This window comes from Emys orbicularis, chromosome 3 (assembly GCF_028017835.1).
Source record: "Emys orbicularis isolate rEmyOrb1 chromosome 3, rEmyOrb1.hap1, whole genome shotgun sequence".
Classification (NCBI taxonomy): domain Eukaryota; kingdom Metazoa; phylum Chordata; order Testudines; family Emydidae; genus Emys; species Emys orbicularis.
In genome coordinates, this window is record NC_088685.1 from 107,812,073 (window position 1) to 107,884,161 (window position 72,089).

General features: G+C 45.0%; 1 protein-coding gene across 1 annotated transcript; it reads left to right on the forward strand.

Annotated features, from left to right (window-relative positions):
* The first annotated feature begins 28,693 nt into the window (after positions 1–28,693).
* TNFAIP3 (TNF alpha induced protein 3) lies at positions 28,694–41,727 on the forward strand. The gene is made up of 8 exons (XM_065401379.1): positions 28,694–28,994; positions 33,846–34,036; positions 34,337–34,484; positions 34,671–34,841; positions 36,055–36,235; positions 37,733–38,659; positions 40,145–40,325; positions 41,458–41,727. Exons 1-8 carry the CDS (start codon positions 28,697–28,699, stop codon positions 41,725–41,727), a joined length of 2,367 nt encoding a protein of 788 aa, XP_065257451.1. The 5' UTR covers positions 28,694–28,696.
* Positions 41,728–72,089: the final 30,362 nt, after the last annotated feature.

Sequence of the window (72,089 nt, forward strand, 5' to 3'; positions counted from 1 at the left end):
ATTTGTAGTGAATTAATAATGATAATATCTAGCTTTTATACAGGGCTTTTCTTCAGTAGATCTCACAGCACTTTACAAAGGAGGACAGGATTGTTATTTCACAGATGGGGACACAGCGGCACAGAGAGATGAAGTGGCTGGCCCAAGGTCACCCAGCAGGACTGTGGCAGAGCTGGGAATGCAACCTAGGTCTTCTATGTCCTAGTCCAGTAGCCTTCCAAAACCAAAAGACACAATAGGCACTAAGTATTAGACAAGCACTCACTCCTCATGAAGGAGATCCAGTCACATTAATATTCAATATTATTAATGGAAAGTAAGATCACTCTTTGTTAGTGCAGAAAAGCCCCCAGGTCCATGTGATGGGGGAGGAGAAAGGCTTGTCCTGAACAAGTAACTCAAGTAGCTAGATCCCCTGATGCTGTTCTTCTGAGAGAATCTGGCCATAGAGCTAATGTATCCAGGCCCCAGGTGAATCACTCCAGTACAAGAGGACTCCTTTGGTGATATAGTGGCTTCTGGGCCTCCAACTGCTTGCTGACAGTGTAGGGGGTGTGACTGCAAGAAGGGAACATGGACGGGATGCCTCTCTGCTGCCTTAGTGCCCAGCTGAGATTTCAGCCAGTTGGGCCATTAGCAGCTGGCTTAAGCAAGAACAGCCCTCCGTCTGCTCTAACTTATGCTAAGGGACTGGCCATGCATACAGTGGCCCCAGGATCTGAGTCGTGCAAGGTGAGCTTTACACCATTTTTGCACACACACACACCCATGCTCTGTATGTAGTTTGGCCAGGCCTAAGGATCTCTCCCACAGAATCCAATGGCAGCAATCATTGTATTTTGTGTACTCTTCTGAGCATGTCACAGCTGGCCCTTATTTTCCTAGGAGGTCTATGGCAATTGTGGTGGTTCTTATTTCACTGGAACTTCTTCATCTTCCTGAAGATTCACTTTTCCTGTGATGCCTAAAAAACACAGCCTATAAATAACAGTCAAGCTATCTAGTGGACTGTTATATAGTGCACAGAGCTAGTCTACTCAAAAACATGCTCATAGTCACCTTGGCCTCCATTCCCTCACCCATCACCACTTTTTTCTACCCACTAGTTATATCTTGTCATTTACCAAGGCTCCAATCCTACAAAGACCAGTGGCAGATTATCCAATGGGCCCATGGGACTCGTGCCCAGGGCCCCCGGCCAATTGGGGGCCCCTGGAAAATGGGATCCCCAGCCCCCAGCATAAATCTGCCATGGGGTGGCGGAAGCCTGGATCCCTGTCCGAAGCCATGGGGCAGCCCAGCACCCCGACCCATCCCTGGCAGCAGCGTCAGGCGGGCAGGGTGGGAGAAGGCCCAGCGCCCTGACTCCAGTCCCCAGCAGCAGCGCCGGGTGACGCGGGGGAAGCCCCAGAGCCACAACTCTGGTCCCTGGCATCAGAGCTGGGTGGGCGAAGCCCCAGCACCCAGACCCTAGGTGTGGTCCCAGGATTGGAGAAGCTCTTGCTCCCCGCTGCGGCCCCAGGACCATGGCGGGGAGGGGGCAAAGCTTCTCTGGTCTTGGGACTGCAGTGGGGGAGGACAGAAAGAAGCGAACGGGGGCTGAACTGCAGTGGGGGGGACGGAATGGGCCAGGGCTGCGGTGGAAGTGGCGGAATGGGGGCAGGGCCATGGGCGGGGCCATGGTTTCAGCACTGGGGGGGCCCCCCACTTGCTCTGGCCCAGGGCCCTAGGAGACCTTACTCTGCCTCTGAGACTAACACATATGCTCAACTTTACACACTGTGAGTAATCCCATTGAAGTCACACTGCATAAAGGTAAGCGCACGTGTAAATCTTTTGCAGGATTGGGTCTCAAGACTGCAAGCTCTTTGGGTCTGGAACTATCTCTTTACTACATATGTGTACAACACCAAGCACAAAGGGACCCTGATCTCTGACTGGGGCTTCTAGATGTTGTTATAATAATTTGGCCATACCTAGCAGAGAACTCAAATAGTTCATTTAAATATTAACATTAAATGTATAAACTGCAATGACTACGTACATTTAAAGATCTCATTTTGTGTGTAGTAGGTCTACTCTGCCTTTCAATGGTATATTTCTGCTTCAAAACTTGTCTAGTACCAGTCTCAGAAGAGAAATTGCACAGAGTTCTTCAGCTTATTTCATATCTCATGTAGGTAGGTGCAACTGAGCTACGGTCTATGGAGATCTTACACCAGGTTACAATTGAATCATTGTCTGAGATGCTTACTGCAGTTTTAGGTCATAGTACGTGTATCATTTATAATCACGGGGGAGCCACTAACCATGTTTTGAAGGAATCAAAGTCCTCAATTTCCAATTGAATTGGCTTTCCCGTGGACCGTCTTCCAAAAATTGTACTTTTGTGCAAGTAAAATTGGCATAAGCAAGTTTGAAGTCATTTAAAGGTTTTCCCTCCCCAGCTGCTAAGCTTATGGCTAGTGGCTTCCTGTCAAGGAAACGTTTAGTCTGCTTTTGTCTTTGTTAGTCAAGTCTGGCATTCCCCTCTTTAGAAAAAAAGTAGATATTGTGTAAAAAAAGAATGCAAGCAAGCAAGGCCATATATATAGATAGATACTCATGCCGGTGGCCTGAAATATTTACCACAATGCTTACCACTTCCAAAGGACATCCATTTCTAAGAAAATAGTAGCTTCTGATTGCCAGATGTCATAGGTCAGCACAAAATGATGTGAAGAATATCACATGCACTTTTTCCCCAGCCCAGCTAAGCCCATAATATAATGTGCATTTTCACTGCATGAATCGGCTAAGGAACAAACATGATGTACCAGCGACTTAAATCTTATCTGCCCTCCCCTCAAACAGCTATGCCAGCAAGTGACCCAGATAAGCCACTCTTTGGGTGATACCCATCGTGTGACCGGGGTGAAGAAAAATGGTTGTGTGTCAGCCGTTGCTCCTAAGCAACAACTGATCTGTTTTGGCCACTGACGGTGATGAAGAGAGGGGAAGGCTGACAAAGATTTAAAAATCTGGAGTAGAAAATTCATCACTTTGGGAGACCTACTGTCATAAATGTAAACATTTTGTAGTTTCATATATTGGGGAAGCAAGAGGAAAGGCGGGGGTGGTTTGACCTTATTTCTCAGATTAGCAATTCTTATTGAACAATTTTCCTTCTGGAGATATGTGCATACTAAGAGAAAAGCACCTGCTGTCTGTAGCTGCAGTGGTAATGCGAATGACCTCACACACTACTTTGCAGTATCACATAAACTACAATATGTTATCATGTAACTCCACTGAATGGAGTTATTGTATAACATGTCATGATATGTAAGCCACAATATGTGCATTCACAGGTGAACATATACACACTGACTGTCCTAACATATACACATTGAGCTGACTGTCCTAACATCCCACAGGCAATGCCTGTCGACTGGCAAATGCACACACTGAAATGTATGATTGTATTTGTGGGGCAAGATTTTCAAAAGTGGCTAGTAGAGGTGAGTGAGCAGCCCACCCTTTGAAAATCAGGTCTCTATAAAGTTGCCTAAGTTAGGGATCCAAAAATTGAGGCACTCAAAATTAACGAGTCATTTTTGAAAACCTTAGTCAGAAAGTAGTTATTTTAATTTTTAAAAACTGTTAATGATTGTACTGTTTTAAAATGCAGCCTACATATAATTTTCTAAACAGGACATTGGTCCTTTTTATTTGCAGACATTATTCAGTTACAAGATTATATTTGAAATTGTCCATTACCTAATTTGGCGGTGGTTGTTTTTCTTTAGAAATCAGATCTGCTGTGCTGATACTGCCGCTCCGGGAGGGAGTTAAAACAACTCTTCTTCCTGAAATGTTTAATAGAATGGTGTCTTCTTACATATTAAGTAGAGTGGATAATGATATGGTGGGGGAAGAGAATTTATATCCTAATGCCTATGCTTGTAGGAAAATAATTCAATGGATTTAGAATCCACCTCAGCCAAATAGATTGCAATTTTCATCCAAGACATCCTATAAATGTCAGTATCCCACTAGCTAACTAGAGCAGGGGTCTCAAACTCAAATGGGGTGCAGGAGGGGTGTGGGGTACAGCAGGGGGTTGGGCTGCAGGAGGGGTGCGGGGTACAGCAGGGGGTTGGGCTGCAGGAGGGGCTCGGGGGGGCGGGCTCCAGGGGCAGGGCAGGCCGCCTGTCTGCCTGTCCCCGCACCGCTCCGGGAAGTGGCCGGAACCTGGGGGAGGAGGGGCACAGGGGTCTGTGTGTTGCTGTTGCTTCAGGCACCACCCCCAGCAGCTCCCATTGGCCGGGAACGGGGAACTGCGGCCAATGGGAACTGCTGGGGGCGCTGCCTGAAGCAAGAGCAACACACAGAGCCCTGTGCCCCTCCTTCCCCACGTTCCGGCCGCTTCCCGGAGCAGAAGGGGGCAGGGCAGGCAGGGAGCCTGCCCTTCCCCCGGTGCGCGTCGGGCTGGAGCCACTCTAGGTAAACGCCGGGCCGCGTGTTTGAGACCCCTGAACTAGAGTGAGTATCAAGTCTTTGTAAAATAATAACAATGGCATGAGTTAGCCTCTAAGGCCTGGGCTACACAATTTTTATACCAGTATAGCTGTACCAGTTAGGGGTGTGATTTTATACTAAAATATTTTACCAATAGAACCCCTAGTGTGGAGGCAGTTATATCAGTATAAAGATACCTCATCCCCGTATAGATTATTTCCCTACCCATAGGGGAATAGCTATATCAATATAAAGCACCTTTATACCAATATAAATGCATCCACACCAGGGTGGGGTTGTACCACATTAGCTATACGTTTGTGTGTAGACAAGGGGTAAAATTTTCAAAACACTTAAGTGACCTAGAAGCCTAAGTCCCATTTTCAAAGGACACTTAAGTAGCTAAGTCTCAATGAAAGTGCCACTTAGGCTCTTAACTAAGTCAGTTAGGGGTGTGATTTTTTGCTGACATAGTTATGCCCACAAAAGCTCCAGTGTATATGCACTTGTACCAGCAGAAGGTGCTTTATACCGGTATGCCTTATTTCATTTCCTGAACTACAATGAGCTCTACTTGCATAAGCACTATTATCCGTCACTACCTAGACCGGATCCAACCACAACAGATATCCAATCAGGGACTGGGAATTAACCAGGTTGTGAAATATGGCGAGCATTTTTGCAGCTTTAACTATGCCAGCATAGTTAAGTAACAGAATTTAGCACAGACAAGGCCTAAGATGCTTTTGAAAATGAAGTACTTTTGAAAATCTCACTCAAGCCTTTATTATGCAAAGATTACATGTGGTTGGTTTTTGTGACCAGTTTATCTGGCAGTGGGATGTTTCAGTGTATGTGTATCTGCAAAGTGACCAACTGATATTTCATAGATTCATAGGCCCATTAGATCATCTAGTCTGACCTCCTGTATATCACAGACCATTCAATTTCATAGAATTAACCCCATATTGAACCCAATAAGTTGTGTTTGGCTACAGTATAACTTGTGTTTCACTAGAGCATATCTTCCAGAAACGCATCCAGTCTTGATGTGATGACAAGAAATGGAGAATCCACTTCTTCCCTTAGTAGTTTATTCCAATGGTTAATCACCCTCACTGTTAAGAAATTATGCCTTATTTCAAATTTGAATTTGTCTGACTTCAGCTTCCAGCTACTGGCTCTTGTTATGCCTTTCTCCTCTAAATTAAAGAGCCTTTTAGTGCCTGGTATTTTCTCCCTGTGAAAGTACTTAGATACTATAATCAAGTCACCTCTTGTTGGTAAACTAAACTATTCCTACTCACCAGTTTATACATCCAAGGATCACATTAACCTTTCCAAGCATTTAGAATCTGAAGAACATAGAATTTGCAGTATATAGTTTGACAGTTCCTGGAGTACCCAGGCCTGTGAGTCATCCTGTTACGCGCTGCCTCAAGCATGAGCGAGTACTGCTTGTGGTAACCAGATGTCAGTTCCCTAGCACCACCAGACTTTCAGTCACTGAAGCACTCTCTTCTGGGTCACTCCAGCCCTGTCTTTGCCTTGCAGATTAACAAAAGGTGCACCCCAGTCCCTTGAAGTGCTCCTCTGATACCCAACCCCATGACACTGGCTACTCACAGAAATCCCAGATGCTCTGTCCCCAAAGGAGCATTGTGCCCCAGTTTAACCATAACCCACCGCTCTTCTATAATACAGCTCTTGTAATGAAACAAAAGGTTTATTTATGAAAGGATAGAGATTCTACTAGACATAGGAGAGTGATGGAGACAAATGGTTCCAATACAAAACAAAATCATAAAATGTAAACTAGGACCGACACCTTTCCTGTCTAATAACGTATGTATCCCACCCCGCAAAGTTCAGTCTGTTGCAGAGTTGTCTGGCTACTTAGGAACCAACTGTCACACCTGGGGCCAAGGAAAGGACCCCACATGTGGCTGAGGCCAAAGACAGACAATGTCAGACACCTCGCTGACGACTGCCCTCTGACCAGATTTGACAGTGGTCTGAGGGCTCTGCACTTTGCTGATGAGGCTGCCGCAAATTGGTCTGGCAACCTCTGTACCCAGTAAGAAGTGCATGGCTGCAGAGTGCCTCTCCCCCATCTGTGTTAGGCTATGTCTACACTACATCATCTACAGCAGTACAGCTGTGCCACTGTGGCGCTTCTGGTTAAGCCGCTCTCCCATTGGCTTAATAAGTCCTACCTCCACAAGAGGTGGTAGCTCTGTCACAGGGAGAACTCTCCCACCAACACAGCACTGTATACACCGGTGCTTAGGTTGGTATAACTTACGTGGCTCAGGGGTGTGAATTATTCACACCCCTGAGCGACATAAGTTATAACGAAGTAATTTGTAGTGTAGACAGCCTTAGACTGAAACAGTTTTTGTTCACAGAGAGGGTGATCCCCTATCTGTTATATGTTCCCCTTGTTTCCTCCAAGTGGTTTTGAGCAGGTACTCAGCATTTCCTGTTGTTTTTATGGATTAGTCTAAGTTTCATTTGGTCAGTCTGAAGGGATATGAAGGGAACGGGAGGCATTCTCTCAGTACATGGTAATCACTGGGGAGAACAGTCAAATACCCAGCACACAAAAGGTAAGTACCTAATTTTAGATGTATTTGACACTGCCTTTCTATTGCCACAAACTCTCTGTGCTCTTCCAGGCTTCAGTCTTGCTCAATCCCAGATAACACTGATATAGACAGTGCTAGAGCAAGACAGCAGGGGAGCAGAATAGGTCATTAAAAGCACAGGAGAGACAGGGTCCCTGTTCACAGTCCTGGTGCCCAGGCCCACCCCAGTCCAGAGCAGCTGGGAGGAGCCATTATAGGGAAAGGCTAGCTTCACCCCTGTAACTCCTGGGCTTGGAAGGATCTTAATCAGTGGCTCTAGGGGAAAGGTTCATGCACAATCCTCTCAGATACAATAGTAGTGCCCCCCTCTCCATCCGCTTACAGCTGACCATTGTGTTTTCCATAAAAAATTAAACTTTTAACCCACTTTTAACTTTTAGGTGCCTCTAGAATGCCGGTGCCAGGAGGCACATGCCTACTGTGCCTAATTGGAAATCCAACCCTGCCAAAGGCACATTCCTAACACATCCCTGCCAAATTTCAAGCCTCTGCTCCAAAGCAAAGAAGAACTAGAGCTGTTCAAAGAAAAGGTTACCAGAATTTTTTAACATGGACAAAACAATGTAATTTCTCCTACCCTTATTCTCAGAAACAGCTGAACGATTTTGGCTGAAATTTTCCAAAAAATTCAGCTTGAGGCAGACACCTGATATGGAAAATTTCAGTACAAAAGGTTAAAGTTTGGCAAAGTTATCAGCAACTGAAACCAGTTTTATAATGGGAAGTGCTGGGCAACCTTAATAATAGGCGGCGCTGCTAGCCATGCCTATAATTGAGAGTAAGGGCTGCAAATCATTTTTTGACATGTTAACTTACCCCGCTGGGATTCATTGTCTCAGACATCTCCAAACAATAATCAACACAGTGCTTTAAAATGACGGTGGCAGCCAGTGAGAGTTGGAACTGGAGTAAAAGAGCTGTTGTGCTTAAACTCTAAGGCTAGGTCTACACTACAGCGGGGGGTCGACCTAAGATACGCAACTTCAGCTACGTGAATAGCGTAGCTGAAGTGGCGTATTTTAGGTCGACTTACCTGGCTGTGAGGACGGCGGCAAGTCGACCGCTGCCGTGCCGCCGTCGACTCCGCTACCGCCTCTTGCCACGGTGGATTTCCGGAGTCGACGGCAGAGCCATCAGGGATCGATTTTATCGCGTCTTCACTAGACGCGATAAGTCGATCCCCGATAGACCGATTGCTACCCGCCGATCCAGCGGGTAGTGAAGACGTGCCCTAAGTAAACAGAACCTGCTGCAATGTCATTTGTTCTATAAGATGTTTCCACTGTAAAACAGGGTGACTGCTATGATCCTTACTTTGTTAAGGACAGATTGTAGCTCGTCTTTATACAGCTGCACAGGAGTCAGGAAAGCACAAGGAACCTTTCTTATGCAAGATGTATAAGAGGCAGCCAAAAATGCAAGATGGGGAACAGAGACTGCTCCCTCCCTACATCCAGAGGGATGCAATCAACCACAAAAGGAGACAAGTGAAGGCCCGCCTATGGCCTCATTCTAGCCCATAGAGGAGCAGCACATAGGGTGAGAGTATGCTGCGATTGCCCCACTGAAGGTGTGTAGCGGCAGGAGCTCAGGGATTGTCTTTTTGTCCAGTGCTTGTACACTGTTAGCACAATGGGGCCCTGGTTCATGATGAGGCTTCTGGGCACTACTTGCTGCTACTACCACTCCTAGTAACAACGATGGAGGAATTCTGCCTCAGAGGCAGTGTATCTTGGCTCCACACGACCACTTACTCCAGGGTGTGTATAATTTGTACAATCACACCTTTAATGACCATATGACAGGGCACCTCTTGAGCCATATGGAAGTTAAGAAACAGTAACTTGAACAGATGATCTGGTGGTATCAGAAGAAGAGTCTGAAGCTTATCACCACACTTATTTTCTGTCACTCTGAAATGAATCAGGTTATTGCCTTGGCTGTGTGTTAGCTCTGAATCACATTCATCACTGAGCACAATGTTTTTAAACCCATGTGATACTCAAAATGTGGTATTTTCTTGTTCAGGTTGGTGAGGGCTGATGCAGAAGCAGTGATGGAGAGATGTGAAAGTTCAGTTCTGGTTGGATCATTTTTGTTACTGTAGTAATAGTAGCAATCATTTGAGTAGAACGAATGCACACAACATTTCACAAATCACAAGGTGTCAAAGGGTTCATGGGGCAGGGTCAGAAAACCCATTGCTGAGTGCATCAGAAGGGAAAAGTGTCATTGGGAAATTTATGGAGATGACTTCTCCAAACTATGGAGTTTCAGCCCTCAGTGTGGGAGAGCTCCAGGATCCCTATTCCTGTCATTCACGTTCGGTTGCTTCTTTCACCCTGGCATCTGGCCTCCTTCGTTTCCTCCCCCACCCTCATGTCCCTGTATTTGTTTGGTGATGATAAAACCATTGACAAACACAGGAATTACATTGTACATTCTGCTTGGCTAAGTTACTAATTCATTTAGAATCAGTTTAAACAGGAAATCCATTCTGATCTCACAAAGTTTTGCATTTAGGAGCTGCTCCCTGATGACTCCCACCTCTTGAAGGTTATGTCATCCATGTTCCCACAGTGCCTTGCAGACATACATATGCTGCAGACAGCCCTAGTTTTGGTGGCATACTATACTATGTCATTTTATTTTCCCTCCACCTGGCCCTGCTAAGCTCTTTCTTATTTACATTACATAAAACTATCTGTATCTGTTTGTCCCCAGGTAATGCAAATCAATAATGTCTCCCTCTCCCTCTTCCTCTGAGCTACATTCACCACTAAAACACAGCCTCCTCTTCGGTGGAATGAGGAAGCTGCTAAACAGTGCACAAAATTACACAAGGACATTACATTAGGACAGGAAATGAAAAAATGCTGTGACCCAACTGAAATTGCCAGCGGAACCTAGGTAGGAGATGTACTGTAATTACCCAAGTTGAAGTTTGGTCAAGACAGCAAAGTTAATAACCCTACCGTTGTAAAACATTCCATGGAATCTTTAATGACCATGAAAACCTTGTGTTTATGTCTCATGTATTTTCATAAAGTTTCATGACAATGTTTTGGAAAATTAATCATCTACTTCGTTTTTCTTTTGTATCTGTTTTAAAAACTTTGGGGGGGGTGTTTTGTTTTTTGGGTTTGTTTGTTTTTGTAATACATATAAACATAAAAGGGAAAAATGACATCAGCAGAAGAGAGGAAGTGTACATACAAAGAACAACTTGCAATGCAACTTGAAACTGCTGTGCACTGGCTTTTTAGGTTAATTGTTTGATTGCTGCTTCAGGAGGCAGACAAGCACTTACTGGAATAAAGCCTTAGGTACTGTATCTGTATTTCCACTATTGAACTTTTGACCAGCCTTGAAACAGGCCACAATGGGAAATATCCCTAGATTCATACCAATTGTCAAGCAACAACAACAAAAATCTGCTAAATCTTCTTACACGCAATAGCTATTCTTCTATAGGAAGAAGACTTCAAGTGGAAACGAATTTTCAGCCTGCTCTTAATGGACTGAGTTTCATTTTAGAAGCTCTCCAGCTTAAATGATCTAATTTAGTAATAGGAAAGGCACAGAAATCCAGTGTATGAAATAAAATGTTCCTACTCTAAATAGTGGTCTAAATTCATCTCTCTGATTACAAAATTAGACAAAACCTACAGTGCCTTTTTGAACAATGAATAATTATAGCTCAATGCCAAAGGCCAAATAACTTTAGCCACTCAAAAAGTACAAAAATTTCCCTGCAGTGCAGTTTGGAATATCTTCTGAAATGGAATGCTTCTATTCCCTAAAAATACAGGAAACAGTCAGACTGGTGCTTTTGCTGGGTATCATTGATATAGAACAATCAGCAAGCCTCATTTTTATACTGTAGGACTGTCACAGGGTTTACTACTCATCACTGGGGTGCATCCTGGCAGCTCATCTGGGGATTGGCTCTCGGCCAGACTGATGCCCCCTCCTTTGGTTGCTCTCCCTCTCTCTGGGCTCAGCCCTCCAGCCACATCACTATAGTCCTCCCTTTCCAGGGTAGCAAAGATCCACCAGCCAAACAATCTATCTGCAGTCTCAGTCTTCTGATCCAACCTGTGCCACTTTCCCAGTGGCCAGCAGGAGAACCCAGACCCATCCACTACTCCAGGTTCCAGCCCAGGGACCCTATGCCCAGCAACCATGGTCTACTCAAGCTCTGACCTTGTTGCTGATTCCCATGACTTTTTCCTACCTTTCTTCCCCATCTTCTGCCCTCCAACCCCCGTCAGGTTACCCATACATAGGGCTCTGCAAATTCATGGCCAGGAAAAACACATCACAGGCTGTGAAATCTGGCCTTTTGTGTGCTTTTACCCTGTACTATACAGATTTCACAGGGGAGACTGGAATTTCTCAAACTGGGGGCCCTGAGCCAAAAGGGAGTTTCACTGGGGTCACAAGGTAATTTTTTGGGGGGTCGCAATATTTCCACCCTTACTTCTGTGCTGCCTTCATAGAGCTGGGTGACTGGAGAGCGGTGGCTGTTGGCCAGGCGTCCAGCACTGAAGGCAGCACCCTACCAGCAGCAGCGCAGAAGTAAGGGTGGCAATACCATACCATGCCACTCTTAGTTCTGCGCTGCTGCCTTCAGAGCTGGGCGGCCGGAGAATGGTGGCTGCTGACTGAGGGCCCTGCTCTGCAGGCAGCAGCGCAGAAGTAAGGGTGGCAATACTATACCATGCCATCCTTACTTCTGTGCTGCTGCTGGCTCTGCCTTCAGAGCTGGGCTCCCAGCCAGCAGCCGCCGCTCTCTACCTGCCCAGCTCTGAAGGCAGTGCCGCCACCAGCAGCAGCAGCAAAGTAGGGGTAGCAGTACTGCAACCCCCCTACAATAACTTTGCGACCCCCCCACAACTCCTTTTTGGGTCAGGATCCCTAGAAGTACAACACCGTGAAATTTCAGATTTAAATAGCTTAAATCCTGAAATTTACAATTTTTAAAATCCTATGAACATGAAATTGACAAAAATGGACCTTGAATTTGGTAGGGCCCTACCCATAGGCGCTGACATTTTATTTTGCCAGTGGGTGCGCCACACTGGCTCCGCCCCTCCCCCAAGGCCACACCCCGTCTCTGCCCCCAGGGCCCTGCCCCACTCCATCTCTTCCCACCCTTGCTCTGCCCCCTCCCCCAAGGCCCCCTCTGCTGAGCACCTCCCACCTGCCTCTCACTCCTTCCTGCCCCCTCCTGCCTTAACGGCAGGGAGGAGTGAGTGGTGGGGCTGCCCCACTCAACAGCTAAAGGGTGAGGCAACCGCTGAAGAGCTGCTACGAGCATAGGGCCAGATGCTGAGCAGCTGATTGCCAGCCAGCCCCAGGGCCACCAGAGCAGTAGCCCCAGCCAACCCCAGAGGTGCTGAGCACCCCTTATTTTTTCTTCATGGGTGCGGCCTATGATGTTACAACTGGGCTTCCGCTTCGTGTGGCAACTTCACCCCATCTCAGGTTCTTGCCACAGTCTATAGTCCAAGGTAGGATTCCAGGGCTTACTCTTCCCCTAGATTGCCTCCTTGTACCTAGCTGACTCCCCTCCCCTCTAAGGAGTGACTCCAGAGCTCCCCAACAGCCCCCTCTTACCACAACTTCCTCTCTTTAAACCTAGCCCCACTCCTCCCCCAGCGGGGCTTCATTAGTCTCATCAATCCCTGGCTTCCCTCCAGGTACAGCCTATAAAGTTAATTGGTCTATTTTACCTCTTCAGGCCTTGTGTAGGATAGATACTCCATCATGAGGACCTTGATGATTTAAAGGCAATTAATAGAAATACTTGAAAGGAGAGCAATAAGCCCTCTTTCAACCCAGGTATTGCCAACCATGTGAAGCAGTGATGAAGGCGGCAGCGACTGGCTTTTTATCCTGTGTTTGTACAGCACCTAGCACAGTGGGATCCTGGTCCATAATTGGGACTCAGGTGTGACGATGATGATAATAACGTGGGATCCCATGAATGGGGTAGCATGCTGAGAAGATGCTCCCATCTTCTGTGTTCTCAAAACCATCTTCAACAGCTTTTGCTTCCCTGCACCCACATATGTAGAGGAGAGCACCAGGCTAATAGTAATTTATAGCAGGCAGTTTGTGGGTTGTGGTTTGTAGCAGCAGCAATTATAGAAGTCGGGGCATGTAACAAAACTACCAAAACATTCCCCATTTGGGGATGGCAAGATCTTACACACAAATCTCTATTTTAGATTGGAATAAAGGATATTATTAGTCTCAGCAATAAACACTGTCACTGTCAAGATGGTGAGCCTGATTCTCCTCTTTCTGACACTGGTGCAAATCAGGAGAAATTCCATTGAACACAATAGACTTAAGCCAGCGTAAAACTTGGTCAAGTGAGGTCAGAATCAGGCCCACTGGAGTTGATTACATTGAACCCATATACGTACAGCAAATATCTGATTTCCCCTCAAAAGGTTTATTTCGTATAAATTAACAAAACCATGGCACTCTTGTTATTTCATTTGGGAACAAAGTGCTGTAATTCCCATCCACGTCCAAACATCCTTCTTTGGAGGATTTTTCTTGGGAAAATTCTGATTGCACTGATTCAGGATGAATTCGGTTCTCTCCATATGACATGCTAGGCTAGATTTCCTGGACACCCCCGTGCACAGGATATGCCTTACATTCGGGAAATGTCTTTCCAAAGGACAGGAATGAATTGTGTTTCCTTATTGCCATAAAATGTGTCCACGTACTTGAACTTTGAACGTAACCCAGGTTTATTTAACCTGTTAAAATACAAGCTCTTGGGTCTAAAATGATACCAGTCCTAGGGCAAAACACTTTGCTGGTCTTTCTGGTTAAAAATGGACTTTCTGGTTAAAAAGAGCAACAGCCCCCAGAAGAGACAACAGCCTAGTGGTCTAGGTATAGGCCTGTAGGAGAACCAGGTTTAAATCCCTACTCAACCTGATTTGGAGGAGGGACTAGAACCTGGGTCTCTTACCTCCCAGGTGAGTGCTTAACCAGGTGGCTCCTTTTCAATCTTTCCTGTTGGAGCTGTTCCACATCTCAGATGATTGCCCTAACCACCTGGCTATTCGGGACAGGTCTCTCTCTCTCACCTCGAAAGGTCTCAGTTTCATCCCGATCTAGAATGGGAGAGTTATTTGAAATCTTAAATTTTTTTGAAGGGTGATAAAACAATTTCCCACCCTGATCTAGTTGTGGGTTTACAGGATGCAGAAATGATTGGGTGAGGTTCTTTGGCTAGGGTTACTTAGGTGGTCAGAATGGATTATGATAATGGATCCTTCTAAATGGAAACTCTATGAATGTTGTGTGCTTCTTTAAAAAAACACCAATAACAAGATAATCTTCATCTGGAGTGCATTAGCAAAAGACAAACAGTTCCACCCTGCCAAGAGGAAAAGCAGCAAGATGAATCAGGGGAAAACTGTAAATTACACAGGAGGAAGGGGAACATGGAAGTGACTCACCACTAATGGTTACCCTAATGTGATCACTTCGGATTCGGGAAGAAGGCCCTAAACAATTCCATTTTTGATGAGGAGAGGGGGCTGTTTCCATCCTGATAGAGGCTCCACTGATTCTTCCGCATTAGTAAGGAATGATACAGAGTCATTCATACACATGTTCACAGAGCATATGGAAATTACCTAAAATAGTGTTATTTGAACCACACACAAAAAATAAAAAAAATAAAACATTGCAAAGGGGAGCTTAATGATGGCTTAAGAAATGAAAATGCAAAAGAAAATACAATGGGAAACATCAGAAAAAAGTAAGAAAAAGTGATACTGAATCTTCACATTCAGGTTATATAAACAGCATTTGTTATAGCACAGAATAATAGCTGCCAGAGAAACCAGATTTCACCCTGAAAGGTGACTGGAAAGGACTCAGGGACATTCAGCCAAAGTGCTAAAGGCCAGGGCTAGTATGACCAGGAAATCTGAAAATGCCAAAGAGGCAACGAGCTGACCTGTCTAAGGAAACTCAGCCCGTTTCATTATGCTTGTGGAGCTGTACAGGGAATGGGAGACAGAACAGACAAGGCCTTTATTAGCTCTGCAACTTCCCAGCTGGATCCTGGACCCAATCCTCTTCCCTGATTGGGTTGCCTCGACCTCGCAAATTATTTCAACCTTAAGGCTGGAGTTACTCCCTCAAATGATCCTATCAGTCACACAGATGGATCTCTCTCCGGTTGCCTTTTTGTCTAATAAAAACAAGAGTTTGAGGAAGGGGACTCTCCTCCCTTGCTAGCTTTTTCAAGGTAACTCCTGCCCCCTGATCACGGTATTTGCTATGCTGGGCTGGCGTGGTTGGTTGAGAAATGCTTCCTCCTCATCCACTCTCCCACTGATAGGGAGGAATTTGTGGCCCGTTGATCCCTCTTCTCCTCCAGGAAGATGTGTTTTCATGCCATGGAATCCCTTTAAATTTTTGTCTATGACTAACTGGTATGAGTCAATTATTGCAGACCCCTCATCCATATTAATGTATTGAATGTGTGTCCTTGCACCCCATTTCCATTAACCTAACTACCCACACAATTTGGTTAGTGATCATGTAATATGGGCACTGCCAAGGAGGAACTTCCTCCTTCAGAAGAAGGGCTGGTCTTTGTGGCTACACAGCACAAGAGATTCACAGAGCTGGCAACTCCAGAGGCAATTTTGGACTGCCTAATAGCTTGATTTGCTGATAATTCCTAACCCTATATCTTTGATCTGATGATGTCTCATAGACCATAGCCACAGGATGAGAGGTGTTGAAGTCTCATGAGGTCTGGTGAACAGGTAGGTAGGAAACCCAGAAGAAAACAAAACAGTGGTAACACTAGGTCACACTTTAGATGAGACTGTCTATAATTCGCCTCAGTTGCACATTTTCTTATTAAGGACGTGCAATTCCACAGCAGCAAAGCAGCTCACTGAAGTGAGAGTTCTCTCTTGGAATTCCTGATACTATTTTGGAGCCCCCTACTGTGATCTGGGCAATAGAACCCCAGCATGTAAGCGGATATAAAACCTAAAACAACATTGGCCCACTCTAGCTAAGGGACAGTCAGTTGCTCTGTGCAGTTAAGGGACAGTCAGTTGCTCTGTGCAGTTGAGGGGTGTGAAATGCTAATCATCCCATTTGGAGAAGATAGGCTCATCTCTGTCACGAACCCACAACCATGAAATATTCTCCCTTCAAATGTTTGATTATTTGTATTGCAGCAGTGGTTAAAGCTCACAACTTACATCAGGGTCCCATTATGATATACAAAAGCTCATAGTCGGAGAAAGTTAGTTTACTTAGATTGTAAGCTTTTGGGGGGGCAGAGAGGATTTTTTTAAAATGTTTGTACAGGGCCTAGGACAATGGGGCAGGGGCCTCTAGATACTACTACAATACAAAAAATAATTAATAGCCTCTACACTGAAGAGTTTACAATCTAACAAACAGAAATGACAGATAAAAGTAGGAGAAAGGAAATATTATTGTCACTTTACAAATGTCTACACTTTGAGCTGATGGTGCGATTCGCTGCTTAAGGAGAGATACTTGCACTAGCTCTGATCAAGCTAGTGTGCTAAAAGTAGGGTGTAGCTGCAGCAGCGGGATGGGTGGGAGGGCATAGTCACCTAAGTACATGCTTAGTGTCTTGGACAAATATGTACTCAGGGTGGCTAGCCCCTCCTGTCACTAGTACTGCTGTACTACGCTGCTATTTTTGCCTGCTATTTCAATCAAAGCTAGTGTATGTATGTCTCCTCAATTACACCCCCAGCTCGAAGTGTAGACATACTCTGAGGCACCAGATCTTCAAAAGTATTTAGGCACCTAAGGCCTTGTCAACACTTGAGAAGGCATGTAGGGCATGTGTAGACACACACAATAAAAGGCAAGCTGCGGTGTGTAGCTACATGTGGCAATAAAAGGCTCTGGCAGCAGGCAAGCAGCTGGGAAAGACTCTGGCAGCCTCCCCCCTGCCAGGATCTTTCCCCACTGCCAGAGTCTTTCACTGCTGAGGGGAAAGGCTCCAGCAGCAGGACATTACGCTGTTAAAAACAGCAGTGTAGACGTGGGAGACACTGCTCGGGCATGTAGAGAACCATGCAGGGTATATGCTCTAGGGTTCTGGCAAATACTAACCTAATCCTACTAGCCTGAGCAGGGCCTCAGCATCTACACTGTTATTTATACCCATGCTGGGGGGCATGCAGTGCCTGAACGCTGTGAGTGCAGACCCGCTCTAAGTTACACTGAAATCAATGGGCGTTAGGCATCTAAATACTTTTGAGGATCTGTGTCTAAGAGATTAACTGACTTGCCCATGGTCACAGAGGAAGCCTTGGCAGAGCTGAGAACAGAACTCAGAACTGAGTGCCAGTCAAGTAGCTTAGCCACACAACCATTCCACTTCTCTGACTAGGTATCAAAATCCATTCATGGCATCTTTTTAGATAAGGCTAAAAACATTTTTGTTGTGTGTTGCGCTGCTTCTTTATTGCTGGTGGCTTGTTAGGTTTTTCTACACCGGCTCGCATATTGCATTTGGTTATTAATACTGAGTCATGTTTCTCTGTCCAAAGTGTAAAATTTTAGCTATGTATTTTTGTGCAACTCTCAGAGGCCTTTGAGCCTCAGGTGTTCAGATACCACAGTGGAAAGATATTATTTTTTAGAATTGTTACTATTTCCCAAACTTCCATAGTGTGCTGGGGTGGCAAAAAGATGAGCAAAGCACAATCCAGTGATATAAGCTCAGGATCAGGGACCAAGGAATGCCCTACATTCTAATTTAGCCTCTAATGCTGACTGCTCCCCAAAAGCCTCACTGGGAATCCTGAGTTTATTTTATTGTATTCAAATGAGTACAATGGAAAATTAGCAAAACAGTTTAGCTCTTGCTAAGTGGCGGCGGTGAGTTTGGGTAATTTCTACCAGTAGTAACTGACTCAGTAGTAAGTACCAGTTCTCTGTCTGACAGATATTTTAGGGATTTTCCTCCCTCCTTCTCCCATTCATAGTCAGGCATGTCTCATCAGCGCTCTCTGGTCAGGACAAGCAGTGAAGCAGGCACATGAACCCTGGAAGTCATGGATGCCGAACTCAAGCATGACCTCAGGCTGTGGTATTGTAATAGAAGGAATTTCCTTCTTTTTCCTCTCACCCTCTTCTCCCTTAGAGGTGAGTCACACCTTTTCCAAGACTGTCTGGGGCATGAAAAGTCTCTCGACGGGCTGGCTAATGAGAAGGTTATTATAACCCAAATTTATTATTAATTATTATTATAATAATTATTTGTATACCATAGTTTCTAGGAGCTCTGGTCATAACATCATAGAAATGTAAGGCTGGAAGGACCTTGAAAGGTCATCAAGTTCAGCCGCCTGCACTGAGGCAGGACCATGTATATCAAGACCATCTCTGACAGGTGTTTGTCCAACCCGTTCTTAAAAACCTCCAATGATGGGGATTCCACAACCTCCCTTGGAAACCTATTCCAGAGCGTAACTACCCTTATAGTTAGAAAGTTTCTCCTAATATCTAACCTAAATCTCCCTTGCTGCAGATTAAGCCCATTCTTTCTTGTCCTACCTTCACTGGACATGGAGAACAATCAACTGCAGTCCTCTTTATAACAGCCCTTACCATATTTGAAGACTGTTATCGGGTCCCCCTTCAGTCTTCTTTTCTCAAGACTAAGCATGCCCAGTTTTTTTTAACCTTTCCTCATAGGTCAGGTTTTCTAAAGCTTTTATAATTTTTGTAGCTCTCCTCTGGATTCTCTCTAATTTGTCTACATCAGGGGTCGGCAACGTTCGGCACGCGGCTCGCCAGGGTAAGCACCCTGGCGGGCCGGGCCAGTTTTATTTACCTGCTGACGCGGCAGGTTCGGCCAATCGCGGCCCCCACTGGCCGCGGTTCGCCGTCCCGGGCCAATGGGGGCGGCGAGAAGCCGCGGCCAGCACATCGCTCGCCCGCGCCGCTTCCCGCCGCCCCTATTGGCCCGGGACGGCGAACCGCGGCCAGTGGGGGCCGCGATCGGCCGAACCTGCCGCGTCAGCAGGTAAATAAACCTGGCCCGGCCCGCCAGGGTGCTTACCCTGGCGAGCCGCGTGCCGAACGTTGCCGACCCCTGGTCTACATCTTTCTTAAAGTGTGGTAGCCATAACTGTACAAAATACTCCAGCTGAGGTCTCACCAGTACCAAGCAAAGCAGGACAATTACCACCCATGTCCTACGTATGACACTCTTGTAATACACCCCAGAATAACATTAACTTTTTCATAATTGCAGCACATTGTTGACTCAGATTCCATGTTGTGATCCACTATAACTCCCAGATACTTTGCAGCAATACTACTGCCTAGCAAGTTAGTCCTCATTTTGTAGTTATACATTTGATTTTTCCATTCTAAGTGTAGTTCTTTGCACTTGTCTTTATTGAATTTCATCTTATTGATTTCAGACCAATTCTCCAATTTGTCAAGGTTGTTTTGAATTCTAATCCTGTCCTCCAAAGTGCTTCCCAGCTTGGTATCATCTGCAAATTTTATAAGCATACTCTCCACTCCTTTATTCAAGTCATTAGCGAAAGATTGGATAGTACCAGACCCAGGACTGACCCCTACAGGACCCCATTAGATACGTTCCCCCCCAATTTGACAATGAATCATTGATAACTATTTGCTGAGTATGGTCTTTCAACCAGTTTTGCACCTGCCTTATGGTAATTTCATCTCAGTCAGCTGTACAGAAACAGAACAAAAAGATAGTCCCAAAAGAATTCCTGCTGTGCTGTTGGTTACTGCACCAGTCATTCTTTGTTAGGAAAAGATCTGTCCTATAAACACAATGCCTGTCCATAGCAATGTGCAGCTCACCTTTAAGCCAATCAAGGCTGAGACGATTATTATACATGTTTCGATATAGTCATGATTTGTAATAGCAATAATGACCTCTTGTCTTGACAGGTATTTCCTAATAGTCAGTGACTTCACTGTGAGCCCCCCACTCCCATTATTCACAACAGACAGGTAATACCTGACAGGGTCTAAATAATTTCGTTACTCATACCCATCCTCAGTCTTCCTTCCCTCCAGGGCTAAAATTAAAGGGGAGCAGTGCCACCCTCTGCTGCTTCTTGCACATATCAGGTACATTAGATAAACCACACCTCTAGGTCTGCCCTGCTTACCAGGTAAATCACTTAGGACTAGATCCACAAAGGAATTTAAGTGCCCAACTACCATTTAGATGCCTAAATCCAAAATGTAGATTCCCCCAAAGCCCCGCTCATCTGCCTAACCCTGAAGGCATTTAAATTCTCTAGGTGCCTAAGTTTCTACTAGCAAAGATCTCTAGGCACCTAAATTTCTGCTGGTGGGCATGAGCCCAGTGGGCTTCTCAAATTAGGCATTCCCCTGCCTCTCTCATCTATGGGGCTTGCCTACCAGATTGGACCCTGCACAAACCACAGCTGAAGGAGGAGCCCCATTTTATCCTATTTCCCAGGAGTTAGAGCACGCACCCAGGATGTGGGAGATATAGACTCAAGTCCCTCTTCCAAAGCACACAGAGGGTGGACTTGAACCTGGGTTTCCTGCATTATAAGTGAGTGAGCAAAGGACTTGGTTATAGGGGGAGGGGGCACCACCACTTCCTCAGTGTTTTCTGAGGCTAGGTCTACACTACAGCGGGGGTCCGACCTAAGATACGCAACTTCAGCTACGTGAATACCGTAGCTGAAGTTGCGTATTTTAGGTCGGCTTACCTAGCGGTGAGGACGCGGGAAAGTCGACCGCTGCCGCGCTGCCGCCGACTCCGCTGCCGCCTCCTGCCGAGGTGGATTTCCGGAGTCGACGGCAGAGCGATCAGGGATCGATTTTACCGCGTCTTCACTAGACGCGGTAAGCCGATCCCCGATAAACCGATTGCTACCCGCCGGATCGGCGGGTAGTGAAGACAAAGCCTGAGAACGGACTGTGTTGCATAACTCCAGGAGAGGGTTCGTGGCTGTGAATCCCAAATAGACAACAGCCCAGAGTTAGGCACCTAAGTCTCTTTGTAGGGCAGGTTTTAAGCCCCATCCATTACACTGACATTTCCTACTGGCTAGGTTAGGCAGCTCCCTGCTCATCTTGCTGGCTTTTCCTATTCTTAGGCGCCTAACTCTCTCCATGCCTTGTGTAGGGAGCCTGTGCAAATAACTCCGGGCTGCGGATTACACTAGGCAGCAGGCCATCTTAAGGTGGAACTGCAGTGAAAAAAGTAAAAATAAATCAGTTAGTTTAATCTATATGGGGATTACCCTTTTCCCAAGCACAGTCCTGACTCAGTGAACACGGGGCAGAGAGAAGGGGAGGGCATATGGATGCCTGAGTCCCACTTTCCTCCTTAAAAAATCCACTTTTTCTGTGATAATATTCCAGATTTTGGGCCAGATACACCAAGGTGCTGAGCAACCCCAGCTCCCAGAGAAGTCAATGGGGGGTGCTCAGTACCCTGGGAGAAGTTCAGCGCTTTGGGAGATCAGGCCCTTTATTACTACATGACATTCCATTGTGCGGGATTCTGTTACACGTGTGTGTGCCTTTAGGTTGTCAGCTTTCTCGGCAGGAACCTGTTGTTTGTTCTGTACGAATCACTTACACAAACAGCAATAATGGGTGGCTGCTTTGTTTATGGTATGTTAGAAGATGGCTATTGGGCTTTTCCAACACACCGTTTTGAGAGTATTGCTTTAAAAAAATACTTGGTGCTTATTAATTAACATGATATGTATATAGCCTGATAAATATAACTGACTCTTTACAAAGAGATACAAATTACAGATCTCTGTCTTGATGAATTTACAGTGTTAGGCCCCAGTCCTCATATGAGTAACTTTACTTATGCGAGTAGTCCTGCAGTCCTGTGGTCAATTACAATGGAAAAATTCACATGCCATCCCAGATTAAGGCATATTAAAGCATTATAGGCCCACGCCTAAGGCCCCATCCCCTGGAGTCATGGGATTACATCAGAATCTAACTTTTCATTGAAACAACTACACCTCTACCCTGATATAACGTGACCCGATATAACACAAATTCGGATATAACGCGGTAAAGCAGTGCTCCTGGGGGGCGGGGCTGCACATTCCAGTGGATCAAAGCAAGTTCGATATAACGCGGTTTCACCTATAACACGGTAAGATTTTTTGGCTCCCGAGGACAGCGTTATATCGAGGTAGAGGTGCTTCTCGGCTCTTTGAGCTCTGGTCAAGTGTAGTTTCTATCAGGGTTACCAAGCAAAGCCTGAAAATGTGAACCAAGTATAACCAAAGTAGTGACGCTATTTCAGTGTGCAGACAGTGTGAAACAATAGTTATGAATGGGGTGAAATGCCCATGCATCTTAATGGAGTGTCAACTCCACAACCTACTCTTCTGGGGGACCCTGCCAGCAGAGAGCTTTGTGTGGCAAGAGAAGAGTGCAGTGGTCCTGGCCCACCTAAGCAGATACATCCCAGCAGGTGGGGTAAATACTGGGAACCTCCATCGCCACCTGTACCTGTCTTGGGGGTGAGAGGGAACCCACACTGATCATGAAACGGGGGACAACTGTCATTCCTGGCAGGGGAGAGATGAGGGGCCCGTGTTGCTGCCCCCTGCCTTTCTGGAAGGAAAGAAAGCCCCCTCTCCCCCATATCAAGGCCACTCTAAGTGAGAGGAAGAGTCACCAGTGCAAGGGCAGGGCCATGTGGGCAGAGCTACAGTGCCTAGGGCACCCTACTGCCATTATTCACCTGGGGTAGTTAATGGTGCAAATAAGGCCTGAGTTAGAGGCACATTTGTATGTGTGTATCTGTTGGTTAGAGGTGTAACTTTGTACTAACGTAGTTATACTAGCACAAATGCAGTTATACCTGTATGAGGGTGCCTTCCTGAACTGGTGTAATCCCTATTAACACCACTACATACACACTGGGAAGGCTGAACCGCTTTAACTATACCCGTATAAACAGGGACAATTTTGGTGGGTAGACCAGAGGCTGGAACACTTTTCACCTACAGGGCACCTGACAAGCAATTAACGATTGCGTCATGTTTGTACTTAATTAGCCCTGTCATTAGTTAAGCACGCGGCTGTGTGTGTGCGGGGTGCAGGACAAGCCACAGGTCACAGCCTGCCCCCGGGGGTTTGCCGGCAGGCAGCTGTGCTTTGCAGGGCGAGGGGGGGGCTGAAGCCCGCTGGCCAATTAATCACCGCCCTGCTGCTGCGCGGGGAGGAAAAAAGGAATAATGCCCAAAAACTTACAGCCCCGGCGCCGAAATGCCCCGCGGTGACTCACGCGGGGCAAGCCCCGCTGCAAGCGGCGAGGAATTTCTCCGGCTCAGACGTACCGGGATGGGGGGGCGGGGCCGTGTGATCTGCCGCAGCGACGCGGTGCGGTGCGAGGGGCCGGACTGCTCGCGCAGCGCCACCTAGGGGCCTCTCTGCGGCAGGGCAGGAAGGCGGCAGCTGTTCAGCGGCGTGTCACATGTCGGAAAGTCCCTGGCGCTGGGGGTGGAAATCCCCACTCTGCTGGGGCTTTTTTCTCTGCTTAGTAAAATAGAAAGGAAAAAACAAGAGTCTTTACTCCAGTTTATAGCCAGCGCAGCAGCAGCAGCAGGGAGGGGGCGGCTGAGGGAAGCCCAGTCAGGCGCTGCTAAGGAGCCTGATTCTCTTGCAACCCCGTCTGGTCGGGCATTCATGGCTGCCAAGCTTGGCTCTGCCCTAACCTTGGTGCACTGGATTTGAGAAGGATTTTATCCGCCACGCTGCGCGTTTGGAAGAGCCCTTCTGCAGAAAGGTACCGGGCTCTGTGCTGCTCTTTGCAACGGCTTTGCTTGCCGGCTCCGTGATGGCTGCTCCGGAGCACCGAGGGGCTTTGGGGGTGGCCCCCGAGCATGCCCTGGCGCGGATTTCTGGCTTGTTTCTGTGGGTGAGGGTGCAGTTCAGAGGGCCGTTTGGTGACTCTGAAGGGAAGACTCGCGCGGTGGCAGCAGGATGTAGCACAGATCGAATAGAGCTGTGTTTTAATGCCCCCTCCCCCGACCCCCACCTCGGGAAGTTTGGTGTGTTCTTAACTTTAAAAACTTCGCTGGCCATTGCAGAACGTAAATACGAGGAGGAAGGGGGATTTGGAGAACAGACAGAAGAAGGGGCAGGTATACGTGTAGTTATGCACTGACACACCGCTGTGGTGGTGTAAGTTACATAATTATTGATGACAGCTCATGTAGGTAGTTATGAAAGACCTATTGTTCTGATTGTTTTAAAAACTTGTATAACTGTTTGGTGGGTTATGGAATACTAACGATGGATGAGAAGTGGATTGGCTATTATCGTCTTGTCTACACTAGCAGTTTTGTTCCAATTTCCCACCATTATAACACCACTAGTGCAGTTCCACTGGTGGAGTGTTAGTGTAGACAGGTTGCCACTGTCATTTGGGCCTGCACTGGGTAGAGTTCAACAACACAGTGGGTAAAACACCATTTAAACTTCTGTCTACACTGTTGTTCCCACCATTGCTAGGTTGGAACAGTGAGAAATTTTGAAGAAAAACAACCTGCATGTATACATGTCAAATTATGCAGTACAGAGCTGGACTGCAAACTCAGAGCCAGGGTCTGTTCTATTAAAACCTTACCGCAGAAGTATAATATATGTAAACATATGCTTAAACCTTCTATTTGTGATTTAAAAAAAAAAAAGCACCTCCTTGTTATTACTTAGTAGTTCTGGGTTTCTTTTAAAAATAAGAATCTGGCCTTATTTACAGAGTGCATTCATATATAATACTTTTCACTTACATAGCATGTTCTATCTGAGCCCCTAGAATGGAAGTTGCTAAACACTTACTAATTTGTACTGTACTTTATAAATATCAGTGAATCAAATTTCGTATCACGCTCATGAGCTAGGTAGGAAACTGTGGCAAGACAGGATAACTGAACACCGTGTAAATTAATAGGAATTTTGCATGGAAAGGGGAGTATAGTTGGTTGTTTACCTGTACCCAGTTCTGTAAAGTGTTCTTTCCTTATTCCACCACTTGCTGTAAAGCGTACTATGATACTTTATGAAGATTAAAAACAGTTGATATATATCAGCAATGACCATTTTCGGTATTACTTTGGATAAAAACTAATAAAAAAAATCAGTGTTACAGTAGTTAGCATTCAGAGATGTTACATTTTTTTTGGTTTATACACTCATTACCTAAAAGGCTTCTAATGAAGTTGTTGGCCAGCCCATTTTGTTTGGACCTGGTATCCCACATCCTGCCACCCAGTGGCCTAGGGAGGCCTTACTCTGTTTTCTCTGCTATTATATTTCTGTTAGGTTTACAAATCCTGCTGATGCCTGAAAACCAACTTTTCACCTTGAAACAATGCCCCCTCAATCTGCTAGGTGAATTACACAACCACCCATTTGTTTCTTTCACAATCAGACCATCATAGTGCACCAACAAGCCAGATCCAGCTAGATGTTGATTGCCTTGTGTGAGATGTAAAATACCCTCACCTCCCATTCTTTTAAAATTGTTATTATTTGTTAAACGTTGACAATGTGCCATGCACTGTACAAGGCCTACACAAAGACCATCCCTGCCCAGCTGAAGTCAATGAAATTTGAGGGTACTAAGTATCAGGCAAGATTACCCTAATTATACCCAGCTGTTATATACCACGTTTCATCAGTAGATCTCAAAGTGCTTTGGTTGGTAGCATTATCCTATCCCCATTTTACATATGGGGAAACTGAGGCACAGAGCAGTGATGTGACTGGCCCAAGGTCACTCAGCAGGCCAAGGGTAGAGACAGGCATACAACGTACATCTCCTGAGTCCCATCCAATGCTCTGTGTACAGTTATATAAATATTAAAAGTATTATTAAATACAAAGGCTAATTTTTAAATAATTTTGGTTGCTCTATTTCACAGAGTTCTTACAAATGACTTAGATCAGATTTTTTTATTTGTTTTTTAACACCTGAAGAATTTTCTGTGCTTTGGTTTCTTTATCTTATCTGGGTGTAAACTGCTTTTTGTTTTGTTTTTTAAATTGTACTATTTTAAGCACTATCTTTTTTTTAAAGAATCATTCTTTTTAAATTGACAACTAATAATCATAACTGGCACAGACAGCAGTTTTCACATGTAGTGGGGGGGGGGGGAATGCACTTAGAATAAAGGGGAGGTGGAAATCTAGTTCTGAATAATCCATCGATTTCATTTGCCTTTTTTAGTGATAAACAAATTTCATGTTCCATTGTTTCTTAATATTGGAAAGATCCATTTCCAGGGCCCAAGCTTGCAACACATAATCAGGTGAGGAGTTCTTATTCATGCAAAAAATTCTATTGACTCAATGAGTCTCTTGCGTACGTAAGGGTTTGATGGATCAGGGATTAGAAGCTGCTGAAGAGGGTAAAGAAAAGTACAGCTGGGATTACAGTATATAATAAATTGATGACATTTTTATATTTTGTTTATATTGTCTCATTCCATTCTTAATTTTAAAAATTAGTATGATGTAGAAAATAGGTGCAGTTCTACTGATGCTCAGGACTGGGGGAAATGGACAAGATAGGAAATGAGTTAGTTAACATATATACCTTATAAAAACATCCAGTAGTGTGTATGTTTGTTTTTAATACACAGTCTTTGCTTATAAAAGGTGCCTTCTTTGCATGTTCCAAGACATAATGGCCCTGACAAATGGCCGAATCTCCCACCCCCATTTGTATGAGCAGAGGAGATCCTGTGTGGACAGAATTCCCCCGGGTTGAGCAGAAATGGGGTATACAGCTTTTTCAGCATCAGACACCCCACCATTTCCACCCAGGACTCCATAGAAGCTCTTCTAAGCGTGCCCACTGAAGTCTTCCGTCACAGATTCTTGGTAGGGGATGTACAAAGCAGCTCTGGGCAGAGCAGTTTGGGACAATAATAACTGCTAGGCAGTTCCCTTCGTAGCTATTGACGAACTGCAGGGGAACTATCACAATGGCAGCTACCAGAGGCAGGCAGATGTAGAGGGAGGCCAATATATGTAGCTATGTGGAGGAGCAGTCTTCCATGCAGCATATCTTTGCCTCTTCAGATAGGGGGTTCCCTTCCTGGTGTATCTGTGAGACTGTAATACCTTTCCCCCTGCTTGCTCTGTGCCCCTCCAGGCTCTTATCACTAGAGAGGAGAATTTCCTGACACATGTGAAGTTTGATTTTCATTTGCCATTGGCCCCTCTCTGTTTGGCCCAAAGTTAGAAATCACAATATAGGTGTCATATTCTTTTAAGACATTTGATGAGAAAAGGCTTGCTGAGTTCTCAAGTGCTAGAACATTTAAGGTTTATATGTATTTACTTTCCTAGAAAAAAGTTAATTTTAAAACATTGAATGGGGGTGAGCACTGAGAGAACGAGTGAAAGTACATGCATGTGGATGTACTCTGTGTTCACACTTGGCTCTAGCCTGATACTGTGAAAAGACCTGATTTGCCTAGAATAAGCGTGAGACGTCTGGTCCCCAGTGGAATGCCATTCATATCTATGGGATTATGTTCTCCTCACCTTATCCAATGTGATGAGGAAAGGGGCAAATGGCGGTGAGCATTACTTGCCCCACAACGGAAAAATATTGGGGTTTTTTGAGCAAAGTGGAAATGCTTCTTCAGCTCTGTTGATTTACCATTGAGTAATAATGGGCCTCTAATTCCGTACCTCCCCACCCCCACGCACACATGCATGTGCCTCTGCAATAATTCTAGCATTAACATAACCTAAGGAATGTTCCTCTTATGTAGGTGTCTTATTCAATACCAGGTGCCTGCCTTGTTAGAAATGTTTCATTTGCTACTTGGTTAGTTTTAAACATCATATGAAGTTATAAGCCTGGGCTGGGTGCTAACATTACTATTCTAGATGTCTGGGCACTTTTTAATATTGCACTGTGCATCACATTGCTTTATGCATGCTCTGCTACTCATGTGTAAATCTGAAGTGGTCAGAATCTGTTTTCTCTGGCATGTGGTCAAGTTGAAAGCTTAAAGTATGCTTAAAGTTCAATAGGTTCACTGGAGATTACCCTGCTCCATTGTTAATTAGACAAAGCTCTTGTTGTAATTTCCCCTCCTCTTGATCTCCCCTCCTCTTCACCCCACTTCCATTTAAACTTCTCCTTTTAAAAGTGCTGTAATTTCATTATGAATATATTCTCTTTTTTTATTAAAGAGAAGACAGAGTAAAGAGATTGTGATTAGTAGTTGGGGATCTATAGCCGAGGAATGCTAGGAGATTCTTGGGTATGGATTTCATGTTAACTATATAGTGCTCACCGTGGACTGTGTGGTTTACAGACAAAGTTGCAAACAAGATCTCTTCCTAAAGAATTTGCAGTCTAAATCTCGATACTAGCAAGAGTTCTGTGATGTACATTAAGTGAAACTAAAAGAATTGTCTTTTTTTCTTTTTTCCTTCAGGTTTCTTCTCGGAAAATGGCTGGCCAACAAGTTCTTCCCCAAGCTTTGTATCTGAGCAATATGCTGAAAGCCGTGAAGATTAGGGAGAGAATTCCTGAAGACCTTGTCATACCCACCAATGGAATAATTCATCACTTTAAAACGATGTACAGATACACAGTAGAAATGTTCAGAATGTGCCAGTTTTGTCCTCCGTTTCGGGAGATCCTTCAGAAAGCTTTAATTGACCGATCCACCCAGAGTTCGCTGGAACATCAGAGGAAGCTGAACTGGTGCAGGGAAGTTAGGAAACTTGTGCCGTTAAAGACTAATGGTAAGTTATGTGTGTGTCACTCCACTAGTATTAAGACAGGGTCATAAGGATGTAGCACATTGTGTTAATAGGCTTGTAGTTTGCATTGCTAAGATAAAAACATAGTTGCTTTATTAAAATAAACATGTCTGTTTTTATTTTAGCAACACAAAATCCTATTAACACAATATGCCAAACGAATTCTTAATCTCTAAGGATGCACAATGTACGTCACTGGTATATCAACAGGTTGAAAGTTTCATGGATGTTTAATAATACCATAAATCTTTGGTATGGTAGAGTGATATATCCTTATCGATGAGGACCTCAACTCTTACAATGCTGGCATTTTCCATGATGCCTTCTAAGGACCTGATTCTGAAATAGTAGTTAGTATAGTATTATGACCCCTCATCATTGTAGTTTGCAGGCTGAACTCAGTTGCTAATGATTTTTTGGTATAACTCTAAGTACTGTATCAGTTGGAGTGTCTTAGATTTCCAGCCTTTAGCTCTCTGGCTGTGGAGTCAGCCCCTGATTAAGCTAACTAATGCTGAATTGTATTATGGGATAAGAGGGCTTTCTTTTCCCCCCACTTCTTATGCATAGCTCCTATTTTCATTAATGACAGGTACCTACATGTATCAAAGGTGCATAATTTCCCTTGATTTTAAATGAGAGTTAAAGAAAAGTAGCACGTGGTGCTGCTTTTAATATATTTTTATATTATTTCAGGGCCTTAGGGATGATTTGGGAGAGGTGTTTCATAAATGTGTATCTTATAATATCCCCTAAAGAAAACAGGGCAAATATAGTAGATCATGGGGCTAGAGTCCAAAGATTTTGTGAGCAAGAGACTTATATTTAAATTAATTAGCGGTAAGTTCTAATGGATATGAGAGTGTGAGCTGTGAAATATTGCGTGTTCCTCAATCATTTCTTTTCATATGGACATACATGCACACTACCCAGTCCTCCTAATTCATATTTCTTTCTCAAAATCTACAGTGTCCTATTACTGCTACTCTTCCTACGTATGATTAAATTTTACAAAGACTAATACAAATTTAATCCTGAACATAGAAGCATCATCTAGTGGTAACTAACACAACGACTGAGAAAACAATATAGGTCTGTAACAGAAACCCCAATGCCACAATGAACCCCACATAGATTGTCCACTGTACTTGCACAGAGTTCCACTGACTTCCGTGAACCTCTGCATGGGGTCCGCGCATGTGGAGCTCATCGCAGGACTGAGGCCACATTTAGCACTTGTTGCAGCATTTTGCAAACACTAAATAAGTAATCTTGTCACAAGTGTTGTATCACACAATCTATTTTATGCAGTATAATTGTAGCCATGCCGGTTCCAGAATATTAGAGAGGCAAGGGGGTCCAATAAAAGATATTACCTCACCCACAATATATTTCAATCAAACAGATTTACTAAGAAAATATATAATCTAGTGGATTGCTCCCTGAAATGAATAGAAACATTTTAGGCCCAATTCTGCTATTAAAATAACAAGGAGCTGCACAGCACCCACTGAATACATTTTACTGGCTTGGATCAGGAGTGGAGGACATTATTTGAAATGGAAATAATGCAGTGGTTTCAGGATGTGACTTATATACCACCTGTACATATGTGTACTAGAGGCATTTCTGGAATGTTAAAACTGCCCCTTTTTTTAATTGCATTGAGTTCAGTCCAGTCCACTGCTCCCAGGTCAGTAGGGGCTGTTGGTACTGCAAGGGATTGGGTAAGAAGAAATGCATCTTGTTACCTTCTGTGGTTTATGCAAAATCACCACCACACAAGGCCTGTTCAGGACAAAGAAGATAAACAGTGTGGGTTGGAGGGAAGGATGCTTCAGAGTAGGAGTGGGGCTTGCAGGAGCCCCTTAATTTCCCTGGAAACAATGTTAAGTCTTAATGAATGGAACAAGTTTTTCACATAGCATAAAATTTTTTTTTAAGGGAGTTGATTTACTTAACCTTTAGACGTGTACAGAGTGAATTTGACAGTTCTTTTAGTCAAAGACAGATTTGCTATTTAGAACTCCTTACGGCTGCAGTTTTTTGAAAGCCAAGGAAACAAATGCTTCTTCTAGGATTTTGGTAACGTTAACTTTACCTAATATGTACAAAAGAGTATATATATATTTGGGTGATTCACCATGTATGCTCTGAGGATATGAGAATGGAGTAAATGAGGAAGGGAGCAGGAGGTATAAAAATTGAAACCATGTTTTTAAAAAAAATTCCAGTGTCTATTGGCTGTAGAGATTTCACTTGTATAATGATTAGTCAGTCATTCCAGCTCACCCTAACCACACCCACTTGGAAAGTCCAGTATGTACTTCATAGTTCAAATGTGAATACATCAGAACAAGAAGTACAATAGCTATTGCTCAATTGCTAGTCAAATAACTTAACCCTGGGGAATTCCAAGTGTTGCATAGGGAATTTTGTACTGGTGGTTCTCAATAAAGAACTGAAAGTAAGTGCTAAAATAAAAAAAAATCTTATCTTTGCTCTCGATTTTGCAAAGGGAAAATTTTAACAGGATGTATTAATTGTCTTTCTTTTATGTCAAATTTCTTCTAGTTCAGGCAGAAGACTTTTCTGTTAATATTGTGTATTTTTCCCCTGATTGAGCCCAAAACGTGTGGTCTCATTTTAAAAGAGATTTTGCAAGAGGAGGTTAGGAAATCAGAAAATGAATTTCACCCTATTCAGAAGGTCTGAAATTTATGCAGCAAGTCTGTAACCAATTACAAGTTTACAAAGGATTCATAGAGCGCTCAAGATCTTGTGCGGGAATTGTGCATGGCTTTGATTTGATTAGGCCTTTGGAGAACAGCAGTCATGAGAATGGGAAGGGGTTTAAAGCTCCTAATGTATGTAACAAACTGATACATTGGAAAATAATCTGAAATAATTTCTTGTTGGTATCTTCGGGGGGTTTTTTTGTTTGTTTTTGTTTTTTAAATACCACAAGTACAAATTCTTGGTGCTTTGTTAATTTCCTTGTATTACAACATTGCAAGGAGGCTAATGTGTCATCGTGTCCTTAGATGACTTAAGGACCTTTGTAGTGAACAGTAAATCCCAGGCTTGAATCCAAGTGGTGTCCAAGAATAGTTTCTTTGTGTCTTCCTTTCAGATACCCTTGGGGAGGAAGAAGGGGCATGTGGTTAAAAGCCCAGGATTGGGGGAGGGGTTAAAAACGGGTTTTATTCCCAGCTCTTAACATACTTTCTTGTATTTACCTTGGGCAAGTCACTTAACTGCCCAGAGCAGGGGTGGGCAAACATTTTGGCCTGAGAGCCACATCTGGGTATGGAAATTGTATGGTGGGCCATGAATGCTCATGAAATTAACAATTCTGAGAGATTCAAACAAACTTTATTTTATAAAGATTAAACCTTACTTACTTCGTTGTGATGGTATATTTATAATTGTATCACAATAATTAAACCAAACTTGCCTCCTTTCCACGCCCTCTTTGATTAATGTGAACAATGCAGCTGGCACTCCCTGGCCAACTCCTCTTTGTTTTATCCTCAACAATGGAAAATTAACACTACTAAACAGCAGAGTCACCTAAGCTAACAAGCAGCAGGCATATGGACTTGCACGTTCCAGGCTCTGATGGCACATTTGGGTTGTGCAGCCGCAGTAACGTGTGCCCTCATGCAGGTCCCACCTGAACACGTGGGCGCGTCGGGCAGGCAGAGCAGGGCAAGCTCCCAACCCCACTCCCGGGGGGGGGGGGTGGATTAAAAGGTCTGAGGGGCCGGATGAGGCCCACAGGCCCTAGTTTTCCCACCCCGACCCAGAGCCTCAGCTTCTCCTTCTGAAAAATGGGATAATACTTTCCTGCCTCTCCGTGGAGTTATGAGGCTTCAGTCAATAATGTTTGTAAGGTATTTTGAGATCCTTAAATGGAAGGGGCTATGTGTAAATAAAGACCAAATTATTATTTTATTTATTTATCATTTTTATTCTGTCTTTCAAAAAGAAACCAGTCTGACATTTTTCACCAACCTGACATTGAACAATACACTTCAGTATTAGAGTGAGAGGTGCCCTAGAAAAGCAGCAGAGATTGTTTCATGTAGGTCACTTACAACATCCTTTTTGCTTTTCCTCTTGACAGGACTCTTCTGTCATACATAACAAAGCAAAATGCAGTGCAGTGTCATCCGTTATAGTTGAGCCCTAGACTGGCCCTCCCGGCTATGCAGTATTACATTTTTGGCACATTCCCCAAATCTGGACCAGTGTGTTTTCAATCCCTGTCTTCTATGTTGCACCTTAAACAAGTGTAAACAGTGCTTGTGGAGCAGAGGAAATCCCTCTGTTTACTGGGTTTATTTAATATGTTCTCTTAAGCTTTGTAGTTTTGTTTAAATTTATGATTGATTTATCCTTTTAAGAAAAATTTAATTATGTATGAGGTATTTGCAGATAACCCCAAAATTTAGCTCATGTTGCTTTACTGTAATTTTTCATCCTTTTGCCCATCAGTGTCAAATATAATGGGCTAGTTTACCCAAATTGGAGCAGGAAAGGTGGGATTTATACCTCCCTGCCCCCCTGCATCCAGTGGAGAGTCAACTGAGGAAGGAACGGGTGGTAGTTTTTGGCATCCCCTCCGTCCCTCCCTCAGGGTTTTCCTAAAGAGAGGGGCTCTAATCTCCACTTTAGGAGCCCCACTAGTGGAGGCTGTTGAGAGGAATTCAGGATCAGGTCTGAACTATATAATTTGGAATTTGTTCATTGTGCTTTATGGACCAGTTGCTCCTTTTGCTACTTCTTAAGGAATTGTTTTTTTAAAATTAACCAGTAACTTTCCCATAGGTGATGGTAATTGCCTCCTGCATGCTGCATCCCAGTACATGTGGGGTGTTCAAGATGTGGACCTGGTCCTGAGGAAAACGCTGTTCTTGGCTCTGCAGGAAGTGGATACACGCAACTTTAAGCTTCGTTGGCAACTAGAGACTGTTAAATCGCAGGATTTTGTAGAAACAGGACTCCTCTATAACACCAGGGTAAATTAACTTGACTGCATAATGCTATGACATTGGGGTAAGCTAACTGGAGTGTGAAGACTTGGTCATGTTTACTTGGTTAGGTTTGCTCGGGTGGGACTATAGGCCTAGAGACAATTATGACAACAATCCTAAAAAAATAAAAAGGATTGTATGTAGATAGCTTGAGTAACTTCTTCTTTGGAAGAAAAGGAAAAAGATAAATATCTTGGGGACAGGTTTTGACGTGCTGTGCTGCAACCAATTCTTGATCTACATGTCTGTGAGCTGGTGCTAACGAATATTTAATTATTTCCTCAGAACTGGGAAGAGGAATGGGAGAACCTCATCAGTATGACATCCCCAGAAACATCAGTGGCCCGAAGTGGGCTTCAGTACAATGCACTGGAAGAAATCCATATATTTGTCCTTGTTAACATCCTCAGAAGGCCGATCATAGTTCTTGCAGGTGAGTCCTCCATGCCAGTTGCCTTTGATGATCTAATGTTAAGGACGGTATCATTAAGTGCAAAATATATATGTCTTTGTAAATGTTCTGGTGCAGTGTTTTAAAACCCTAGAACTAAGACATTACACTTGTCATAGTTGAAAGGAATTTGACCTTACTAATATTCAGTATTTTTTCCTTAAATAGATAAAATGCTGAGAAGCTTGGAGTCCGGTTCAAGCTTTGCCCCTCTGAACGTTGGTGGAATTTACTTGCCTCTCCACTGGCCAGCTGAAGAATGCTATAGATATCCTATTGTCCTGGGCTATGACAGAATGCATTTCACACCACTGGTCACTCTGAAGGACAGCGGGCCAGGTTTGTTGTATTTAAATTATCTACTTTGGGGGGCTGTATGTAGGATTTGTATGATTTTTGGTATCTGTGTATTTGCTTTCCCCCCCGCCCTTTATTGACAGTAAAACATTTTAAAATATTGTCTGATCGAGAGTTACCTTTAAAATGGACACAACAAATGTTAAATGTTCGACAGAGTCTTCAAAATATAAATAGTTTACATGATATATACCTGCTAGGGCAATGGTCCCTAAACCGTGGGGTATGCCCCCTGGGGGGGGGGGGGGATGCAGAGGAACATTTTTGGGGAGCACACTGGGGCCTGGGGCAGCCAGTGTGGGGGGCGGGGAGGGAGCACTGCTCTGCCTCCAGCTCCAGCCCCGCACCCAGCCAAGGCCCTGGCTTCGGTTCCCAGCCTCAATGCTGGGCTGACCCTGGCCCTGCTCCCGGATGCATCTCCTGCTCCTGCCTTCCTACCCTGGCCCTGCTCACGGCCATGGCTCCCACTCCCAGCTGCAGTTCCTGGCCTTGGTCGCAGCCCCAGCAGCAGCTCCAGGCACAGGCTCAGCCCCCGGCCCCGTTCCCAGTCCAGACTCCCAGGAGGGGGGCATGGACAAGATTACATTACAGACAAGGGGAGTGGGGACCACTGTGCTAGGGCTTCCAGAGAGGAATCAAAGGTTGCATCATATGGAGCCAAAGTACCTATTGCTACTAAAGCACCATTTAGTGGATGGCTATCTATAGATGGGTTCAATCTATAGCATTGCCTTTGCGGCAGAGTATTGAAATTTATTGCAATGCACTGACTTTAATTGTGTGCCCTGCAGCAGAGGAAGCACTTTTTAGGGCCCGTCTACATCATGTGGTTGGGGTTAGTGACATCTGTGTCCATGTGTTTTTTGTGTATCCTGTTGTGGATGGGACAATACATTTCTAGATCCATACTGTGAAATTGTCCTGTAATAAGGTTCAAGAAACTAAACCTACTGTCCTCTCCATGTTAAGTATAAAAAAATGTATTAGGACATTGAAACCCCAAATGGTTCTCAGCATGCCCCAGTGAGCATCTTCATTCCATCTGACTGTTTGGGAACACAGATGTAATCATGCATGCTCTTTACAGGCACTATTGCTGAATTTCAGAGTAGACAAAATGAGGGGATGATATTTTGCTTATCATATTTCACGGTTATTCCCATTTGGTAAAACTCACCCGTTTTGTTTCACACAGAAATCCGGGCTGTCCCACTGGTCAGCAGTGAACGAGGCAGGTTTGAAGACTTGAAGGTGCACTTTCTGACAGACACTGAGGAGATGGGAAAGGAGAAGCTACTGAAAGAATACCTGATGGTGATAGAGATTCCAGTGCAAGGCTGGGACCATGGTACAACTCATTTAATTTATGCTGCAAAGTGAGTGGTGTTCTTCTCTTCCTACAGCTTTATAGTTGTTGCTGATAAAAGTCTTATAGGATAATGTATTCAATCTTTTATTTCTTTCTCAGCAACATGCATATTTATATACACCATTATGAAATCATGTCACAATTAATAATAATAATAATAATGTACCTTTTGTGGCATAAGACTCTAGCTTGAAGCAGGCTTAAATTTAAATTCTGAAATTTCCAGTCTTCAGTTTCAGAAGGTAGTTAATAAATTTAGTCCTGTTGTCAGCCAGGTAGCTAAAGGGATGTGACTGAAAATGAGAACTCAGAAATAATAATTAAACTCTCACATTCTTATTTAAACAACTTTTGGGCAAATTGTGCCTTGAAGCACATTGATTGCTTTGGGGAAAGTGTGCAGCTGTTGTGACCAAGTGAATGTGGCTTCCGGCATTCTGCTTGTGCAGTGCAGCTGCAGGCAGGACACTGTGGGGGTGTAGTGAGGAGGAGTAGGAGACTGACTCCATGCCCACCCTCTTATGCTTAGTATATGCCCCTTTGGGTGTAGAGGGCTTTTGGCTGGCCTAACCTCCCCCTTGCTCTGAAGGCACACTAACAGCAACATTCTGCCCAGTTCCTGAACAGATGCATAAGGGAGAGACTCCCTGCAACCTCCCTTTCACTCCTTTCCCCTTGTGGAGGAGGAGCTCTTTCTGCTCCTGAAAGGTTCTGGATTGACAGCCTTGAAAATTAAAATCCCCCACCCAGGTGCAGCATGGGCAGTGGTAAGACCACTTCCCCAGTTTTGCTGGGCTCATGTGTCCCAACCCTGTACTGAATGGATCACTTCTTCACATTTGCTCAGTTGTGGCCTCTAACATAATTGCAGTGTGGGGTTTTTTTTGGTTTTTTTGTGATGTGGACATTAGACAAATAGGAACTTCTCTGAGCCACCATCTGCTCATTTCACTTAAGCAGGGTTTCCAGTTTTAGATATCAAAGCAAAAATGGGAGTAGGTGTTTATAAAATATATACCAACATCTTTAGAGATGGAAATTGTTTGCAAAGTGGGCTGGTGGGGCCTACAAAACTCCCAGTTTACTCTGAGCTGAGCCCTGGAGTGCTGGACTTCAGTGGCTGGTAAGAGTTTGGAGTTTTTTAACATCAATTTACTCCATCACAAATTAGCTGTAATGTGCCTACTACTAAATGCTGAAAACCACATTGGCCAGCATTCTGAGAATACTACCAACTAGGATTGTATCAAACCGCTTATTTAGAGGTGAAAGGCTCCATTTAACTTTACTAGACACCTAACTTTCAAAATAGGTCACTCTAAGCTACAATTTACCATCATGTATTTTTAATTCAGCAATATGGATATGTAATAATTATCTCTTTACCTCCTTAAATTTACATTTCCTCATCCAATGTTGCTTGTATTCAATACCGTGCCCACTCCTTGCCCCTTTCAGACACTGATATACATGTTGATTGTTTGTTTTCTTATTTGGCCTTCAGGTTAGATGAAGGCAACTTACCCAAAGAGATAAATCTGGTGGAAGATTACTTTCAACTGGTACAGCATGAGTACAAGAAATGGCAAAAGAACAATACGCTTATTACGAGGGAGCCCTACACCGGGAATATACTGGAACTGTCCTTACCCCAGCTGTCTCTTGTAGAGGTGAAATGTGAAACTCCCAATTGCCCCTTCTTTATGTCTGTAAACACCCAGCCCTATTGTCATGAGTGCTTTGAGCGGAGGCAACAGGGAAATAAACCAAGGAGACCGAGCTCCAAAACAGCATCTGAAAAGTCACGGACGACTGGAGCAGGCTCATCTAGGGTTGAGTTTTGTGAGCCCGGGGGAGGGCTATCTGAAGAGCCAGTGACAGGGCCTCATTCTGCACCTCCAACAGCTCCAAGCCTTTTTCTGTATAGTGAAACCACCGCTATGAAATGCAGGACTCCAGACTGCCCTTTTACGTTAAATGTGCAACACAATGGACTCTGTGAACGCTGCTACAATTCCAGACATCTCAGTCCCTCTAACAACTTGGACAACCTTCGACATGTAAACAGTGTGACATGTAAAATCTGCCTTCAGGACACGAACAGGACCTTTAATGGCATCTGCACCTCTTGTCTCAAAAGGACTACAGAGCCGTCAATTGCCAATCCTGTCTTCCTGCCCACGTTCCATCGGCGATCTCACTCCGACCCGTCACAGCTATCCCAGAGCTTCCTCCAGCATTCCTGTCATGCAGCACCCAGCAACGAGCTAGAGGAGCTGTCTTCTTCAGAAATGCTTCAGGTTCCTCACAATTCATTGGAAAGGAATGGGAGTAGCCAGTGCAGAAAACCTGGCTGCACGTTTTTTGGGACTCCTCAGAATGAAGGCTTTTGCACTCTATGCTTCTTTGAGTACAAGGAAAACAATGGTAAGTGAAGCTAGTTTTAGTTCCCTAACACCTTAGCTTCAGGTCATTGTCTCTGAAGATACAGGGTGTTTTTGTGGGGGAGACGGGGTGTTGGAAGGAGATGGTGCTAATACAAAAATAAAAAGGATGGGCCAACCAGTAGTGTAGAGCAGGCATTATGTGATGAGGATATATCCTTGACACACTTATTTTTGTGTAAACCATGGTACAAGATAAGGGTGGGATTTTCAAAAGCACTCAGGATTGGCCCAGTTCGGCTCCCACTGAAGTCTATGGTAAAATTCCCATTGACTACTGTGGAAGGAGAGGTAGGCCAGCACTGAGTGCTATTGAAAATCTCACCCCTAAACCACTTTTCAGTTGTGTTTTGGTGTGAATTGTCTGTAATTAAAGTGCTTTAATGTCAGAGTGATTAGGAGTTGTAGGAATCAGTCAAATACCACTTCATTGTCACTGCCTAAAGTCAGGTTTCGTTAGTAATGCAAGGGCCACATTCATCCTTGATGTAGCTATTGACGTTACCTGTGCAAGTTAAGTAAGAAAGTCTCTAAGAAATGTGGTTATATTAGATGATCAGCAGTCACTTTAATAGCGGTCACGTTTGGGAAGTTACATTATTCAAATGTACCTCTTTTAACCATTTTTTATTAGTACTGTGTTTTATGTGAAGTCAGGCCCTCATATGGGCAATATTCCGTAGCTAAATCAAAGGATACAGTCCTTACCCCTGTTACTACTCTTCTCTAAAATGAGCAAAGAACTCTCAGGGGTAGTACCTGAGAGATGAATGTAGGAGGGGAAATAATGCATCTGTCTTGCAGAATAGCTCATTGATGACACTAGTGGACTATAGTCTGAAACTTTTTTTCACATACCTTCAAGTTATGGAAGCTCCCTGGTAAATCATGTGGTAGCAGTTATGTGTGCTAGTAGTTTATTTTCAGAGGTCATTCACAACATAATTTTTTCCTGTTATTGTGGAATACATCATACACAATCTGTATATGTAGGCTTTTTAATAAACCAGTGAAATGTAACACATTCATTGCTGGTCCTTTGCGCTACCATTTCTATTTAACATTCCACTGAAATTGAGGGGGAATATTGGGATCCTGGATCCATTGAAGTCAACAGCAAAATTTCCCTTGACTTCAATGAGGTCAGGTTTATGCTCCTGGTCCTTTTAGCAACTGTGATCTAACTTGAAAGTACAGAAGGAGGCAAACCTTGAATTGCTTCAACAACTTTTGATTTTAAAAATAAGATTAGTAGCCACCATTATTTATATATCTTAAAAAAAGGTGAATCTGTTCTGAATATTTGGGGTGGCCTCATACCTACTTGAGGCTAGATGACTTGTTTTGGAGACCAAAGAATTCTGTGTTTCCTTTTCTGTCATCAAAAGTGTTGTGCTCATTCAAATAACCTCTCTCTTCTTGCTTTGTATGGTAGGCAGTGCCTCACTACTTCATCAGAGAAGGTCTCAAAGGAATTCTTCTGCTTCTGGTCAGCCTGGGACCTCTGCTGCCACATTCCATAACACCATTTCCTGCCTGGGGCGAGAATGTGGCACCCTGGGCAGCAGTATGCTTGAAGGGTATTGTCAGAAATGTTTTATTGAAGCACAGACTCAGCGATTCCGTGAAGCCATAAGGACTGAACAGCAGCTAGTGGGACAATCTGAAGTAAGTGAACATATGGGAATCTTCCCCCAGTGTTGAACCCTGTACCCTTCAACCTAATATATCTTAGTGAACAGTTTCAACTGTAGAATAGAAAATCCCCATGTTACTGCACCTCCACTTTCTGAAAAGGAAAATTTTGAGTAAGTCACTACTCTGCCTTCCAGAACTGAGCACCAGGGAGGTGTAGAAGTCTTTCCCATGTTACATCTACAGCAGACACTGTGGTGATGAACACCACAAAATATCTTGCAAGAGCTTTTGTCCCATTAGTATGAAAAGCCTTGGAGCAGTCCTAGAAGAACAGCATCAGTGGCTACAGATTTTTCTTTCAGAGTGGTAGCCGTGTTAGTCTGTATCAGCAAAAAGAAGGAGTACTACTTGTGGCACCTTAGAGACTAACAAATTTACTCCTTTGAGATTTCATTTAAAAATGAAAATAAAAGAAGCAACACAGCCAAACCATTTCACAGTTTCTAAAATCTAGTACAACACATCAAGTTTACTGTATATAGGAGTTAGCCTTGCTTCATATTGATTCCAAGGTGGGGGAGAAGATTTTTCAACCGTGTTCAGTGTTGCCCTAACTCTGCTCAGATTTAAGTATATGGGAGTTTTATCATCGAGTTCACTAGGAACAGATGGGCCAGTGCTGAGTGCTTTTGGAGATCTCCCCCTTCACCCCTTCTCCCCCTGTGAAACCACATCAGGCAAGTTAGTCAGCTTTAATAATGTCCAGCACCACCTTTATTTAGTTAATTTGGAGGGGGGGGGGCGCGGAAGTGTTGAGTAGAGAGTTTTCAGGGAGGAAACTTTTTATAATAAATGAAAGCCTTTTAAGATTCTGTCTGATAAATCCTGGCCCATAACAAGCTTGGAGCTTTGTGCTCTACTGTATTCTGAGAAGAAGGAAGTCTCTACCTAGAAATTGAAAAGACTGGTGCTTTGGAAAGCAGATTCTTGGAAAGCTCTTGTAAATAGTGCTGCAGCACTTCTTGCGGCCACTGTATACTGAACAAACCTGAAGTGGCTAAATATCAAAACATAGCAGCGTCCAAGGCAATTAAAAGCCACTTATGCTGCCAGCATTGCAACTGACAATTTTTTTTAACCTTTACAGAGAACTGGGCAACACAGAGACTTACAGGTATCAACAGTGGGGAGCCAAAAGCGAAAGTGTTCCACGGCTTCTTGTAGGAACAACTTAGCCTGCAGAAACGATGAGCTGTGTCAGGAGTGCCAGCGAGTTCAGTCTGGGAATCCTAGAGGGCCAGCTGCAGAAGAGCCTCCGAAACAGTGCTGCCGAGCCACTGGCTGTGATCATTATGGCAATAATAAGTGCAATGGCTACTGCAATGAATGCTACCAGTTCAAAGAGATGTATGGCTAGCGGAGAAGTGCTGGCAAAGAGCAAGGAAGCAACATCTGCTTCTACCTCGCTGAAATGGTGCTATGTCCAAAACACTTAAGAGGCCAGCCATGGCAAGGTCCATTTGAATGGTGTGACATATATATGGCTTTGGGGGGAAAATAAGCTGTCTGGTTTTGTACATATTTATGTCCATGGGTATGAATGAATATCCACTTAATACAAACACTGCATACATGGACCAATGAGAAGTCAGTCTGCTTTCTGCACAGAGGAATCTTGCAGGAATGATCTGCTATAATGTTGACTCCAAACTCCCTCTCCTCTCGGATTTCAAAATCCCTAGAGTGCGTCCTGTGGCAGAATGAAGCATTTGAATACGGAGGACTTTGTAACTTTGCCTCTGCACTAATACCTCCCCTGCACCTTGTCAGAACTAACCATTCAGAGTGCAAGGACACTCAACCAATGTCTGAGATGCAGAGCTTCTTGAATTGGCCTACGTCAGTGTTTTGCTCAAGGTGAGGCTGGCCCTTCTTGAGAGGACTCCATTCTCGTCCAGGGGAGTCTGGTGCAAGCTGGGGATGAGGATGTAGTTAAGAAACTTGCTTTTGCTTGGTTGCCTTCGTCTAAGAGCTCTGTCTTGCATGTAGAGTGTTCTGGTTGGTTCTGTGTTTGCTGAGCTCTGGGCAGAAAGAAGTCAAAAATGAAGGACAACTCGCTGCCTGCCTGGTTAACATGTTTAACCAATGTACCTCCCTTTCCAAAACGCAAAAATAATAGGGACCCAACGAGTAAGCCCATGACCATTGGCTATAAATGCATTTACGTGAAGGGAGGCCTGAACACTCCCCTCCCCATCCCCTAGGGAAGGAAATGCCACCACAAGGTATGAGAGAAAGCCCTAGGTTTTGATGCTGATGCCAAACTGACCCTATCTGCTTTGGTGTAGGAGGAAGCACAGTAGCAGTCAGGGCTGTGCAAGCTGCTCTTTTCTTATTTTATTGCGCCTCCCCCCTCCCCCCCCCCCCCCGTTTTTCTGGCATCGAGGGCCCGATCCTGCAAAATGATGAGCGCCTCTTGTGCAGCGTTGGGAACTATCACCTCCTGTTTTGGGAGTAAAGGGCACAACACATCTCAGGATTGGGCCCTGATTATCTCTGCAGTTGCTGCTCAGATATATTCTCAGATGCCTTCCAGGGTATCTGTTTGTTCAGCTGAAGGACTTTATTTTATTTTTGTAACACTTGGTTTTCTACAGCAGCAGGGTATCCTGGTCGTAATATATACGTACAGTCATTCATGAGATCCAGCCCATGCCCTGCAGCTGAGAGACCAGTTCTGCCGCTTACTCTTTCATATGTTAGAGATTACTTTGTAACCAACCCCAAAATGTAAGGAAGGTTTTAAAAGTAAGCTCCATGGTACACAACAATGGCCACTTTTGTGGCTCCTGTAGCTGCTGTCCATGTCTAATGATTGCGAGTTTGTATCCCTCCTGGTTTTAGAATGAGGTTGGGATTTACATTTGCAGGAATGGTATGGCCTGGCTTTTGTTGCTGCTGTTTGAGGTTGGAAATCAAAGGGAGCATTGCCATGGACTTCAGTGGGGCCACGATTTCACTCCTGGAGTTCAGGCCTCCACTTCTCAAGCTACATTTCTTTCTCTAGCAAACTTGTCTGATTGCTGTACCAGAACTGCTCTGGTTTCCCTCTGCTTTTCATCCCACCCCATCCCTCCGTTTTTCAGCTTTTATTGCTGCTATTATTTTGGAGGAAGCAGCATGGACGACAGCTGCTCTGATCTACTTTTCAAATGGAATCGTTTGCTATTGTGTCGTTATTGAACTTTTTCTATATATATTTGTGAACTTGTACAATAAATGTGAAACTTAAGATATTTATATTCAAAAAATGTAACTTGAAATTTGCACATTTTAGGAATTTTTTTAGTATAATAATTTACTCATTAACTTTGACTAAGTAAATGTATAATTGCAAAAAAAATTCTCCAATATAAAGAAATAAATTATTGAAGGATTAACTTTGATATTTTACATTCATGATTGGTGGGAGAAGAACATATAGTTAGGTGCACCGGCACTGATCCAGGAAAGCATCTCTATTCACGACAGCACTGCAGCATGTGCTTAAAGTTAAATTTGCCCTGAAGCGTAGTCCTGAACAAGACTTAAGAATGTGCTTTCCTGAATTGGGACCATGTAGCCCAGGCCTTTGAGGAGCAAAGTGCTATTGCTGCTGAGCATACTCAAGTGTTACTGAAGTCAGTGGCCTTGCAAAAAGAGCTCCAGCCTTTCAGGATACTGCATGTGAAGCAAACATCCATAGGGACATGGATCCTGAGTAGCTTCAGTTCTCATTGAAGTCTGTGAGAGTTCAGGACACTCAGCAGGACCTGAACCCATGGTGAGTAATGAAAGCAAAGCTAAGAACAGTTGGTCATGTTGCTTGGAACTTCTCAGCCCGGGAAGGAAGTTCTTTCAACCGAAAGCATTAAATCCCCATGATATATTCTCTGCAGCTTTCTGGGCAATTACTCATAACTCTAAAGTCACATGAAGTTCTATATCGCTCTGATGTCTCTTATGTAAATGACCACACACTCTGTCTTGTGTGATCTAGTTGTGGGGGAACAACAAAGCAAATATATTTTACACACCATGGTATTTCCCTAATCTTCTTGGGGGGGATTTTGATCATCTGAAGCTTGATGACCTCTGCCTGGGCACCTAGTATTTCTCCTTGGGCTTCTATGCTTTTTCTTTCCTGTACTGCAAGAGAAGAAAATAGTTGGGGTTTCTCCCTTTTTGACCACTACTAAAGATCTCTGCTGTTAGATGACTAAATAAATACCCTAGTTTGGCCAGATTTCCTTTCTTACCAAAAAAGTAACCAGTCTTTTGTAGCTTTATAAATCTCTGTAATACAGTGCAACACAAGTCATTTTTTATTTTTGGTAGGGCCAGGGTGTCCTATTACCTACACAGTGATTCTAACGTGAGTCAAGCTGGGAAAATGAATGGTCAGCATGTTAGTTGTGACCTTGAGGTTAAACACCAGCAGACATGGCAATTCATTGTGATGCAATATTATGCTAGTAGATAACTTCTGGTCCAGAAAAGAAGAAAGTCACATGCCATCCTTTAGCCTAGGTCACAGAAGAAATGCCGGTGTTGATATTTCACTAGGCTGCAAGACAGCTTTCAGCGTGCTGATCTAGGGTAATGGACCATTTAGTCAGAAGGGGGAAACAGTGCAGTGAGACGGCATGAAACTACATGTGACTCATGAAAGAAATAGACATCACTTAACTACAGTTATTTTTTAACACTGATATTCCAAAGGCCCCAGTCAGGGTCACAGCCACATTGTGGTACTACCATGCAAATAATTTCAGGAGAGGTGGCCCCTATCTTGAAGCGCTTGCAGTATAAGGGCCAGATCATGGCTGAGGTAGTACACCCACACAAGAGCATAAAACTTCACATTTTTTTACTTTGGGCCATAGAGCCATGTGAGTAGGGGTAAACGGGTTTGTGTCAATACTTCCCATCATCACCTTCAGCCAGTGGTCAAATGTCTTATTTAATTAGCCTGTCTTGTTATAGTCCCCATACACCTCGGTGCAGAGACTGCCGTTAATCCATTAGCAGTCTCTGAAGTTAAGGATTCTGAAAATCAGGAATACAATCAAATGGAAATGAGAGAGGTGTGTTTGTCTGACTGAGTTAATCTAATGGTATGCCTGACCTAATCCCAACTACCTAATAATAGTAATTTACACCATAGCAGTCTTTCATTCTGAAATCTCCATCGGTGCTTTACAGACTATAGATCTCAAAACAAAGAAACCCCCTCCCCTCCCCCACACACTAGCAGTATGGAAAAATTATTTCAGAAAAAAATCCTTATGTCCAAAGCCTAATTCTCCTGCTGCAGGATACAAGTGACCCCTATTCAAGTCAATGAGAGTGTAATCAACCATCCCCTCTTCTTGGTTGTGGAGACAGCAGCACACCAACTCGCTGACAGCAGTGACTGCTAATAGAAATCTAGGAGTAAATTACAGATTTCCAGTTTCCCAAATGGGTGGCCATAAAGACTAAGTCATTATGACATATCAGGTCTTGAACTCAGATCCATGGCAGGGGGGGTGTTGGGGTCACCACATGGGGTGTTGGGAGTCTTCACACATCAATCCTCCACCTGGCAGCTTGCAGGCAGCAGCTGGGACCAGGGTCAATGAAGCCCAACTGGTGCACAAGCCCTACCCTTACACTCTGGGAGAGCTCCAAGGCTCCTGATTGGGCCACAGCCCCTAATTAAGAAAGAGGCAGAAACTGGAAGTTCTCCGAACCATGGGGCTGCATCCTGCCTGTTCTTGTCTTCTGGTATCCTGGTTCGGCCTGACTCTTGGTAACTGCCTCCTGGTTCCTGTCCTCCAGTTCTGTCATCTGATCCTGGCCTCCTGGTAACCTACCCTCCCAGTATCTTGACTTGGCCTAATTCTTGCTAATTGGCTCCTGTGTCCTTGGTCTGTGACTGATGCTAATCCCTAGGCCAAGCTGCCCATCGCCTGGCCCTGGCACATACAGTGATCTCTAAAAATAAAGTGTGATCCCACATGCAACATAAGGGGTTTCCACTGGCTATATGCTGCAGATGATACATATTCTCAGCTGGTGTAAATCAGCATAGCTCCATTGCCTTCAAAAGAGCTGTCCCTATTCACACATCTGAGACTCTTGCCCATAACGTGCAGGGTAGCTACTTCCTAAATTACCTGTTTATGTTCATTATAGCCTAATTGGGCACCTAAAATTAGACATCTATATTAATTTTTAGGAAACTAAATGCCATGAGTGGCCTGATTTTCTTATTTTTTTCAGAGGGAATTTTCAAAATTACCATTGAAATCAGTGCACTGATGAGCCAGAGTTAGGTGCCTCCCTCTGCTCATGATCCTCAGCTGCGAACCCTCTCCTGGAGGGCCCTATGCCTTAGCAGCTGAAACTATCTCTCTGTCTCCTGCTCTCACTCAGTACCTCTCCCACGCTTGCCCTAGGTGTGCCTGTGTACCCAGCTGTCGTTTGTACAGGTGCTCTGCTGCCCTTCAACCTACTCATTGCCCGCCTCCTGATGAGGGGACTGGGCAGGTAACCGATGTTAGGTGTGCTCTGATCATGCCTATGGGACTGGGCCTCGCTGGTAAGATAGTTGTTCCCCAGCCTAGTTTGAAAATCCCTCTTCCTGGCCTCTGGGGCTTTGACTTGAGTTAGGGCTCAGAGTAGCTCATTAGCTATGGAGCAGTGTCAGGATTTACCATTTGCAAAGCCACCCATCAGCAGAAACATAGGCACCTCAGGGATTTAGGTGTCTAGGGTTAGGGGGCCACTGAGAAGCGGCTTTGAAAATATCAGTGGTGTCTAAATGGTGGACTTAGGTGCCTAAAGAGGCAGCTAGATACTTAGATGCTTTTAAGGTTCTGGGCCATTTGGGTATGTCTACACTGCAGTGAAATACCCCTTGCTGTCCCATGTCACCTGATTCAGACTCACAAGCCCAAGTCAGCTGACATGGGCCAGCCCTGGGTGTTTAATTGCAGTGTAGCCATACCCTCACTTTCCCAAGGGCATAATAACACTTCTCTACCTCAGAGGTGTGGTGTAAATACATTATTAGCTTGTGAGGTTCTCAGATACTATGATATGGGGGGAGCCATATAAGTACCTAACATAGAAGTTCTATTTATTTACAATGTTGATCATTGGCATAGCCGTGTCTATTTAGCTAGCTTAAGTATTTCTAAGGTATATAGCACTGTAGTATCTAAGGCCCCAATCCTTACATTGAGCTTAACTTTATACAGTGTGACTAGAACCGCCCCGCACTAAGTTAGGGTGCCGATCTTGCAAAAACTTATGCATGTGCCTAAGTGAGAAGGTGTGAGATGCATATCTTAGTTTGGGGAGGGCCCCAGGGGAACAGGAATCATACCGTTTTACTCCAGCATACTTCACTATAACACAATAGAAAACCACACCACCGAACAGTCACAATTTCAGTTTGTTATACTGACAAGGCTTTTTTTTTAAGGGGATTAAAAATAGAGGATTTAAAAACCAGTTGTTCAGTTTCTCATCTTGCTAGAGTCACATGTCAGACAGCAAACATATTGTAGATGGGAAGGGGTTAAAAATTAGCATGACTAGATATAGCAATTTGTGTCCTAGTGCATGTTTTCTCCCTCATTAGTGATAAATACTGTCATGACACTAGTGTTTGTTGGGGACCGAAGGGTTTTTCTCAAGCAGTAGCTTTAGGTAACCTGCTGTATCCTCTTTGATAACTTCTGGGTTTCAAAAAGAAACATGAAATAAGATCAGGTAATTTTACTTGGGAGTTTTATGGTGACTGCCTTTTGTTCCAATGTTAATTTTCAAAAAACTCCATATGCCTCATCTTGAAAGACAACCTACGTCATGTTACCTAGACTACCCCCTCCTCCAGCCTGTGCTGTCTGAATAACGTGACATGTAGAAAAGTGTCATCCCCCATCTCCCCTCCCCACTCCTTGATGATTAACCATGATGATTCTTTTGGCTATTGGTGTTTTAGTTAAATGATTATACAAATACTTAGTGTTGGGCAGGAAGTAAGATTTCCCCTGGTGAATTACCGCTTTGGGGAACTTAGGTTTTGCTGTCTGGTTATGGTTTTATTTCAAGGGATTCATGAGCTACTAAAATATGTGCATCTTGCCCAAATGTTCTGGCCTAGTGTAATCTCTCTAGAGTTTTATAATTTTTAAAATATTTTTACTGCCTTTTTAGTGTCATTTAATGTAGTGGGGCAAATTCTTGTTCAGTAACACCGGTGTAAATCCAGAGTACTTCCACTGACTGAAGTGGGGATTCAGTGTGTGTGACATCATTCTATTCAATGTTTTATACATTGGTCCGAGTTCTTTTTCCACTGGCTATTCTGGATATACATCAAGTAACTAAAACAAAATTTGGCCCAGTGTGTTAAACTTTTAATAGAATGATGTCACACAGACAGAATCCCCTCTTACTAAAATAAATCTCTATAGGAGTCATTTCACTACCTCTTACCTAAATCACTGGGGAGAGAACTGCATGTTGCAGAGAAACCTGCTAGATATTTTAGACCAATTCTGATCAGTTATAGTGGTCTAAATCTGTAATCATAGAAGCATAGGACTGGAATGGACCTCAATAGGCCATCTAGTCTAGTCCCCTGCATTCAAGGCAGGACTGAGTAATAATTAGACCATTCCAATATTTCCATTACCTTCAACAGAGTTATTCCAAACTAACACTGGTGTAACTGAGATCAGAATTTGTCTCATGTATTTGGTTTCTTGTCTCCTTCTGTGCAACTTGGAGTGAATAAATATATATAATCATCAATGCACCAGGGCAGTGTTTCGAGTCCTCATACAGCAAGATGCTTAAGGCTAAGTAGTCTCATTGACAACTCATGCTAAAAGATAGGTACATGCTTATGTTCCTTGCAGAATCAGGGTCTTAATTCTCTATATAAAACCTCTTATAAAAACTAAAATAGTTAATCATGAGTTTAAATTAGACTAATACTAAGTTCTATTTGAAAGAAAAAGATTTTCTAATATTTTACTTGTCTATTGTAATCCATTGTCTAATATAAAATTACAGTGCTGCATGGTTTCTTTCTAAAACACACATGCCAGGCTGCATTAGTCCTAAAATGATGATAATTTTCAGAGCTTTTTAAAAAAGGAATAGCCACTGGAGGCAGTGACAAAGTTGCTTGTCTTCAAAACCCTCAGCCACGTTTTGTAATAGAAGCCAGGAAATAAGATTCAACTGGGATTCAAACATACACCCTGAAAGTTCATAAATCATCAGACCCCTCCCACCATGATTTACAAAATGAAATCATGTTTTTTTGTCTTTGTGGGGGGGGGGGGGGGGTTTAAACTCCCTTGCCCACTGCAAACATGTGAGCAGCTTTGAGCTACCTTGTTGTCTCACACACACTTTTGCTTCTCCAAAACCTAAATCTTGCAAAATACCTTTTATCAAAGGGTGTGTTGTGACACTGACAGACCAGGTGCCTGCTCTTGCCAAGGCTTTAGGCCTCAGTCAAGTACTGACATAGACATTGCTGGAAACTAGTCCAGCTCACCTGTGTGTTAATATGATTAAAACAGGTATTGAACTTCTAACACTGTTTAGTGTTTAGACTTTATGAAATGCTTGTATGTTGCTTCATGCATTAATCTCACTTGATGACATGCTATACAATCATATTTAAGTTTTTGCTTTATAACTGTAAAAAATCTTTGCTCTGGAACTGTGAACCTAGCAGGAGGGATCATCTTCTGCTCATCAAGAAGGCCTATCAAAACTAAGTGGGAAATCACAATACAAAGTCTTTGTTAATTTCCCCTTCACATTTATGAAGAGGTAACATGCAAAGGGGCTCATCCCATCAGCTTGAATTTTAGAAGAAAGAAATGTTAAACAATGACAAAAATCTTCATCTCTTTGCTGTTTGGACACTGACAGGGCTAGAACTATGAAACAGCAGCAGAGATCCCCAGGGTCAACCTGAGTTAGCCCTAAAAGACATTCAGTGCTGACAGATTACTACTCTGTCAACTTTTGAAACTATAGACTGTAACTCTTTTGTGTAATACGTTTGCCTGCTTTAACCTGTAAACAACTCTCATTTCTTTTTGATAAATCCTTAGGGTATGTCTACACTATGAGAGTAGTTCGATTTTACTTAAATCGAATTAGTGGAACCGATATTACAAAGTCGAACGTGTGGATACACACTAAGAACAGTAATTCGACTTTGTGAGTCCACACTAACGGGGCAAGTGTCGACATTGGAAGCGGTGCACTGTGGGCAGCTATCCCACAGTTCCCGCAGTCCCCGCTGCCCATTGGAATTCTGGGTCGAGCCCCCAATGCCTACTGGGGGAAAAAATGTGTCGAGGGTGGTTTTGGGTAACTGTCGTCATTCAACCGTCACTCGCGCCCTCCCTCCCTGAAAGCGCCGGCGGGCAATCAGTTCGCACACTTTTCTGGTGAGTGACAGCGCGGACGCCACAGCACTGCGAGCATGGAGCCCGCTGCGACCATCGCTGCAGTTATGGCCGTTGTCAACACCTCGCACCTTATCATCCACCTTTTTCAGAGGCAGATGCTGAGAAATCGGGCGAGGAGGCTTCGGCAGTGCGGTGAGGACATTAAGTCTGAGAGTGGCACAGACCTCTCGCAAAGTACGGGACCCCACGTCGTGGACATCATGGTGGCAATGGGTCATGTTGATGCTGTGGAACGGAGATTCTGGGCCCGGGAAACAAGCACGGACTGGTGGGACCGCATAGTGCTGCAGGTCTGGGATGAATCACAGTGGCTGCGAAACTTTCGCATGCATAAGGGAACTTTCCTTGAACTTTGTGAGTTGCTGTCCCCTGCCCTGAAGCGCAAGGACACCCGGATGCGAGCAGCCCTGACTATCCAGAAGCGAGTGGCCATAGCCCTCTGGAAGCTTGCAACGCCAGACAGCTACCGGTCAGTCGCGAACCACTTTGGCGTGGGCAAATCTACCGTGGGGGTTGCTGTGATGCAAGTAGCCAAAGCAATTGTTGAGCTACTGCTCTCAAAGGTAGTGACCCTGGGAAACGTGGAGGTCATCATAGATGGCTTCGCCGCGATGGGATTCCCAAACTGCGGTGGGGCTATAGATGGAACTCACATCCCTATCCTGGGACCGGAGCACCAGGCCAGCCAGTACATTAACAGAAAGGGCTACTTTTCAATGGTGCTGCAAGCACTGGTGGACCATAGGGGATGTTTTACCAACAACAACGTCGGATGGCCGGGCAAGGTTCATGACGCTCGTGTTTTCAGGAACTCTGGTCTGTTTAGACGGCTGCAGGAAGGTATTTACTTCCCGGACCACAAAATAACTCTTGGGGATGTGGAGATGCCTATAGTGATCCTCGGGGACCCAGCCTACCCGCTAATGCCCTGGCTCATGAAGCTCTATACAGGCGCCCTGGACACTGAAAAAGAACTCTTCAACTACCGGCTGAGCAAGTGCAGAATGGTAGTGGACTGTGCTTTTGGACATCTCAAGGGGAGATGGAGAAGCTTACTGACTCGCTCTGATCTCAACGAAACCAATATCCCCATTGTTATTGCAGCTTGCTGTGTGCTCCACAATCTCTGTGAGAGCAAGGGGGAGAGGTTTATGGCGGGGTGGGAGGTTGAGGCACATCGCCTGGCTGCTGATTACGCCCAGCCAGACATCCGGGCAATTAGAAGAGCCCAGCGGGACGCGCTGTGCATCCGGGAGGCTTTGAAAGCTAGGTTCCACAGTGAGCAGGGTAACCTGTGACTATTAAGTTTGTTTAAAGAGAAGCTGAACCTGCCCCCGTTTCTTTACCCACTTAATGTTGACTATCCTCTCCAGTTACATACCCCCTTCACCCCGTTGCCCCCCTTCCAACACACCTTTAAAAATAAAATAAATGGAACTTTGTTCATTAACACCGTTTTCTTTATTAAGGGTTTCGTGGTAAAGTGTTGAAACTGGGATGCAGACTGTGGTGGGGAGCGGGTGTAGTGATGGAAAGGACGCTTCTAAACTCGAGGAATGACAGGCTCCTGCTCCTAGAGCAGTGGTGGACTGGTTGTTTCAATGGAGCCTGCCACCCCTCCTTTTCGGGACTCTGTGTGGGGGGGCTATGTGACTTTGTTGCAGGGGAGGACGGTTACAGATCCCCTGCTGCGTGGCTCTGTCATCCAGGCTAAGGACCGCTGCATAAGATCTGTAACCGCCCTCCCCCGCCACAAACTCACATAGCCCCCCCACACAGAACATGAAAACCACCTCCCAGACTGACCAGGGTGCCTAGTGACTGCAATGTGTGTGTGACCTGCTGGTGAACCTGCCCCCATGTCTGCACCCTGGTAAAGGTGACTGTCCTCTCCAATTACCAACCCTACTTACCAGTGAAGGAAAGGACCTATCAAAACTTTGGGAATGAGAGCCGTCTGGTACTTGAGCAGTCTGCAGGGGTGGAGTGACTGTTTTCACGGCCCCTGCCGCCCCGCCTTCTTGGGACTTTGGGTGAGGGGGGGATGGGACTTTGTGGCGGGGGAGGGCAGTTAGAGATAGACTGCAGCGGGGCTCTGTCCTCCTGCCTCCGGTCCTGCAGAACATCTACAAGGCGCCGGAGCGTGTCCGTTTGCTCCCTCATTAGTCCAACAAGCGTTTGAGTCGCCTGCTGGTCTTCCTGCCGCCACCTGTCCTCCCGTTCGCTGTGTGATCGCTGGTATTGCGACATGTTCTCCCTCCACTGGGTCTGCTGTGCTGCCTCGGCTCGGGAGCAGCCCATAAGTTCGGAGAACATCTCGTCCCGTGTCCTTCTCTTTCGGCGCCTAATCTGCGCCAGCCTCTGGGAGGGGGATGCCGGGGTAGGTCGGGAGACACTCACAGCTGTGGGATGGGAAAAAGGGAGTGAATTCCTCACAAAGATACATTTTTGTGAACAATGAACATAGTCTTTCTCTGTGAACAAGACCATGCACAGCACCTATCACATGCGCACTCAGGACAAAGTCGAATTTTCGGCCTTCCCATTCAGTGCCTGGGGTCTTGGAGTACAGATCACACAAGCGGGGCAGGACAGCGGAATTCGGGTAGCAGGCGGACATGGTAAGCCATAGACTTTTGGCTGCTGAAAGCTTAATTTATAGCAGTGCCCTCCTTTCACATTCAAAGCAATGCCCCTAGCGTTGGCCAGTTCCTGCTGCCGGCAATCCAGCCAGCATGAACTCTGCCCCTGTCCCACCCCCCTCACGGCTGTCCCCGGGAAAGATCCCTGTATGCTGCCCCTGTCCCGCCTCCACCGCGTGGCTGTAAACCGCCGGTTACAGTTATGTAAAGGAACAGGCAATCAGTCCCAATACTAACATTCCCCTAATTTAAAGCAGGTCACCATGAGTGATATCACTCTGATGAGGATTTCGGACTCAGAGAAAGACCGCATGCTGCATGAATGCCAGCAAAAACCAGGGCCGTATGCGGCCATGCTGTGTGAGCCACTGATCCTGGTGTACTTGCTGCTAGCCTGGCGCGGAAAAGTTTCCTACCATGGAGGACGCAATAAGGCCGCTCTCCCCAGGAACCTAATGCAAAGACTTTCAAATTACCTCCAGGAGAGCTTCGTGGAGATGTCCCAGGAGGATTTCTGCTCTATCCCCGGACATATTGACAGAATTTTCCAGTAGCTGCACTGGCAAGGACTAAAAAGTAGAGCGCCTAGGGCAAAGTAATCATGAAAAACCCATTGTTAATATTCCATTCCTGTTCTGATCAAAATAAATGTTTACATGTTTAAAACACTTACCGACTGATCCTTCCCCTGATTCAGGGTCAGGGTTAACGCCCTGGGAGGGTTGGTAAGGGACCTCCGTGAGGGTGATGAAGAGATCCTGGCTGTCGGGGAAATCAGCGTTGTATGCACTGTCGACTGCCTCGTCCTCCTCATCTCCTTCCTCATCTCCCCGTCCGCGAACATCTCCGAGGAAGCGGCCGTCGACAATACCCCATCGTCAGAGTCCACGGTCAGTGGCGGGGTAGTGGTGGCGGCCGCACCTAGAATGGAATGCAGTGCCTCATAGAAACGGCATGTCTGGGGCTGGGATCCAGAGCGTCCGTTTGCCGCTTTGGTCTTCTGGTAGCCTTGTCTCAGGTCCTTGATTTTCACGCGGCACTGCGTTGCATCCCAGCTGTATCCTCTCTCCGTCATGGCTTTGGAGATCTTCTTGTAGATCTTCGCATTCCGTTTTTTCGATCGCAGCTCCGAAAGCACGGACTCATCGCCCCACACAGCGATCAGATCCAAGACTTCCCGATCAGTCCATGCTGGGGCCCTCTTTCTATTCTGCGATTGCATAGTCACCTCTGCTGGAGAGCTCTGCATCGTTGCCAGTGCTGCTGAGCTCGCCACGATGTCCAAACAGGAAATGAGATTCAAACTAGCCAGACAGGAAAAGGAATTCAAATTTTCCTGTGGCTTTTCCTGTGTGGCTGGTCAGAGCATCCGAGCTCGGACTGCTGTCCAGAGCGTCAACAGAGTGGTGCACTGTGGGATAGCTCCCGGAGCTATTAGCGTCGAATTCCATCCACACCTACCCTAATTCGACATGGCCATGTCGAATTTAGCGCTACTCCCCTCGTCGGGGAGGAGTACAGAAATCGATTTAAAGAGACCTCTATGTCGAACTAAATAGCTTCGTTGTGTGGACGGGTGCAGGGTTAATTCGATTTAACACTGCTAAATTCGACATAACCTCCTAGTGTCGACCAGGCCTTAGTTAGTTTGCTGTAGAATTAGCTACAAGTGTTTGTCTTTGGTGTGAGAACTACAGTACCAGTTGACCTGGGGTACGTGACTGGCCTCTGGGGACTGGAAGCAACCTGAATTGTTTGTGATCTTTGGTGTATAGCAACTAACTGTTACTAAGTCCAGCTTGCCTGGGTGGCAAGATAGACTGGAATGCCCAAGGGACTGTCTGTGACTCCATGGTAAGACTGTTATAGTGCTTGAGTTCACATTTATTAACAGGTTGGTGGAATCTAGTTATAGAATATACAACCAGTTTGGAGTCTCAGCCCTCCTTCTTGACAGTCTGCCCTGAGGTTGGCACTCATGGTCGTGAAGCACTCCAGACAGCATGGCATATGTCTACATTGCAAAAAAATACCCCCAAAAACAAAACAACCCACTGCAGCAGTGAGTCAAAGAGCCCTGGTCAACTGACTCGGGCTTGTGGGACCTGTGCTATGAGGCTAAAATTAGCAGCAAAGAGGTTCCCATTCAGGCTTGAGCCTGGGTTCTGAGGTTCCCCTGTGACGAAGTGGGGATTTTCCCTTGTTATGTTGTATGTGAGTCTTACTCATAGACTCATAGACTTTAAGGTCAGAAGGGACCATTATGATCTTCTAGTCTGACCTCCTGCACAATGCAGGCCACAGAATCTCACCCACCCACTCCTGTAACAACCCCCTGACCTATGTCTGAGCTATTGAAGTCCTCAACTTGTGGTTTAAAGACTTAAAGGTGCAGAGAATCCTCCAGCAAGTGACCCATGCCCCATGCTGCAGAGGAAGGCGAAAAACCCCCAGGGCCTCTGCCAATCTGCCCTGGAGGAAAATTCCTTCCCGACCCAAAATATGGCGATCAGCTAAACCCTGAGCATGTGTGCAAGACTCACCAGCCAGACACCCAGGAAAGAATTCTCTGTAGTAACTCAGATCCCACCCTCTCTAGTGTCCCATCACAGGCCATTGGGCATATTTACCGCTAATAGTCAAAGATCAATTAATTGCCAAAATTAGGCTATCCCATCATACCATCCCTTCCATAAACTTATCAAGCTTAGTCTTGAAGCCAGATATGTCTTTTGCCTCCACTGCTCCCCTTGGAAGGCTATTCCAGAATTTCACTCCTCGGATGGTTAAAAACCTTCGTCTAATTTCAAGTCTAAACTTCCTGATGGCCAGTTTATATCCATTTGTTCTTGTGTTCACATTGGTACTGAGCTTAAATAATTCCTCTCCCCCCCTGGTATTTATCCCTCTGATATATTTATAGAGAGCAATCATATCTCCCCTCAGCCTTCTTTTGGTTAGGCTAAACAAGCCAAGTTCTTTGAGTCTCCTTTCATAAGACAGGTTTTCCATTCCTCGGATCCAGGAGCGGCGCTAGTGTTTTTGGCACCCTAGGTGGGGGTCCTTCCGCGCTCCCGGTCGTCGTCGGCAATTCTGCGGCGGGGGGTCCTTCCGCGCTCCCGGTCTTCGGGGCACTTCAGCGGCGGGTCCCAGAGTGAGTGAAGGACCCGCCGCAGAATTGCCGCCAAAGACCCGGAGCGCGGAAGGACCCCCCGCCGCCGAATTGCTGCCCCCCCCCCCCAAATCCTGGTGCCATAGGCGACCGCCTAGGTTGCCTAAATGGAAGCACCGGCCCTGCTCGGATCATCCTAGTAGCCCTTCTCTGTACCTGTTCCAGTTTGAATTCATCCTTCTTAAACATAGGAGACCAGAACTGCACACAATATTCCAGATGAGGTCTCACCAGTGCCTTGTATAACGGTACTAACACCTCCTTATCTCTACTGGAAATACCTCGCCTGATGCATCCCAAGACTGCATTAGCTTTTTTCACAGCCATATCACATTGGCGGCTCATAGTCATCCTGTGATCAACCAATACTCCAAGGTCCTTCTCTTCCTCTGTTACTTCCAAGTGATGCGTCCCCAGTTTATAACAAAAATTCTTGCTATTAATCCCTAAATGCATGACCTTGCACTTTTCACTATTAAATTTCATCCTATTACTATTACTCCAGTACAAGGTCATCTGGATCTTCCTGTAGGATATCCCGGTCCCTTTCTATATTGGCAATACCTCCCAGCTTCGTGTCATCCGCAAACTTTATTAGCACATTCCCACTTTTTGTGCCAAGATCAGTAATAAAAAGATTGGTATAATAAATTTATTGGTATAATAAAAAAATAAGATTGGTCCCAAAACCGATCCCCGAGGAACTCCACTAGTAACCTCCTTCCAGCCTGACAATTCACCTTTCAGTATGACCTGTTGTAGACTCCCCTTTAACCAGTTCCTTATCCACCTTTCAATTTTCATATTGATCCCCATCTTTTCCAATTTCGCTAATAATTCCCCATGTGGAACCTTATCAAATGCCTTGCTGAAATCGAGGTAAATTAGATCCACTGCGTTTCCTTTGTCTAAAAAATCTGTTACTTTCTCAAAGAAGGAGATCAGGTTGGTTTGGCACGATCTACCTTTTGTAAAAGCATGTTGTATTTTGTCCAAATTACCATTGACCTCAATATCCTTAACTACTTTCTCCTTCAAAATTTTTTCCAAGACCTTGCATACTACAGATGTCAAACTAACAGGCCTGTAGTTACCCAGATCACTTTTTTTCCCTTTCTTAAAAATAGGAACTATGTTAGCAATTCTCCAGTCATACGGTACAACCCCTGAGTTTACAGATTCATTAAAAATTCTTGCTAATGGGCTTGCAATTTCATGTGCCAGTTCCTTTAATATTCTTGGATGAAGATTATCTGAGCCTTATTCATGTTAAACTCCTATCAAAGTTAAAAGGTGACAAGAGCAGTTAGGACTGGGCTTTATCTCTTTTTGTGTTCTTTATAGCTTCTTTTCCTCCTTGCATTACCAATGCCTCTAATCTAGTTCTCAGTGTTGTGGTTTATTTCATAATATTCTTTCATCATAATGTTTCCTTTACTTTGTTTAACCTTCTGTGTCGTACAAATAAATCTTTTCAGTTTTATATATAATTTAAATAAATCATATCAGGACTTTTTCTGTAAACAGTAGAAAAATTAGCCTAGTATAGATTTTCTAAATATCTTATGAAAGAATGAAGAAAACTGTGTATAGATAATATAGTGATGGATGCTCTAGAAATAATAAGTATACAGATTTCATGGGTTAAATCTAACATGGAGAGTGATAATGATGGAGGTCAGTAAAAACTGGCAAGTAGTCAGTGGGTATCTATGGATGTGGAAAGGACCAGGGCTTTAAACTTGTGCACTCAAAGCAGTCTATTGTTTTGAGTTGGGTGAAGCAGGGAGCAGCAGTTTCAGAAAAAGGAACAAACAAATTCTTCAGTCTGGAGCTATATTAGGGCATTCTAAAGATAGCATGTGTGATGGAATGCTGGGAAACTCCCTGGAACCATTTCTGTAATTTTTGGGGTTGAATCCTAGACAAGATGATCAAAGTCATTGTATGTTGGGTTTGGTCTCTCAGAATAGCTGGAAGTTAGACTGTGTCTCAGACATCCCTTTTCTAGGGTCACTCTGCACCACACAGAGAATATGGAGCAAGTCTATATGTCAACTTCCTCCCATCTCATTTTCTCCCCCGCTGTTTGTTTAACATTGAGTAGTCAGATGTTGACTGTCTCACTTTTCCCATTTGTAAAATTTGCATAAAAGCAATTGCCTGGCATTAATTATAGAGCTATAATATTGCTAGGATTTCTTTTGTTCCTTTTAAACTTTATAAAACACCTTCTTCTTGTCTGTAGACCTGCCAGCACTGGATTTTCTTCTGATGTCTGTGAACCTAGACTTGGAAGGACCACCACAAGGTTCTGAGAAGGAAGTTAATCCTCTATGTACAGATAAACTGTTGACCCATTCCACGAAGGATGCTCATTTTTATGGTGTATTTTTGTAATATGAAACTTAGGGTGACCAGATGTCCCGATTTTATAGGGACAGTCCCAATTTTGGGGTCTTTTTCTTATATTGGCTCCTATTACCCCCCCACCCCCTTCCCGATTTTTCACATTTGCTGTCTGGTCACCCTAGTGAAACTAGACTGAAAGGATCAAGTCATTTCACATAGGTCATCAGACAGTCTGAGTTTCAGGCACTGTCATCCTGAACGAAAACTGGACTACCAGCAAAAGGTTCCTTATAACTGTGAATAACCCTCTTAGCCATCTAATCCTTCGTTTCAAGTCTCTACGTTTGTTTAAAGAGACTCAGGCCTGGTCTACACTACGAGTTTAGGTCGACTTTAGCCGCGTTAAATCGAATTAAGTCTGGACACGTTCACACGACGAAGCCCTTTCTTTCGACTTAAAGGGCCCTTTAAACCGGTTTCTTTACTCCACCTCCGACGAGGGGATTAGCGATAAAATCGGCCTTAGTGGGTCGGAATTGGGTTAGTGTGGACGGAATTCGACGTTATTGGCCTCCGGGAGCTATCCCACAGTGCTTCATTGTGACCGCTCTGGACAGCACTCTCAACTCAGATGCACTGGCCAGGTAGACAGGAAAAGCCCCGTGAATGTTTGAATTTCATTTCCTGTTTGCTGAGCGTGGAGAGCACAGGTGACCACGCAGAGCTCATCAGCACAGGTAACCGTGATGGAGTCCCAGGATCGCAAAAGAGCTCCAGCATGGACAGAACGGGAGGTACGGGATCTGCTCGCCATATGGGGAGATGAATCCGTGCTGGCTGAACTCCGAAGCAGTAAACGAAATGGCAAAATATTAGAAAAGGTCTCCAAGGCCATGAAGGACAGAGGCCATAACAGGGACGCACAGCAGTGCCGCGTGAAAATTAAGGAGCTAAGGCAAGCCTACCACAAAGCCAGAGAAGCAAACGGAAGGTCCGGGGCTGAGCCGCAAACATGCCGCTTCTACGCGGAGCTGCATGCCATTCTAGGGGGTGCAGCCACCACTACCCCAACCGTGTGCTATGACTCCCTCACTGGAGAAACACACAGGGAAGCGGGTTCGGGGTACGAGGAAGATGAAGATGAAGATAATGTAAATAGCTCACAGCAGCAAGGAAGCGGAGAAACCGGTTTCCCCAACAACCAGGATATGTTTATCACCCTGGACCTGGAACCAGTAACCCCCGAAATCACCCAAGACCCTGGGGGCACACAGGGGACCTCTGGTGAGTGTACCTTTGTAAATATTACACATGGTTTAAAAGCAAGCGTGTTTAATGATTAATGATTAATTTGCCCTGGCAATCGCGGCCAGTACAGCTACTGGAAAAGTCTGTTAACGTGTATGGGGATGGAGCGGAAATCCTCCAGGGACATCTCCAGAAAGCTCTCCTTCATGTACTTCCAAAGCCTTTGCAAAAGGTTTCTGGGGAGGGCTGCCTTATCCCGTCCACCATGGTAGGACACTTTACCACGCCAGGCCAGTAGCACGTAGTCTGGAATCATTGCATAACAAAGCATGGCAGCGTATGGTCCCGGTGTTTGCTGGCATGCAGACAACATTCATTCCTTATCGCTCTTTGTTATCCTCAGGAGAGTGATATCATTCACGGTCACCTGGTTGAAATGGTGCAATTTTATTAAGGGGACATTCAGAGGTGCCCCTTCCTGCTCTGCTGAACAGAAATATTCCCCGCTGTTAGCCACGCGGTGGGGGGGAGGGGTGAAGTGATCATCCCAGAGAATTGGGTGTGTGGGGGAGGGGAATTAGTTGGGTTTGTGCTGCATGTTAACCCTGAAACCGCAGCCCCTCCTTTTACATTGCAAACCCATTTTAAATGGCCAACCCAACGGGTGCTTGGTATGGTTAATGAGAGCAGTACTGTTTGAAACCATCCCCACATGTTAAGAAGGTTAAAAAAGCCAAAAGACTGTGTCTTACCATGGCTGCCTGCAAGCTGAAATCTGTGGCCTGGCAGTGCGTGAGTTATCTCTCACACCAAACCGGCAGGCCCTCAATATAAGAGGAAAAATGCGACCTTGTAACGAAAGCACATGTGCTGTGTAATGTGAAGAGCAAAATTTAACGTGAAAGAGTGTACCCATTGTTCTCTAAAATGTGTCTTTTTTAACCACCTCTCCCTTCTCCTCCACCAGCTGCAAATCTTTCTCCTTCACAGAGGCTAGTGAACATTCGAAAGCGAAGGACGCGTGATGAAATGTTTACAGAACTACAGACTGCCTCCCACGCTGACAGAGCACAGCAGAATGCGTGGAGGCAGTCAATGACTGATTATAGAAAAGCCCAATATGAGCGAGAGGAGAGGTGGCGTGCTGAATCGCGGGCTGAAGATGAGAGGTGGCGTCAGCTTGCACACAGAAGGCAAGAGTCGATGCTCCGGCTGCTGGAGCATCAAACTGATATGCTCCAGCGTATGGTTGAGCTGCAGGAAAGGCAGCAGGAGCAGAGACCGCCGCTACAGCCCCTGTGTAACCAACAGCCCTCCTCCCCAAGTCCCATTGCCTCCTCACCCAGACGCCCAAGAACACGGTGGGGGGGCCTCCGGCCACCCAGTCACTCCACCCCAGAAGATTTCCCGAGCAATAAGTGTTAAAGTTTTAAAGTTTTAAACTGCAGTGTGTCCTTTTCCTTCCCTCCTCCCCCACCCATCCCGGGCTACCTTTGCAATTATCCCCCTAGTAGTGTGATGAATTAATAAAGAATGCATGAATGTGAAGTAACAATGACTTTATTGCCTCTGCAAGTGGTGCTTGAAGGGGGGAGGGTAGGGGAGGGTGGGGTGGTTGGTTTACAGGGAAGTAGAGTTAACCGGGTGGGTGGGGGGGCGGAGATTTCATCAAGGAGAAACAAACAGAAGTTTCACACCGTAGCCTGGCCAGTCACAAAACTCGTTTTCAAAGCTTCTCTGATGCGCACCGCGCCATGCTGTGCTCCTCTAACCGCCCTGGTGTCTGGCTGCGCATAATCAGCGGCCAGGCGATTTGCCTCAACCTCCCACCCCGCCATAAATGTCTCCCCCTTACTCTCACAGATATTGTGGAGCGCACAGCAAGCAGCAATAACAATGGGGATATTCTTTTCGCTAAGGTCTGAGCAAGTCAGTAAGCTGCGCCAGCGCGCTTTTAAACGTCCAAATGCACATTCTACCACCATTCGGCACTTGCTCAGCCTGTAGTTGAACAGGTCCTGACTCCTGTCCAGGCTGCCTGTGTACGGCTTCATGAGCCATGGCATTAAGGGGTAGGCTGGGTCCCCAAGGATCACGATAGGCATTTCAACATCCCCAACGGTTATTTTCTGGTCCGGGAAGAAAGTCCCTTCCTCCAGCTTTTGAAACAGAACAGAGTGCCTGAAGACGCGAGCATCATGTACCCTTCCCGGCCAGCCCACGTTGATGTCGGTGAAACGTCCCTTGTGATCCACCAGGGCTTGCAGCAGCATTGAAAAGTACCCCTTGCGGTTTATGTACTCGGTGGCTTGGTGCTCCGGTGCCAAGATAGGGATATGGGTTCCGTCTATCGCCCCAGCACAGTTTGGGAATCCCATTGCAGCAAAGCCATCCACTATGACCTGCACGTTTCCCAGAGTCACTACCCTTGATATCACCAGGTCTCTCATTGCCCTGGCAACTTGGATCACAGCAGCCCCCACAGTAGATTTGCCCACTCCAAATTGATTCCCGACTGACCGGTAGCTGTCTGGCGTTGCAAGCTTCCACAGGGCTATCGCCACTCGCTTCTCAACTGTGAGGGCTGCTCTCATCCTGGTATTCTGGCGCTTCAGGGCAGGGGAAAGCAAGTCACAAAGTTCCATGAAAGTGCCCTTACGCATGCGAAAGTTTCGCAGCCACTGGGAATCGTCCCAGACCTGCAGCACGATGCGGTCCCACCAGTCTGTGCTTGTTTCCCGGGCCCAGAATCGGCGTTCCATGGCATCAACCTGCCCCAGAAACACCATGATTTCCACATTGCTGGGGCCTGTGCCTTGTGAGAGGTCTAGGTCCATGTCCATTTCCTCATCACTCTCGTCGCCGCGCTGCAATCGCCTCCTCGGCTGGTCCTGGTTTTGCTTTGGCATGTCCTGGCTCTGCATATACTCCAGGACAATGCGTGTGGTGTTCATAGTGCTCATAATTGCCGCGGTGATCTGAGCGGGCTCCATGATCCCAGTGCTAGCTATGGCATCTGGTCTGAAAAAAGGCGCGAAACTAGTATCTGACGGACCAGGGGAGGGAGGGAGGGAGGGGCGAGTGACGACATGGCGTACAGGTACAGGGAATTAAAATCAAGAAAGGTGGCTGTGCATCAGGGAGAAACACAAACAACTGTCACACAGAATGGCCCCCCCCAGAGGTTTAACTCAAAAGCCTGGGTTTAGCAGGCCGTTGATTTGACGGAGGGAGGGGGGAAGGAAATGAATACAGAACAAATCTATTTTTTACATCTTAAGACGACGGTGCAGCATGACTGATAGCCCTCGGCATTTTCTGGGTGCTTGGCAGCAAATACTGGGCACTTGGCAGTTAGCCTTCAGGCCTATTGCACGATCTGCTGCTCAGGGAAGACTCTGCTAACGTGCGATGAGCCAACAGGGCGCTTGGCAGAAAATGGCATACTACGACTGATAACCATCATCATCAAGACAGTTCCATAGGACTGAGCATGTCTGCCCAGGTGCCCATGATCAACAGCCACTGCTGTACGACGATGACGGTTACCAGTCGTAATAAACCATCTACTGCCAAAAGGCAAAAGGCAAGGGCTGGTGCAATGCAGCCCTACGGCTGCCAGCCCCACAGCTGCCAGCACCCAGATCGCCGATGAAGGCTACCAGTCATGCTGCACCGTCTACCGCCAAAAGGCAGTTAGCTGCTGCTGCTGTGTAGCAATGCAGTCCCACGTCTGCCGGCACCCAGATGACATATGGTGACGGTGAGCTGAGCTGAGCGGGCTCCATGCTTGCCGTGGTATGTTGTCTGCACAGGTAACCCAGGTAAAAAGGCGCGAATCTATTGTCTGCCGTTGCTCTGACGGAGGGGGAGGGGCCTGACGACATGTACCCAGAACCCCCCGCGACACTGTTTTGCATCATTCGGGCATTGGGATCTCAACCCAGAATTCCAATGGGCGGCGGAGACTGCGGGAACTGTGGGATAGCTACCCATAGTGCAATGCTCCGGAAGTCGACGCTAGCCTCGGTACTGTGGACGCGGTCCGCCGACTAGAGCACTTAGAGCATTTTATGTGGGGACACACAAAATCGGCTGTATACAACCGATTTCTATAAAACCGGCTTCTATTAATTCGATCTAATTTCGTAGTGTAGACATACCCTCAGTTTTAAAATAAAAGCAATAGGCATCAGCAATAGCATTTTAGTTACTTTAACCAAGAAGAAAATCTACAGCTGTCTCTTTGAACATGCTTTTTTAAAGGAAAAAAAGTTTGTTTTTATTACTAGTTCAAAAACTTCAGGGAAAAACCTCAATACTGATTTAAAGGGATATGGATCACATTGTGCATAGAACAGACATGAGTAGGGTGACCAGATGTCCCGTTTTTAAAGGTACAGTCCCGGTTTTTGGGACTTTTTCTTATATAGGCGCCTTTTACCCCCCCACCCCGTCCCGTTTTTTTTTCACAGTTGCTATCTGGTAGACATGAGGAACAATAATGTAAATGATACCCACTTTCTCTACAAAGAAAACAATCCAGTGCTATTGTATTGTAAATTTGGGTGCTCCGTGCTAAAATCCATGCCACACTGAAGTCCAACTCATTGGAAAAAATGAACCAAAGCAGAAAATCACTAAGTAATAATGGGTGTTGTGTACCATGCATTCTCTCTAAATACTGAGTTGTATACATGCTCCATAGTGTAATTAAAAGAAATCTTGGGAATGTTTTTCATACCAGTGGGAACACTGCTCCCACTCAGATTATTTTTCAGAGCTCAATCAAGTCTAGTCACACTTAGATAAGACATTGAATTAAAGAGTTGCTAAATTTACCAACAGTGCAATGAGCCTAAATTGATCCAGTATGGTTAATCATTTGGTCCAGCTAATCCAGTACTTTGCTTCTGGTGACGACTAATACTATATCTGTCTGCCTATGGCATTTGTAATCCCATCGCTATAGTATGTTGACCTCAAGTCACTACTTATATAATGCAGAAAAGTTGTCACCTATATAATACATTTAACCAGTTAAGCAATGCTGTATGTGAAGGGAACCCTCCAAAGCACTAAGGATTAGAGTGCAGCTTCGATCCCAGCCAGTGGCGTAGCCACGTGGAGGGAACAGGGGGAGCAATCACAAAAAAAGGCACCACCCGCTGTGGCGCTTTTACTGGCGGGGAGGCGCTCCAGGTCTTCGGCAGCACATCAGCGGCGGGTCCTTCACTCACTCTGTGGGTCTTCGGCAGCATTTCCGTGGCGGATCCTTCAGTGCCACCGAACACACCCGGAACGAGTGAAGGACGTGCCGCCAAAGACCCAGAGTGAATGAAGGACCCGCCGCCGAAGTGCCGCCAAAGACCCGGAGCGCCGCTGGGTGAGTAAAAATTAAAAAGGCGCCAAGAAATTGAAAAGGCGCCACTTGTGCTCGGTGGGAGAGCGGCTGCTGCCCCACTCCCCCCCAGCTACGCTACTGATCCCAGCACAAGTACATCACTTACGAAGAACCATTTGATGGCGTATGTGCCCCACACTGGCACTAGAGAGCTCAATTAGGCATGTGGTGGGTGGGCTAAGCCCATCTAAAGATGAAGCCCATCTGGGGTAGGAGCTGGGTGGTAAGCATCAAGGGAAGAAGCCCAGATACGAAAAAGGCTACAGTAAGAGAAGAACTCTACAGTTTCTCTAGTTGCTAAAGTGTAGAAGAAAGGACTATAGAGAAGCAGATGTACAATAAGTGGAGGGAGGGGCTGTGGGAAAGGGCCTGAAGGAAGGCCGAGGTAGGAAGAAATCCAGGGAGGCAGCAAAAAGTCTGAGGGAACTGACCTTAGCTACTCACCACAGGTTCCCTGGACTGGAACCCAGAAGAGAGGGAAGGCCTGGTTTCCTCTACCAGTCCAGTATGAAGAGCTGCATGGAAACATCTTGGTCCAAAGGGGAGATGCACTTTGGAGCTGGGCCTTCAGGATAGTGTTTTACCTGGACAGTCCGGGTTTTGGCTTCTGTGTCCAGGTGCCCAGTTTTTGACCGGAAAGTTCGGTCAAAAAGGGGACCTGGCAGTGTTTGGTCAAATGCACTGAACGGACACCAAAAGTCTGGTTACTGCGGGGAGGGGGGAGGCACTGGGTCATTAACCCAAGCCAGCCCCTGCTCAGCCGGGGCTGTCTCCTACCTGCAGGCAGGCTCCTTGTCACACTGCAGCAGCTCCAGTCCCAGCCCCAGAGCAGAGGGAGCCCAGCTGGGGTGGGGGAGGAAGGTGGAGACAATCCAGAGAGCGATGGGGAGAGAAGGGGAGAGGAGCAAGCAATGGGGATGGGGTCTTGGGCTGAAGAGGTGAAGTGGGTGCAGGACCTTAAGGGTCCAGTTACCAGCCATTAGAAAGATGGCAACCCTACTTCAGGAAGAAAGTCCTGGGAAGCAGCATTCCTCAGAACCCTGAAGAACCTGGGAACGGATGCCCATGCCCATGTCCTGGCCCTGGCCCTGGCAGTTGGACTCTGTTTACTCTGGAATGGGGAGAGAGGAGACTATAAGAGACCCTGCCGTAGGGCTAAGTCACAAGAAAAGGCAGACCGCCACATGGTTGGAGCAGCTGTAGGAGACCCTGCTACACCGTACTCAGTCATCAGGGGGCACAACAGCAGTGAGTCCATACTCTTACAAACCACTAAGTGTTAACAGGATGCCTTTTTTTTCCCGTTTAAAAAAAAAGTCTACTGTAGTACATCATTTCTCCTTGTGATATTAATAGATAAACTGTAATCAAATGATAGGCAAAACAAATGGCAGGATATTTTGCTTGGTTGTTGAAAAGACCCTTTTGTTTTGGCTGGAGAAGAGTGGTGAAGAATGCCTTATTGATGTAAGAGAGCTGGGAATTCCCAGGATCTCTCTTAATCTCTTACCTTCAAACTGCTGTGTGTGTGTGTGTGTGTGTGTGTGTGTGTGTGTGTGTACTAGGCAATAGTCAAAGAAGTCTTGGTTCCTGTTTTGATTAGGAGAGAGGACTTCCAGACATGAGGATGCAGATGCAGGGGACTTTTCTGGTCAACATTATGACCTATATTTTAGTCACTGGCCCAGGTCAGGGACATGGCTCTATAGTTAGCTGCTCAGTCACTTCTCGGAGTGGAAAATGAATACTCCAAAGATCAACTACATTTGAAAAGACTCCTTCGCAAAATAACACATGACTCTAAAGGTGAGCCGCAAAGCGATGTCAATGTTGCATGCTGGGAATATAACAGTGGGTTTGTCTTCACTACCAGAATAAGTCGACCTAAGTTACGCTACTCCAGCTATGTGGCTTAGGTCGACTTACCCAGGTGTCTTCATTGTGCTGCGTTGACGGGAGACACCCTCCAGTCAACTTCCCTTATTCTTCTCAGGGAGCTGGAGTACCGGGGTCGACCGGAGAGCACTCTGCCATAGTGAAGACCCGCTAAATCAACACCCGATCTCCCCGGTAGTGAAGACAAGCCCAGTGTCAGACTGTGTTTCACCTAGGAACAAAATAGCTAATCATGAGTCTGTTTTGTTCCCTGAGCATGTGATACTATTCATAGATGTACAGCTCTTCCTAACTAATTAAACAGATGTAATGAATGTATCACCACCTGATGTGGGGGACAAAAAACTTTTATTTTCATGAATTAGGACAGCTGAACACTTCATTCACAAGTGCAGAACAGAATGGAATACTGAGTCAGTGAATGGTCCCCTTAGTAGGGGAGGAAGTTTTGGGGTTTGGCAAACAAATTCTGTAAAAACTGCTTGGTGTGTAACCCTCCCTAGGTGCTTTTGTCTGTTGTATGCTGTTTTTATGATAGTTTCCTCTGCAGGATGTCTTTGGGTGTCACTACTTTAACTAACATTCGGATTTTAAAGCAGAGGATGAAACAAAACAATTTTTAGAAATATGTTTCTACTATCTCCATAAATGTAAATGCTACCATGTCCCTTAATGGGAGATGCTATTTTAATCTTACTTCCCATCCAATCTGTCGATGACAACTAGGATATGATTAATGAAGTTCCCATCAACATGCCTGGGAAAGCAGAACTGTCAAAGTGCTTGTCAAACATGCCTTATAACTACCCTTAAAGTCTCCATATTCTCCAATATTTTAATGGAAAGTGCATTCTTTTGTCCCCTAATCTACATTATCCAGCTGTCAGGCAGAAAGCTAACTACTTTTTTGGTAATTATTTTTATTACAGTATGTTTACCAAACTTCAAAAGTACTTTGATTTAATTTTACTGGAAATTTGCATTATGATTTCTCATTCCAGTAATTCATGACCTGATAAATGTACACTGGAGCAATAAAAAATAATGACATTAAGGGGGCAACTAGGCTTGTTGTGTTAATATTCTGAAGATGAGTGTTTCCTACAATTTGAAATTTTTGTAGAGTGCTATAAAACAAATATATGGAATATCTCCATAAAGAAGCAGGTCACATGAGAGGGCTGTGATGACAGATGGAAGATCACGAGTAAATTTTTCAAAAGTGACTTAGGAGCTCCAGTCAACTTTTCAAAACTGAGTTAGGCAGTGGTATTTAGGAGCCTATTTGCCTCTTTAAGGTGCTTAACTCCACAATTTAGCCGCCATTGACACTTTCAAAACTACTGTTCAGCTGCTGTGTAACCCCACAGGAGCCTATGTCCCCTTGACAGCTGGTCATACTAGATGATCACAATGGTCCCTTCTGGCCTTAGAATCTATGAAGTTTCTGTCAGTTGGCATTTGCAAAGTTGCCTGAGTCTTGATGCTGCCCCACAGCTAGTGAGCAGCTCAGAAAACCTCCCTTACCCTAAAGAAGGATTCTCAAATTAAGTAGGGGACCGTGTATCTCGCCAGCAGGGCCCAATCCTGTGGGCATGCTCTGGGCATGCCTGATGCCTGTCAGATGTTACAGCGGGGGGGGGCTGGATGCAGACTACTGATAGGCAGCACAGCACTTGCACCAAAGACAAGTGGAGCCACAGAATAATATAGGGCGAGTGCGATACAGATATCAAGCATGAACAGAAGAAAGATCTTCCATTGTTGTAGCCCTGTTGGTCCCGGGATATTAGAGAGACAAGGTGGGTGAGATAATATCTTTTTTATTCGACCAAATTCTGTTGGTGAAAGAGACAAGCTTTTGAACTCACACCGACTTCTTTTTCATTATGCCTAGCTCCAACTGACTTTCAGAGGAAGTCGAGTGTCTAGCTCACTTAGACACATCTGAAAATCCCAGCCTAAGTCTCATTGGAAGTCAGGACTCCTAAGTCACTTACATGCTTCTGAAAAAAAATTTCCCATGAAATTTTTGTTTTCACATTTTTCATCTCTTTGACACCGTAGCATAGCTTCAAAAAGAACATACCTTATGTTCTTGAAAGACAAGGTCAAAAACATTACCTAAAATAAGGCTAGATACACAAAAAAAGTATCCCCTTTCCATAAAGTTTCATCCGACTACTGTAAGAGTTAGTCAGTCTTCATACCACATAAAGATTTATGCTTGAATCCACATTCATTAGCAAAATGAGATGCATACTATTGATTAATAAGGTACTATAATACTACTTGGAGTAGCTTTTGCACTGGGATAAATCCTACACTTGTATTAATGGTGGCCTAGTAATGCATAGTCTGATTATATTTTTCTTAAACTGTAGTTAACAAAAATCAATAGTGAAGCCCTTAAAAAAAAAACCCAGTGTTTTTTCTGCTAGGCTGCAGATTTGATCTAGTCTCAGTGACACTGAGAGCAAACCACACCTCTGTTAAATGGTGCTAGACTCTGAACTATTTCAATGGCCATCTGTGGGAGGGAAATTTTCAGCCAACACCTTTGTAATTATGACAACACAGCTACTGAATGAATGCCATTCAGTGTGCTAAGTGCAATGTCCAACCTCAGACTCTTGGAATGAATGTGACATTGAGCCAAATCTTCCTCTCAGATGTGTCAGCAAAATTCATTGAACTCCATTTAGTTGTACCAATGTAACTGAACAGGATATACAACGAGCAGTACTTGTGGCACCTTAAAGACTAACAAATTTATTTGGGCATAAGCTTTCGTGGGCTAAAATCCACTTCATCAGATGCATGGAGTGGAAAATGCAGTAGGCAGATATATATACATAGTACATGAAAAGATGGGAGTTGCCTTACCAAGTGGAGGGTCAGTGCTAATGAGACAACTCAGTTAAAGTGGAAGTGGGCTATTCTCAATAGTAGAATACCAAGGTTGATGGTGGGGTGGAAATTGTTGAAATCCTGGTGGAATTCCACCCCACCATCAACCTCAGCCTGGACCAGTTCACACAAGAGATCCACTTCCTGGACACTACAGTGCAAATAAGCGATGGTCACACAAACACCACCCTATACCAGAAACCTACTGACTGCTATACTTACCTACATGCCTCCAGCTTTCATCCAGACCACATCACACGATCCATTGTCTACAGCCAAGCTCTAAGATACAACCACATTTGCTCCAATCCCTCAGACAGAGACAAACACCTACAAGATCTCTATCAAGTGTTCTTAAAACTATAATACCCACCTGGTGAAGTGAAGAAACATATTGACAGAGCCAGAAAGGTACCCAGAAGTCACCTATTACAGGACAGGCCCAACAAAGAAAGTAACAGAACGCCACTAGCCAGCACCTTCAGCCCCCAGCTAAAACCTCTCCATCGCATCATCAAGGATCTACAACCTATCCTGAAGGACGATTCCTCACTCTCACAGACCTTGGGAGACAGGCTAGTCCTCGTTTACAGATAGCCCCCCAACCTGAAGCAAATACTCACCAGCAACTACACACCACACAACAAAAACACTAACCCAGGAACCTATCCCTGCAACAAACCCCATTGCCAACTCTGTCCGCATAACTATTCAAGGGACACCATCATAGGACCTAACCACATCAGCCACACCATCAGAGGCTCGTTCACCTGCACATCTACCAATGTGATATATGCCATCATGTGCCAGCAATGCCTCTCTGCCATGTACATTGCCCAAACCGGACAGTCTCCACGCAAAAGAATAAATGGACACAAATCAGACGTCAAGAATTATAACATTCAAAAACCAGTCAGAGAACACTTCAATCTCCCTGGACACTCAATAACAGACTTAAAAGTGGCAATTCTTCAACAAAAAAACTTTAAAAACAGACTCCAACGAGAAACTGCAGAACTGGAATTGATTTGCAAACTTGACACCATCAAATTAGGCCTGAATATAGACTGGGAGTGGATGGGTCACTACAAAAACTAATTTCCCCATTCTAATTTTCCCTTACTGTTACTCACCCCTTCTTGTCAACTATTTGAAATGGGCCACCCTGATTACATTGGTCTCATTACCACTACAAAAGTAATTTTTCCTCCGTTGGTATTCTATTGTTGAGAATAGCCCACTTCCACTTTAATTGAATTGTCTCGTTAGCACTAACCCCCCACTTGGTAAGGCAACTCCGATCTTTTCTTGTACTGTGTATATATACCTGCCTACTATATTTTCCACTCCATGCATTTGATGAAGTGGGTTTTAGCCCACGAAAGCTTATGCCCAAATAAATGTGTTAGTCTCTAAGATGCCACAAGTACTGCTCGTTGATTTTGCTGATACAGACTAATACGGCTACCACTCTGAAACCTGAACAGGATATGTAAACTTAGAAAATGCTGTGGACTTGATTTTCCATTCCATCCTAGCCTATTTTCAACTGTTGTGCTGTGTTATAACTATACTAGCAGCAAGCAAAGTGGAATAAGAGAATTTTTCAAAAATCAA

Excerpts from the sequence above, each read along its gene's own strand:
- TNFAIP3 (XM_065401379.1), top strand. The coding sequence starts at position 28,697 with ATGGCTGGCCAACAAGTTCTTCCCCAAGCTTTGTATCTGAGCAATATG. Across the intron at positions 36,236-37,732 it reads CATTTAATTTATGCTGCAAA|GTTAGATGAAGGCAACTTAC; the intron begins GTGAGTGGTGTT and ends TTTGGCCTTCAG. Across the intron at positions 38,660-40,144 it reads TACAAGGAAAACAATGGTAA|GAATTCTTCTGCTTCTGGTC; the intron begins GTGAAGCTAGTT and ends AAGGTCTCAAAG.